General features: G+C 41.1%; 2 protein-coding genes across 2 annotated transcripts in view; one reads left to right on the forward strand and one right to left on the reverse strand.

Moving 5' to 3' along the window:
- Nucleotides 1-5,721, reverse strand: part of CKAP2 (cytoskeleton associated protein 2) — a 14,861-nt gene extending 9,140 nt beyond the window's left edge. The window contains exons 1-5 of the mRNA XM_024755612.1: nt 5,564-5,721; nt 4,579-4,663; nt 2,276-2,354; nt 1,290-2,158; nt 576-780 (exon numbers count right to left, since the gene is read on the reverse strand). Coding sequence (XP_024611380.1) covers nt 576-780; nt 1,290-2,158; nt 2,276-2,354; nt 4,579-4,663; nt 5,564-5,633 — 1,308 coding nt within the window. The 5' untranslated portion in view covers nt 5,634-5,721. The remainder of the gene's footprint in view (nt 1-575; nt 781-1,289; nt 2,159-2,275; nt 2,355-4,578; nt 4,664-5,563) is intronic.
- An 11,859-nt stretch (nt 5,722-17,580) lies between these two features.
- On the forward strand, nt 17,581-51,671 carry VPS36 (vacuolar protein sorting 36 homolog). Its single transcript, XM_024755420.1, has 14 exons — nt 17,581-17,739; nt 26,655-26,723; nt 28,083-28,153; nt 32,343-32,457; nt 33,529-33,618; nt 34,348-34,434; nt 41,786-41,818; nt 41,940-42,017; nt 42,658-42,792; nt 44,749-44,814; nt 46,473-46,537; nt 47,084-47,168; nt 48,118-48,194; nt 48,283-51,671. Exons 1-14 carry the CDS (start codon nt 17,644-17,646, stop codon nt 48,374-48,376), a joined length of 1,161 nt encoding a protein of 386 aa, XP_024611188.1. The 5' UTR covers nt 17,581-17,643; the 3' UTR covers nt 48,377-51,671.
- The last annotated feature ends 4,377 nt before the right edge of the window (nt 51,672-56,048 follow it).

Here is a 56,048-nt window from a genome sequence, read left to right on the forward strand (position 1 = left end):
ACGTATATATATTTTTTTTAATTAGGAGAAGTCAGGAAATAAAAAAAAAAAAACACTCTGAAGTTGATTACCATACACATAGGAATTCTGGTCCAAATCGTAAAATTCTACAGTTCAAGGCCATGATGATATTGGTTTAGATTAATGGGATTTTGTTTGCAACTATTTTAGTTAAATTTAATCTGTGATAATAATTTGTGTTGCTAGTCTTTGATAAAGTATGGGAATAAGTTGAAAAAAAATTGTAAATATATTGAATGAATGTAAAAACAGAAGTATCAGAGTGAATATCCACCCCCAGCCCACTCTATGGTAACATCTTAGAGGAATACAATATTTACAACTCAACTGAAAAAAATCTAAGTATCCATTTGATATATTTATATGAACTCAGTGAGAATGTAGTCCATTTAAGGCTAAAGAGAAACAATCTCACAATTAACAGTAAGTCTCCATAACACTGCTGACACATAAATTGGTCAAAAAAGAGTGACAGTATAATTTAATGAGATAATGTTGATGAAGGTTAGTTTGCAAACTATAAACTACTACACAAATAAAGAAAAAGACTCTACCTCATTAATCAGGTTTAGGCATTCAGAAAATGTCTTGTTTACTTTTTCAGTAAACAATCGTTGTTCGTCTTCTTCTGCCATGGTAGTCCAGAAGGACCCAACTGGTTTTTCATTTTGTGCTTCGGGCTCAGGCTGGGTAACCACTGAGCTCGGAGGCCTTTTCATTACTCTTCCTTTGCCAGCTTTCCACTCACTCAGACGAGCCCTACAGTTAGAAGCAACATATAAACATTACTGTGATACTGATAACAGAATTCTGTCAAATACAGTGAAAGTTAAAAAAATATTTCAGGTCTTTGAGTAATTCTACACTGGTGGCATATACATAGTTCACCAGCTTGAAGAAAAAGAAATACAGAAACTATCAATGTTAATGATATGCTCACAAAGACCCCAGGAATGCATTTTTAAATGGAGAGGTTATAAAATATTTCTTAGTTTTATTATTTTAACTTAGATTACATAAAACAACCTAATTAAACACACTCAAGCACAATAACTTAGCAATAACTAACAATAACTCAAGCACAATAACTAACAATAACTCAAGCACAATAACTTACTGTTCCACGATATAAATTTGCTTAAATTGATCTGCATATGACTGAAGAGAATCCACGTACAAAAAGCTCTAATACATTCAAGGAAATGATAAGCCAGATTCACAAATGGTACCCTACTAAAAATTAAGCTAACAAAATTACATCTACTTACTTTCTCTCCTCTGCAGTTTCTCTGGGCTGAGTCCATCTACTATCAATAGCTGCTTTCACCATGGTATGTCTGCGCTGCTCAATGCTTTTTGACTTTTCTATCAGTTTAGTATTAGAAGACGAAGCAGGCCTGGCTACCATTTCAGATGTCATGCTTCTTGATAGTGTCTTATTTCTTTTTATGTCCTGAGAAGAACTGGTTTTGATAACAGACGAAACCGTATTTAACTGTAATAATTCTTTCTCTCGAGGCCCTTTCCGAACTGTAACACTGGCAGACGTCCTACTGATGCCTTGTTTCATGGTGTTCTGGTTATTACTGTGGTGACTTTTAATAGAAGGTCGCACAAATTGACTGCTCTGAGATGTAGTGCTCACAAATTTAGTGGCAGTCGTCATATGTGAGGCTCTGTCACTTTTCACTGTTACACTGCTGACGTGTACAGGCTGAGACTTTGTGGCTTTCGAGACAGTAGATGAAAGTTTCTTCGTTGTTGCCGAACTCTCATCTTTGACTTGTAGAGGTTTTCTAAAGGAATTAATCTTAGACTGAACAATTTGGCCACGATAAGATCCAAGCACAGGTTTCTTGGGCATGTTAGCATCTTGCTTTGGTTTTTCTGTAGTCATTTGTTTCTTTTTACTGTTGTTTTTAAGGTGAAATGCTTGGCTTAACGTCATATGTTGACTTTGGGGGTTATCTTTAATTGGTAACAATGGCAGAGTTTGATTATTATCCTCAAAATCAGGTGTATCAACTGCTGTAGTTGAATTGGTTAATTCATTACAAGGTTTTAAAGGAATACAGTTTTTTTCCATGGTTATATTACTCTTGATCCCAGTAGGTCTACCGACATTCTCTTTATCAGTCTAAAAGAGTTAAAGACAAATTAGTTAAAGACAAATCTTTCAGAAAGAGTTTAGGAAAAAACCTTCTTTAGGAATGAGGGGAAAGGGAACATTTAGGAGGGCTATTCTGTATCTTACCATTTTTGCCTTAAGTTCCAGAACTTTTGTCTCTTCTTGGATCTGGCCTTCAGATATCCTCACTCTCTGGTCTCTACCACTTAAAAAAAAAAAAAAAAAAGTCCATACCAAGGAAGTTTCCTTTTCTGGGGGAGGTATGGGAGGATATAACAATTATCTGACTTTGCTGTTTTAAACTGAGGCAAGAACTGAGCTGAGATTTATTTGTCCTAAGCAAAACTCTTCTTTATTATAGGGTGATTTAATAGTGTAAACAAGACGGCTGAGGAATTTAAAGGTATTTTCTTACAAGCCTTAATACCCTACCCCCCAATCTCATTCTAAACCATTCTCTAGTCATTCAAACAAGTCTTCAAAAATCTTTATTAAGCAACATTTTCTTTGGTTAGTTTTAAGTACTTAGTACCAGACTTACATTGAAAAAAAATTTTTATAAATAGTTCTCCCAAAAGAAATTCAAAAATTTCCACACACACTCACAACTTAATTCATTAATCATGTGGATTTTAGTTTCTAAATAGCATTGCATTTAGAATATATATATACAAAGCAAAAGCTTCTTCAAGAATTAAACTTAAACTCTCTTTTTACAGATATAGGCTAGTACAGGCTACAGTATAGGTTAGTACAGGCTGTGAGAATCTCTTAGCAAGTGATTTTGTATTCCATGAACGAAGGGAAAAAAAAGGGTCAGTTGGATATGCCTTGGATTCTAGGGCAGATTTCAAGTTCAGAGACGTAAAAATGTACATTTTAGAGTCAGCAAAATTTGATTTCTGTATAGTTGAGTTTAGAATGTTCTTTTCTTCCCATTGTGTATAAGAGTACTCTAAACCCCACGACCCAGTTGGATTCCTTATTTAAATAAGTAGTTGAGAGTCACTGTCTTATGTGAATTAATGTTCTCTTTGCTTTCTCTCTAGTAATCTCATTCCACCCCAAGGTTTTAAAGAAATACCATCTACACACTGACAACTCCCAAGTTTATATCTGTAGTCCCATTCTCACCCCTGAACTTCAGACACATCGCTATTTGGCATCTCCACTTAGATGTCTTATTGCTGCCTCAGACTTAACATAGTCAGAGCAGAACTCCCCATTCTCCCACTCCTCCCTCAGGCTTCCCATCTCAATATATGGTATCGCTATCCACTCAGTTATTCAAATCAAAAGTCTAGGATCATCTTTTGTCTTAAACAAAAAATTGGGATTTGTGAAAGAAAATGTTTATTCTAAAGAAAAGCAACTAATTAATGTAGAGTAAAAAAATTAAAAAATAATTTTTATTTGGAAACAATGCCAAACTTATATAAAGTTGCAAAATTATAAATAATTCAAACTCTTTATCCAGATTTGCCTATTGTTAACATTTTATCCCATATGCATTATCATTTGCACTCTTTCTGAACATGTCTATGTGTGGAGTATACACAACTTTTTTTTTTTTTTTTTTTTTTTTTGCGGTACGCGGGCCTCTCACTGCTGTGGCCTCTCCCACTGCGGAGCACAGGCTCCAGACGCACAGGCTCAGCGGCCATGGCTCACAGGCCCAGCCGCTCCGCGGCACGTGGGATCTTCCCAGACCGGGGCACGAACCCGCGTCCCCTGCATCGGCAGGCAGACTCCCAACCACTGCGCCACCAGGGAAGCCCTACACAACTTTTTATCTGAACCTTTCAAGCTAAGTTAAGTTACATACATGATGCCTCTTTACCCTTACTTAAATGTTTATTTCCTAAAAATAGGAATTTTCTCTTACATAACCATGTAAGAGAATTTAACCATGGTTAAATTTACCTTAACCATTTTAATCTATTGTTCATAGTTGAAAACTGACCTGATAATGTCCTTTATAGCATTTCCCCTTCCACTATTAAATACAGTATAAGGGTCAGGTATTGAATTTAGTTGTCATATCTCTTTAGCCTCCTTTACCCTGGAACATTAAGGATCATCTTCAACTCTATTTTTTCTTTTACATCCCATATCTAATCCATCACCAAGCCCTGCCAGTTCTATCTCCTAAACATAGCAGAATCTGAGTATTTTCCACCCTGGAGAAGGGTATGAAGCATTCATCAACACAAAATATATCAATAAGTAGAGTACCTAATATAAAGAAATACAAATTAAAATACTGGATTAAATAAAATGTATTAAAATTCATTTCATCTTTTAAAAACAAAACTTTAAAAATGGGGCTATTAGAAAATTTTAAATTACATGTGTGGCTCACATTACATCTCTACTGGATAGCTCTGATATAATTTGACAGATGTGAAGTGAAAAAAATTTGACCTCACCTGGATAATATCTGATTTTCCTGTTTGTATGCAAAAAAAGTTTTTCTTTTTAACAGATGCTCCTTGAGTTTTTGTCTTCTTTGCTCTAAATAACAAAAGATCTACAGGTCAACATCAGCTGCAATAACAACATGAAATAAAATACTGACTAAATGAAGATTTAACTTCGAAAAATGTTCTACTTGAGATTACATCTTATGTATAACAGAAAATTTCCCAGTTCAGTACTGCCTTTGAGAAATAATCACATTTTGAAATGACTGTTACTATAACTGGTCCCCATAACCACTCTGTACAAGAATCACATTCTCTACTGTCTGAAAGTGAAAAGTCTAGAGAACATCATTTTCAACATACAGCTCCTGAAAGCCAAGTTTTAAGAAGCTAAATGGTAGAGATGAGACACCAGACTCCAAGTTCTAATTTACCAGAATTGGGTGAGAATTTCTTTCCTGTTTTCCCACGTGTAGGACAAGAAATATCTATTATTTCTGAAGACGCAGCTAACCCTAGAGTTCTATAAAGTCGAAGGCGACATGTGTTAAATCTGAAGCATCAGTTGAACACTCCCGTCCCTCCAGAAATTAACTCCCGACTCAGGAGGCGGGAGCGCTCTGCGCAGGCGCAGTCAGCTCCCAGCACTGACGCGGCCTCGCCTCCGCGGGCCAGGATTCCCAACGCGGGTCCCTGCCGGAGCCCCGCACACTCCCCCGACCCCACCCCACCCCACCCCCGGGCTAAACGGATCCTCTCACCGAAGCCCGTCGCCGCCGCCAGTGGGTCGCGACCGCACGCGACGCGTTCAACCCGCACACTAACACCACGGAGCAGGTACCACTCCGATTGTCCATTTCACAAACCCTGTCCAGACTTCTCGCACAACTGAACTGGGCGGAAACTGGTCTGCGAACCCAAGGCCCTGATGGCCCTGCCCGAGCCATCCCCCCGCGGCCGCCCCGGCCGCTCCCGGCACCGCGGCCCTCACCTCTGAACGCGGACTGGGCCCTCTGACTCGGGGGCAGCTGCAGGTCCTGGGGCACGGCTGGGGTGCTCATCGCAGCTCCGGGCAGGGGTACGCGTCTCGAGCTCGACCGCCACAGTCTCCGTCAAGCCGGAGCGGCCGCACACTGCCCCACTACGCCCTGGGCTCGGCCTTAGACTGCGCGACCGCCGCCTCCGCCCATTGGTGCCCGGCGTGAATTGAATGGGCCAATGGGCGAAGAGGGGCGGGGGGCCTGCTCTGTGTCTGCAGGGGCGGGGCTTGAGACTGCCTAGTTCAGTTAGGACCTCTCGGGACTGAATCCCTAGGTTTTCAAACATAAACAGCGCTCTTGTCTTGGACTTGGCAACTTGGGAGGAGTCGGAGCGAAGTCCCTGTAGCAGATAGCTCTCGTCTTTAGACGCTCACAGTGCAGTGAGGAAGGCAGAGGAGAAAAGTGCTGTTTGGAGTGTTCAGTGAGGAGGAGGATTATAAGCACCCACTACTGTACCTAGAGCATGTGTATTTCCTTTTCACAAATATTACTTCATTGCGGCATCACAGCTCTGAAGTGGGACGTTATCATCTCCTGTTTCACAGATAAGGTGACAGGCTCAGAAGTTATTTGTCCACGTTTGCCCAGATTGAAAAGAGGAACTGAAATTAGGGTCTACTTCCCTCTGTACTACCCAATTACCAGAGGAGAAAAAGAGAGGAAGAGAAAGGGCTAAAATGGGGATAGACCTTTCTTTTATAATCCTGTGAAGGTAAAATCAGCATTTGTTGTATTCATTTTGTGTGTTTGTACGTTTAAGTGTGCTGCCATAATCTTTCAGTCCTCATCTAAAAATATTACCTTCATAAAACCCGCACAGACACCCAATGGATAAGACAGAATGAAATAACTCAGAGCTAGATGGTTTTGTGGGTGGTGCAGGGGGAGAGAGGGAGAGTTCTGGGCTGTGCCTTTCTGCTTTTAAGCACAGGGGTCATACCATTTCTCGGTCTTGCTTGATCACTGAAGCTAGGTTTAGCTGGACTGTTTCAGCCAGGTTTTAAACATGGAGACAGATGACAAGATGCAACTTCTATCTTCCCTGCCCATGTGTGAGGGCCTCCACAGATGGCTCTCAACTGTGGTCAGTGTTTCCCATCTTTCTCTGCTTTTTCCGTCAGCATTTTATGCTAGCATCTTGCTGAATTAGTTTGGGAAGTTAATTTGGGATATTCTGTAGTTTTCTTTTCTTGATGAAACGTCTCATTTTTAGTGTTACTTTGCCTACACTTAAGGCTAACTCTGGGAGGACCAACAGCCAAACAGCACCCATCACCATCCCTAAGACATCACTGCTGTTTAGATACTACTGTGAATATTATTATTTACTAAAGTTCCATCAGATAGGTTGGGTAACCAGGGATTCCCATTAAGCAACGGAGAACAGTTTAACAAAATAGAACAGGTAAAAAGCGACTCAAGGGACTTCCCTGGTGGTGCAGTAGTTAAGAATCCTCCTGCCAGTGCTGGGGACACAGGTTAAATCCCTGGTCCGGGAAGATCCCACATGCCGCGGAGCAACTAAGCCCATGTGCCACAACTACTGAGCCCTTGTGCCACAGCTACTGAAGTCCATGCACCTAGACACCGTGGTCTGCAACAAGAGAAGCCACCACAATGAGAAGCCCGCGCTCGGCAACTGAAGAATAGCTCCTGCTCGCTGCAACAGAGAAAGCCCGTGAGCAGAAACAAAGACCCAAATGCAGCCCAAAATAAATAAATAAATAAATTACAGAATAGATAAATCCATAGAGACAAAGCACAGTTTGTGGGCTGCCAGGGACTGGGGTTAGAGGGGAATGGGGAGAGACCACTTAACAGGTAGAGGGCTTTACTTTGGAATGATGGAAATGTTTTGGAACTAAGTGGAGGTGATGGTTATACAGCACCGTGAATGTATTAATGCCACTGACTGAACTGTTCACTTAATTTTACGATATGTGAATTTCAGTATGTGGGAGTGGGGCTTCCCTGGTGGCGCAGTGGTTGAGAGTCCGCCTGCCGATGCAGGGGACGTGGGTTCGGGCCCCGGTCTGGGAAGATCCCACATGCCGCGGAGCGGCTGGGCCCGTGAGCCATGGCCGCTGAGCCTGCGCGTCCGGAGCCTGTGCTCCGCAACGGGAGAGGCCACAACAGTGAGAGGCCTGCGTACCTCAAAAAAAAAAAAAAAAAAAAAAAAAAGTGGGAGTGGTTAAAAAAAAGAAAGCGACTAAAATGAAACTGTGGAAGATCTCAGTAGGCTGAGATGGTGAGGTTTTCTAACTTGGTAATTCTGCTCTAATCTCCAGACTCACCCATTCCAAGACGGGTATCGTTTAAAGACACTTTAAAAATATCATTGTCCCACAATTGTTGGAGATCGTTTTCTAAAAGATCCAAAGAGAAGACTTCCTTCCATTACAGGTCTCTGCCAACCACAGCCGACCACGGAACTGCAGCCACCTGTGGTACTGACCATCAGCTTCAGTTGTTCGTCCTGTGGTCATGTGAAACAGGGAGAGTGCCTGTGAGAGGAAAGGGTGGGATCGTCCAAGGAATAGAAGGAAGATAAGGACAGAGTGATGACACAAAGTCCAGGGAGGAGGGAGCCTCAAGAAAGAGGGAATGGTCCAGGGTTGACCACTGAAGAGGTTTGGTAGGATTGGGACTGGAAGGAACTACTGGGTTCAGAAGCTAGGAAGTTCTGGCAAAACATTCTGTGCAAAAGTACAAAATGTGGAAAGAAATAAATCCTAAATAAATGGAGAGATATAATATGCTTATGGATCAGAAGATCCTGTATTGTTAGAGGTACATTCTCTCCAAGTTGATCTGTTCATTCCCTTCTCAGTCAAAATCCTAGAAGACATTTCTATAGAAATTGACAATTGGATTCTAAAATTCAGATGGAAATGCATAAGATCTGGAGAGGCAAACAATTTTTAAACAAAAAGTCAGTGTAGTGCTGGTGTAAGGAAAGACAAAAAAAAAAAATCACTGGAATACAATAGAGATTCCAGAAATATATTCAATCCTCTGTGGCCAATTGATTCTCTGCAAAGTTTCTAAGACAACCTGATGGATGAGAGGAATGATCTTTCCAGCAAATTGTGCTGAGATGTCTGGATATCCACGTACAAAATATTAACCGTGACCCTTACCTCACCCCTTGAACAAAAAAAACCTCACAAAACAAATCAAAGTAAACCTCAAAATAGAACTAGACCTAAACGAAAGAACCCAAACTATAAAACTTCTAGAAGAAAACACAGGAGGAAATCTTAGTGATTTCTTAAACAGGAGAAAACATGAACTAAAAAAGAAACAATACACTGGATTTCATTAAAGAACTTTTTGCTCTTCAAAAGACTCTTTAGAAAACTACAAAGTAAGCTACAGAGTTAAAGAAAATATTTGCAAAACATTTGCATAAAGGACTTTTATCTAGAATACATAAGAACTCTGACAAAATTATTTAAATGTGCCAGAAAATTGCACTTCACAAAGAAGATATAGGCACTGAAGACAAGCACATGGAAAGATGCCTAACATCACTGGTCATCAGGAAGATGCAGGGACTTCCCTGCCGGTCCAGGGGTTAAGACTCAACCCTTCTAACGCAGGGGGTGCTAAGATCCCACGTGCCAGGCTGCACGGCCAAAAAGTTAAAAAAAAAAAAAAAAAAAAAAAACGGATGCAATTAAAATCACAATGAGGGAGTTCCCTGGTGGCCTCGTGGTTAGGATTCCAGGCTTTCAACTGCTGTGGTCTGGGTTCAATCTCTGCTCATAATGAAATACCACTCACTATGCAACCACTAAAATGTTGAATTACCAAGGTTTGGCGAGGAACCGGAACTCTCCCACACTGCTGGTACTAATACAAAAAGGGTAGAGCTACTGAAGAAGGCAGTTGGGCAGTTTCTCATAAAGTTTGACATGCATTTACCATATGATCCAGCAATTACTGTCCTTGGGTATTTGCCCAAGAGAAAGGAAAACAAATGTACATGAATGTTTATAGCAGTTTCGTTCATAATAGACCTAAGCAGAAAATAACTCAAATCTCCATCAATGGATGGATGGTTAAACCAGTTGTGACATAGCCACATAATCGACTGCTACTTGGCAATCAAAAGGAACGAAATACTGATAAACACAACAACGTGGATAAAATGGAAAAACTCAATTTTTTTCCCTCCTAAGCGGGGCAAAACACAGTCCTTCTCTACTGTGTTTCTTTCCAGTGTGTATCCTTTACTTCTACACGAAACATTTCATTCCTGACATTTCTGCTCACCAAATAGTTGGAGATTCCCCCCCACCGCCAATAAGCACTTCCCTGTGACACCAGCTGGGTGTCCTATAAGTTAACTCAATTCTTAACACTACAGAGTTAGTGTCAGCTCCTACAGGTTAAAGGCCCGGTCCCACAAGACCGCCCCCACCCCCTACACTTCAGATGCCAGTCACAAGCCCAGGCTATCACCTGTACTTCTGATGAACCGACTAGAGATTGGAGGTTCCGGTGACCCCCCCTCCTTGGGTTCAATTAATTTACTAGGGTGGCTCACAGAACTTAGAGAAACGCTAACTTACAAGATGTGATAAAGGATACAGATGAACAGCCATAGGGTGATGAAGATGAAGTGAAGAAGTGATCCACAGGGTGAAGTATGCGAGGGAACCAAGCACAGGAGCTTCTGTCCCCGTGGAGTTGAGGTGCGTCACCCTCCTGATGTGGATGTGCTCACCAGCCTGGAAGCTCTCCAAATCTCCTATTAGTGGGATTTCGTGGAGGCTTCTTCACGGAGACATGAGCAATTATTAACGCTTTTTCTAGCCCCTCTCCCTTCTCTAGAGAACTGGGGGTGTTATGGACCCAGGCCCTTGGACTCTTTAATCAATAGAAATTAACGAGGCCACATGAGAAATTCAGGGGAGCTTTCATTGGGACTGTGCTGCAGCATGAGGGAGAGAAAACAAGAAACAGATACACTTGTTCGCTCCCCAAAGGGGCGCGTGCTGGTTCCTTAAATGGAGTGAGGGTAGGGGTGGATCAGGGTGGTGGGCATGAGGCATAGCTTAGGTGGTCTGCCCACCCCCTTGGTTGTGCTGTGTGCAAGGATCATGCCCAGTACCCCGCTTTTGCTCTCGGCACCTCGGAAATGGTGGTTGGTTTGTGGCCTTTTTGTATCTTATTGTTCACAATTGCCCCAACTGGAGCAGGCATACTGTTATTTTAGTTTCTTTGTATTCTGTTGCTGGAAGAGACATTTGTCCAGGTGCAGGTGCAAGTTCAAGCCCTCTGGTAAAGGGTACCAGGTCCCAACCTATCTTAGGGGTGGGGATGGGGGCTGAAAATTCCAAGCTTCTAATCATGACTTGGTTGTTCCGGTGACCAGCCCCCATCCAGGAGCCCTCCAGGACCAGCCCCCATCCAGGATCCCTCCAGGAGCCCACCCAGAGTCGCCTCATTAGAGCATGAGATACTCCTAGTACTCTCATCACTAAGGAATTTACAAGCGTTTCAGGAGTTCTGTGCCAGGAACTGGGGGCAGAGACCAATATATATTTTCTATCTCACAGTGGATGCATCTCAAAAACATGGCATTACATTTAAGAAGCCAGATACAAAGGACCACAGACCTTATGATTTCATTTACATGAAATTCTAGAAAAGGCAAAACAATAGTGATAGAAAGCAGATCAGTGGTTCTTAGAGGCCACAAAGTGGGGGCGGGGGGGAAGGTTGAATACAAAGGGCCCAGGGAGGGCTTCCTGGTGGCGCAGTGGTTGAGAGTCCGCCTGCCGATGCAGGGGACACGGGTTCGTGCCCTGGTCCGGGAAGATCCCACATGCCGCGGAGCGGCTGGGCCCGTGAGCCATGGCCGCTGAGCCTGCGTGTCCGGAGCCTGTGCTCCGCAACGGGAGAGGCCACAACAGTGAGAGGCCCGCGTACCGCAAAAAAACCCCCAAAAAACTGGTAAGTTATTTTATTTTATTTATCTTTTATACAGCAGGTTCTTATTAGTTACCTGTTTTATACATATTAGTGTATATATGTCAATCCCAATCTCCCAATTCATCCCACCACCACCACACCACACCCGGTTCTTCCCTTGGTGTTCATATGTTTGTTCTCTACATCTGTGTCTCTATTTCTTCTTTGCAAACCGGTTCATCTGTACCATTTTTCTAGATTCCATATATGCATTAATATACGATATTTGTTTTTCTCTTTCTGACTTACTTCACTCTGTATAACAGTCTGTAGATCCATCCATGTCTCTACAAATGACCTAATTTCATTCCTTTTTATGGCTTTTTATATCCATTGTATACATTATATCCATTATAATGGATATATATATCCATATATATATCCATATATATATATCCATACATATATATATCCATTATATCCATTGTATACATATGGATACAACATCTTCTTTATCCATTTGTCTGTCAATGGGCATTTATGCTGCTTCCATGACCTGGCTATTGTAAATAGTGCTGCACTGAACATTGAGGTGCATGTGTCTTTTTGAATTATGGTTTTCTCTGGGTATATGCCCAGTAGTGGAATTGCTGGGTCATATGGTAATTCTATGTTTAGCTTTTTAAGGAACCTCCATACTGTTCTCCATAGTGGCTGTATCAATTTACTTTCCCACCAACAGTGCAAGAGGGTTCCCTTTTCTCCACACCCTTTCCAGCATTTGTTCTTTGTAGATTTTCTGATGGTGCCCATTCTAACTGGTGTGAGGTAATACCTCATTGTAGTTTAGATTTGCATTTCTCTAATGATTAGTGATGTTGACCAGCTTTTCATGTACTTATTGGCCATCTGTATGTCTTCTTTGGAGAAATGTCTATTTAGGTCTTCTGCCCATTTTTGGATTGGGTTGTTTGTTTTTTAATATTGAGCTGCATGAGCTGTTTATATATTTTGGAGATTAATCCTTTGTCTGTTGATTCATTTGCAAATATTTTCTCCCATTCTGAGGGTTGTCTTTTCGTCTTGTTTATAGTTTCCTTTGCTGTGCAAAAGCTTTTAAGTTTCATCAGGTCCCATTTGTTTATTTTTGTTTTTATATCCATCACTCTAGGAGGTGGATCATAAAAGATCTTGCTGTGATTTATGTCAGAGTGTTCTTCCTATGTTTTCCTCTAAGAGTTTTATAGTGTCTGGTCTTACATTTAGGTCTTTAATCCATTTTGATTTTATTTTTGTGTATGGTATTAGGGAGTGTTCTAATTTCATTCTTTTACATGTAGCTGTCCAGTTTTCTCACTACCACTTATTGAAGAGACTACCTTTTCTCCATTGTATATCCTTGCCTTTGTCATAGATTAGATGACCATAGGTGAGTGGGTTTATCTCTGGGCTTTCTATCCTGTTCCATTGATCTATATTTCTGTTTTTGTGCCAGTACCATATTGTGTTGATTACTGTAGCTTTGTAGTATAGTCTGAAGTCAGGGAGTTTGATTCCTCCAGCTCCATTTTTTGCCCTCAGGACTGCTTTGGGTATTCGGGGTCTTTTGTGTCTCCATACAAAATTTAAGGTTTTTTGTTCTAGCTTTGTAAAAAATGCCACTGGTAATTTGATAGGGATTGCATTGAATCTGTAGATTGCTTTGGGTAGTACAGTCATTTTTACACTATTGATTCTTCCAATCCAAGAACATGGTATATCTCTCCAACTGTTTGTGTCATCTTTGATTTCTTTCATCAGTGTCTTATAGTTTTCTGAGTACAGGTTTTTTACCTCCTTAGTAAAAACGGGTAAGTTTTATTGCACATAAATTATACCTAAATAAATAAAAGAACCCCAAAGAGAGAAAGGGAAGAAGGAAGGAAATTGTGCTCAACTGTGTTTTTGGACAAGATTCTCAATGTGTCAAGTATTTGCCTATTCCTAAGTTGTTGTTTTTTTGTTTTGTTTTGTTTTGTTTTTTTAATTAGGGATAGATGTTGAATTGCATCAAATGTCTTTTACTATTTCTTTGATGATCATTTAATTTTCTTCTGTGATCTATCAGTGGGTTAAATTTTGATAATAGACTTCCTAATATTGAATTGTATTTGTCCTCCTTGGATAAACTGCACTTAGATTGTGTTTTTCTGGCTTCACAAAAGGAATTTGGAAACTTTGCTTTTTATGTGCTCTGGAAAACTTAAGTGCTAAAATAATTATTTGTTCTCTCAAGATTTAAAAGAATTCACCTGTGAAACTGTTTGATCCAGATGTGTTTTCTGCTTTTGTTTTTTTGAAACTCTTTGATAACTTTCTCAATTTTGGGTTTTAACAATCCTTTTATGGGGTTAATTTGAATGTTCATAGTCTCCAAACACCCTCTGCAATCAAGTTTTCATATTCATTTGCACAGGGCTTTGCAAAACATCTTTTATGAGAGTCACAGACATTCAATCTGAGTTTGTATCAATTCCAGGGTCCCCAGTAAGTGACCATGCAGCCAGTGATTGCACACAGCCTGGGAAGGAATCCATGAATTTCAGAGGCAGCCCTTTCCCATCTTGGAATTTCCAAGTAGGATAAAGCATTTTACTGTATTGAGTCAAAATGTTATCTTCCTGAAACTCAGATCATAGAATTTATCACTGGGAAGGGCATCAAGAAATGATCTGGGCTAGATAAGGTTTATATACTAAGATGCTCTACATCACTTTTTTTTTTAAATGACAGAAGTTTATTTTTATAAATAAAAAGCCGAAGGAGCTCCAGGTTGCTAAGCTTGATTGAAAAGTCTTAGTTTTTGCCAATTGGAGAAGCAGGCACGAACCTGAGAAAAGGAGAAAAAAATCTTAGCATTTGTCTAACTCTAGGGTTGTGTTGCCTTAACTGTATTCAGAGTGAAGGAAATTACAAGAAAATCACTGTTATTGTTCTTAATCCCCAAACTCCCCCAATAAAACTTTTATCAGAGGGTATTTTCTTTAATTAGTCTCACTTCATAGTTACCAAGATGAGCAATTTCTAATGTTCACTTTTTCTTCTTTCAGAAAACCAGAAGGTTACAGGGAAAAAGTCTATTGCCATTTCAGTATAGAGGATCTTTTAGATTCGGTTTATCACAGATGGTTTGCTCTGAAAGAGCTACAGAAGATAAAGGAATTTTAAAGTAAGATGCAGGGATTGTGGCACATCAGGGCCTTGATATCCCCAGGCTGCAGTCATTGATGCAGGATGCTCTGTGGCCAGTGTCTGAGCAACTGTTTGAAGATGTTCATTATCCTGCAAGCTTTGAAAGTATCTTTTCAACATTGAGTCTGAGATGTGCTACTCGTTTTTGACCCACTCAGATACAACATCCATACTATTATTACTTATTTTTTCGCCTTTTAAGAAACGCACATTACTCCTGTTCTATTAAGGCCCAATGAAAAACATTTTCTTCAACTAGTAGCTCCGATGTCAACAAAAGCAAAGAGCAGGCAAGGCACTGGATCCTTCTTTCTTTCTTTTTTTATTTGGCCGTGGGATCTTCGTTCCCTTACCAGGGATTGAACCCATGCGCCCTGCAGTGGTTCAATTCACCGCCAGGGAATTCCGTTTTGATTTTTATTTAACATTTAAAACAATTGAAGTACAATTGACATATAACATTATATTAGTTTCAGATGTACAATATAATGATCCGATATTTGTGTATATTGCAAAATGACCACCACAAGAAGTCTAGTTAATATCAGTCACCATACACAGTTACAAATTTTTTTTCATGGGATGAGAACTTTTAAGATTTACTCTCTTAGCAGCTTTCAAATATGAAATATAATATTATTAATTATAGTCACCATGCTGTCCCCATGACATTTATTTTGTAATTGGAAGTTTGTATTTTTTGACCCCCTTCACCCATTTTGCACACCCTCAACCCCCCTCCTCTGGCAACCACCAGTCTGTCATCTCTATGTTTTGGGGGAGTTCCATATGTAAATGAGATCATACAGTGTTTGTCTTTCTCTGACTTATTTCGTTTATGTAATCCCTTCAAGGTCCATTCACAATTGTTGCAAATGGCAAGATTTCATTCTTTTTACAGCTGTATAATATTCCACTGTATGTGTGTATTATACGCCACATTTTCTTTACCTATTCGTCCATTGATGGACACTTAGGTTGTTTCCATCTTGGCTGTTGTAAACAATGCTGCAACAAACATGGGGGTGCAGGTATATTTTTGAATTAGTGTCTTCACTTTCTCCAGATAAATACCTGGAACAAAATTGTTGGATCATATAATAGTTCTACCTTTAATTTTTTGAAGACTCTCCATACTGTTTTCCATTTACATTCCTGCCAATAGTGCACAGGAGTTCCCTTTTCTCCACGGCCTTGCCAACACTTGTTATTTGTTGTCTTTTTGATAGTAGCCATTCTGACAAGTGTGAGATGGTATCTCACTATGGTTTTGATTTGCATTGCTCTGATGATTAGTGATGGTGAGGCTCTTTTTGTTGTTGTTGTTTTTAATTGAAGTATAGTTGATTTACAATGTTGTATTAGTTTCTGGTGTACAGCAAAGTGGTTCAGTTATACATATACATGGATATATATATATTTTTTTTCACATTCTTTTCCATTATAGGTTATTATAAGATATTAAATAAAGTTCCCTGTGCTATACAGTAGGACCTTATTGGTTTTTTTAAAAATAAATTTATTTATTTTTGGCTGCACTGGGTCTTCGTTGCTGTGTGGACTCTCTCTAGTTGCTGCGAGCAAGGGCTACTCTTTGTTGTGGTGCACGGGCTTCTCATTGCAGTGGCTTCTCTTGTTGTGGAGCACAGGCTCTAGGAATGTGGGCTTCAGTAACTGCAGCACACAGGCTCAGTAGTTGTGGCTCACGGGCTCTAGAGCGCAGGCTCAGTAGCTGTGGTGCATGGGCTTAGTTGCTCTGCGGCATGTGGGATCTTCCCAGACCAGGGCTTGAACCCATGTCCCTGCATTGGCAGGCAGATTCTTAACCACTGTGCAACCAGGGAAGCCCTGTTTTATATATATATACATACAAGGCCCCTGCTTTCCCCTTTGGTAACCTTAAGTTTGTTTTCTATGCCTTAAGTTTGTTTCTGTGTTGTAAATAAGTTCCTTTGTATCATATTTTAGATTCCACATATAAGTGATATCATATGGTATTTGTCTTTCTCTTTCTGACTTACTTCACTTACTATGATAATCTCTAGGTCCATCCATGTTGCTGCAAATGGCATTATTTCATTCTTTTTTACGGCTGAGTAATATTCCATTGTATATATGTACCACATCTTCTTTATCCATTTCTCTGTCGATGGACATTTAGGTTGCTTCCATGTCCTGGCTATTGTAAACAGTGCTGCAGTGAACACTGGGGTGCATGTATCTTTTCGAATTAGGGTTTTCTAGGGATATATGCCCAGGAGTGGGATTGCTAGATTATGTGGTAGCTCTATTTTCAGTTTTTTAAGGAAGCTCCGTACTGTTTTCCATAGTGGCTGCACCAATTTACATTCCCACCAAAAATGAAAATGATTTTAATGTGAAAAACAGAAGGATATAAAATAGTACTTACATACTGATTGAAGCTGTGTGAAAACAATTCGGGTCATGAATATTCATCTGGAAAAAAAAAGTTATCATTTACAGCCTTTAATGAACATGGCAGCATGCTGGGCACTGACAAGAAAACGGCACAAATACGCAGGAATAAAGCACAATAAGAAAATCCAAGCTGCGGTTGGGGCTCCCTCAAAGTCCGATGTAAACTCTGTGTTTGTTTCTGAGCTGGACAAAGGATGGGGTGGACGTCCCCACCGGGCCCTTGGCGGAAGGAACGCCAGGGGGCGCGCCAAGCACGTCGCCACGTCCCCCGGCGCCCCCGGGGCAGCGCGCGTTCCCCAGAGCGACCGGGCAGGACCGCTACCTCCCTGCCGGCCTCCACCCCGCCCACCGCCAGGGGGCGCAGCAGGCTGCCCGGCACTCGGCTCGCCGCCGGGAGAGCCAGAGCGGGCGAGCGGTGGAGGCCGGCCTGGGGGCGGCCATGGACCGCTTCGTGTGGACCAGCGGCCTCCTGGAGATCAACGAGACCCTGGTGATCCAGCAGCGGGGAGTGCGCATCTACGACGGCGAGGAGAAGGTAGGGCGGCGGCCGGCCTGGCCTCGCTCCCGGACCCTGACTCGCGGGCCCGGCCTCGCCGCTCGGCGCCGCCCCCGCAGTCCACGCCGGCCCAGCGCCCGGCTCCGGCCCGACTTGGGAACGGCTCCGGGCGGGCGCGCCGGGCGGAGGCCCCTTTCCCACCCGGGGTGAGACCCCTTCGGGAGGCACGGCGGGCGCGGGCCGGGAACCCTGATTCCTCGCCCCGATCGCGGCGGGCGGGCGACGGGCAGGCCGGTTCCGCCTTTGTCCGGAGGCTGCCGGGTCCTGCGCTCCGAACCGGGCGTGACTTCGGGCGCTGGGACCTGGGGGAGCCCGAGGGACTAGGCGGTCCCGGCCGGAGCGGGAGGGGGGGGGTGGCTTTAAAAGGATTTCCGAAAAGAGGAGTTAGCCTCTCCTGGGACTCCTTGGCTGTAGGCTCTGTGTTTTGTTTGTTTTTTCTTTAGGAGTGACAGTAGAAAGGCGGTTTGATTGTTTTGTCGAGTGATGGAGTAGGCCATGTCTGGTAATCCAAGCGTAAACCTTAGGAGATGTGTTTGCAAATTGAAAGAAATATTGCCAGTATTTCACAGAAATATTAACGTTCACTGGAGACTTCCGTCAGACTACAAACTATCATCCTGTTCTGGATGAAATGTATAAACTGGAATTAGAAAAAAATTAAAAAACCCATTTACTCACTAGCATTTGTGGTTTCCAGAAGTTTTCACTTGCTACTTCTCCTTCCTTGGAGTTTCCTTAGAGAAACTTCCTCCTGTACTTTCGCAAACTTTGCTGGGCCCAGAGCTCTTTCTGTCTGTGCTTTACAGAAGCTTGAGGCTTCCTTCCTTCTAGGGGGTGGAGGGCAGGGGTTAGTTACACAGCCATCGGAGGTACCGGGGGCCCAGGGGCTCTCCCTACTGGAGGGCATTTTTCCATATTTCCATTATTGAGTCAAGATCTTTTTTTCTTAAATAATTTGCTTGGCTTAACTCTGTTTACTGCTTCAGTACTTTTATTAACTTGATCTCAAATTGGGTTTGCGTGTTTTGGTTGGAGTGACAAGCTCAATGTTTTTATTTTTGTAAACCGAGGTTACACCTTTGGAACTGGGGAGAATGGGAAGCTTAATCAACCTGCCCCCCCTCGGGGGCTTGGAGCTTGGCAGCACCCTCAGGTCCGAATATGGGTATTGACAGATGGGTCTTCAAAGTCTCCTCCAAAGCCACTCCCTGCTGGCTGTCTAGCTTTTGCCGATCCCCACACTCTGTTGTTCTATGGAATTGCAATATGCAAATTAGGGACATGTTGGCTGCACAAAACATAACTATGGTATGTTTTTTTTTTTTTTAATAAATTTATTTATTTATTTTTGGCTGCATTGGGTCCTCATTGCTGCGCACGGGCTTTCTCTAGTTGTGGTGAGCGGGGGCCACTCTTCGTTGCGGTGCACAGGCTTCTCATTGCAGTGGCTTCTCTTGTTGTGGAGCACGACTCTAGGCATGTCAGGATCAGTAGTTGTGGCACGTGGGCCCAGTAGTTGTGGCTGGCGGGCTCTAGAACGCAGGCTCAGTAGTTGTGGCGCACCGGCTTAGCTGCTCCATGGCATGTGGGATCTTCCCAGACCAGGGCTCGAACCCGTGTCCCCTGCATTGGCAGGTGGATTCACAACCACTGCGCCACCAGGGAAGTCCTTATGGTATCTTTAAGACAATAAAAAGATCAAACGATTAGCACCCATATATGAAAAACCATTGCTGAACCAGCAAATTCTAGTTTTTCTTTTATTTATTTTTGCTTCTTGTTTTAGCAGACATATAGGTATCAGAGGATTAAGAAAAAAGTCATGGGAAATACTTAGTCGAGACCCTTTGATCTCATCAAGAATTCTTTTTTTATAACTTTATTTATTGAGTATAGTTGATTTACAGTGTTGTGTTATTATCAGGTGTACAGAAAAGTGGTTCAGTTGTACAGATGTATCTATTCTTTTTCAGGTTCTTTTCCATTATAGGTTATTACAAGATACTGAATATAGTTCCCTGTGCTATACAGTAGGTCCTTGTTGTTAGTCAAGAATTCTTAACTGTTCTGCAAGCTGGGGGTGGTGCGGGAGGGCTATGGGTGTCTTGAAACCTAAGCGAAGCTCTAAGGCCTGCTCACCACTGTGGTCCCTGGGCTGGATCTACTCAGTCACTTGCTGAGCTGTCCTTAGTGTGGCTGAGGGCCAGACTGATTCCTGGGGGAAGTCTTGCATCCTGGCTTTCTCCCTCTGCTGGAAGGCGTCCAGACCTCGCATGGTCTGAAGACTCCAGGAAACTGCACTCATCAACCTCCGGATCTGAGCAGGTGCCCTTTCAGAATCTCTCACTAGCTCCCGTGGTCTCAGTGCTGCAGTGCAGACTGCACAGCCTTCTCAGCTTTGCACCCGACATGTTCCCCAGTAGGGGCAGGGCTAAGACCAGTGGACTCTCCCTACTCGTCCTTTGTATCTTCTGGCTCACTGTGGGTGTGAAATACATTAAAACAAAGAAACACACAAAGCCTTGAATAAGCAGTGTACCTGCTACGTGCCAGGAGCTTTACATAATTTAATCCTCTCAATGGGCATGTGAGGTGAGTATTTTACTGAATGAGAAAAGAACTCTCAGAGGCAACAGTGACTTGCCCTAAGATCCACTGAGTTAGTTCAGAAGAGCTGGGAGTTAAATCTCTATTGATCAGACTCCCAAAGACTGTGCTTTGTTCACTCTGCTGGAGCGCTTCAAAAATACAGCAGTCGGGGCTTCCCTGGTGGCACAGTGGTTGAGAGTCCACCTGCTGATGCAGGGTACACGGGTTCGTGCCCCGGTCCGGGAAGATCCCACATGCCGTGGAGTGGCTGGGCCCGTGAGCCATGGCCGCTGAGCCTGCGCGTCCGGAGCCTGTGCTCCAAAATGGGAGAGGGCACAGCAGTGAGAGGCCCACGTACTGCAAACAAACAAACAAACAAAAAAACACAGCAGTCACCAGTGCCAGACCCTTTCCATAGTGTAATATGTATGTTCTACGTATGTTTATGGAACATCCTCTGAAGATGAGCACACTGAGACCCTCAGTAGGTGGTTGAGAAAACTGCGACCTGTCCAAGGTCACACAGTTAGTAATGGGTGGAGCCAGACCATTGCTCTTTCCACTGCTCAGGTACCTCTTGCTTGTTTATACGGGCAAAGTTTTCATGGGCCCCTTGTGACCGGATAATATGTTGTTTTCCTAAGCAGTGTGGACAGGTCATTTGTTTCAATTCACAGAAGCGTCTGTAGCCTCAGCTAATTTATTTATTTATCTATTTTTTAAAAATTTATTTATTTATGGCTGAGTTGGGTCTCTGTTGCTGCACGCGGGCTTTCTCTAGTTGCAGTAAGCAGGGGCCACTCTTCGTTGCAATGCCCAGGCTTCTCACTGCAGTGACTTCTCTTGTTGCAGAGCACAGGCTCTAGGTACGTGGGCTCAGTAGTTGTGGCTCTTGGGCTCTAGAGTGCAGGTTCAGTAGTTGTGGCACGAGCTTAGTTGCTTCGCGGCATGTGGGATCTTCCCAGCTCAGGGCTCGAACCTGTGTCCCCTCCATTGGTAGGCGAATTCTTTTTTTTTTTTTGCGGTACGCGGGCCTCTCACTGTTGTGGCCTCTCCCGTTGCGGAGCACAGGCTCCGGATGCGCAGGCTCAGCGGCCGTGCCTAACGGGCCCAGCCGGTCTGTGGCATGTGGGATCTTCCCGGAGCGGGGCACAAACCCGTGTCCCCTGCATCGGCAGGCGGACTCTCAACCACTGCGCCACCAGGGAAGCCCACCTCAGCTAATTTAAAAAGTAATGTAAGAAGGTTAGTGGTGTGTAAAGTGGCAAGTTGCCAGCTTACACTAGAAGATTGAGAAAATGTGTATTTTCTTTCAGCTTTTAGGAATTTACCCTTGGGAAATAATCAGAGATGCATAAAAATATAATGAACGAGGATGTGCATCTCAGCAGTATTATATATATATTATTTATTATTATGTAGTATAGGGAAAAATTGGAAGCAATCTGAATGTCCACCATAGGGACTGGTTAATTAAATATGACACGCCCTAATCAGCATGAGGCATGGCTAACCATAGGCTGCTAAGTGAAACAAAGCAAGTTATAAAACTATAAATATCTTGGTCTCATTTTATTTTAAGATTATATCCACACACCCTGGCTGGTCTGATTACGAATGATTTCATTTTCTGTTTTAGACTTTAAAAAAATGTTTTCCAGATTTTCAGCAGCATATTACTTTTATAACAGAGAAATGTGAACTCAGAACAAAACAGTAAGAGCTTATTCAGCGAATGCCTAAGTTATTTTAACTATTGACTCTTAAGTTGAAATTATTCTAGCTCTGAGTGGTAGAAGCAAAGCAGCCTAAACTTGTCTGTCCCGTTGAGCTCATAATCCCTTGGAATCCCTGAAGGGAACAATTACACAGTGTCTTCACTGGGAGCAGCAATGCTTTGCGTGTGCACATTGTTCATCAACATGGTGACGGAACGTCCTCTGGCTTCAGCTTTAAACTCACACCCTGATGCTTGGATTTCGGTCAGAGAACATGCAGTTTCCTAATCAGAGCTATTATGTAGTTATGCTGTGTACTGTATCAGGTACTCTCAAGTTGATAAAGTATTTGCTTCGGGAAAACTGAAATCTTACTCATTGGCAAAAAAGAGTTGTTGTGTTTTTTTTTTTTTTTTTTTTCCGGTACGCGGGCCTCTCACCGTTGTGGCCTCTCCCGCCGCGGAGCACAGGCTCCGGACGCGCAGGCTCAGCGGCCATGGCTCACGGGCCCAGCCGCTCCGCGGCATGTGGGATCTTCCCGGACCGGGGCACGAACCCGTGTCCCCTGCATCGGCAGGTGGACTCTCAACCACTACGCCACCAGGGAAGCCCAAAAAAGAGATTTTTAAAATGCTTAAACTCAATTATTTGGTTTTGCGTATGCAACATTAACCAACACATTTGTAGCCAGGCCGCATTAAATGCCAGGAATGTGAATGTGTTACTTCAGATGCAGAGGAAAGTGTGGAACTCCGAAGTCTTTTCTCTGAGGTGCTGAAGTGCTGACAGCAGTTTTCTTCCCATTAAAGCTTATTAACCATATTATTTAAACTTACTAATATTAAGATATTAGTAATACAGTCAGACATTTCTCTTAGAAAATAATTTTTTAAAACTCATGTTAAAAAGTATTAGTTATGTTATTATAAAGGACTTTTTTGACAGAATGTTTCTGCTTATGTTCAATTTAACAAAAAATAATTTATATACATTTCAGAGTTGCATGGAGTTATATATGCCTGTAACAGATTTCTTTATCTTTTTTTATTAGACAAGTAATAAAGTTGTTAAATATGGGTAAACCAAAAGAAGAAACTTGAAATAATCAGTAATCCTTTACCCGTAAACAATTACTTTTGGCACATCCTGTGTGTGTGATTGTGCAGGTACGTGTGTGTGTGTGTGTAACCGTGCTGTGTACACTGCTTTTTTCTATATTAATATTATGAGTATCTTGTAATATATTGTCAAGTGCATACATAATTGCATTTATGAATATTTTTACTTAAGAATGATATATAATAATGTTCTAATTGGTTATTCACTTGATACCCATTTTTAACCACATTATTTTATTTTTTAAAATTTAAATTTTTAAAAAAAATTTATTTAAGTTATTTATTTTGGGCTGTGTTGGGCCTTTGTTGCTGCACACAGGCTTTCTCTAGTTGCAGAGATCGGGGGCTTCTCTTCGTTGCAGTGCGTGGGCTTCTCATTGTGGTGGCTTCTCTTGTGGAGCACGGGCTCTAGGCACACCGGCTCAGTAGTTGTGGCCCACGGGCTCTAGAGCGCAGGCTCAGTAGTTGTGGCATATGGGTTCAGTAGTTGTGGTGCACGGGCTTGGTTGCTCCGCAGCATGTGGGATCTTCCCGGACCAGGGCTCGAACCCATGTCCCCTGCATTGGCAGGTGGATTCTTAACCACTGTGCCACCAGGGAAGCCCTCACCACATTATTTTAAACTCAAAAGGATTATTATTTGTAATAACCTGGACCCTCACTAAGATGCTTTCCTTTGAGTTTCTGTTTTATATTATAACTTTTGAAACAACTAGTTACTCCTCAAAAGGATAGAAGCATGTCCTGCCTTATGGCAAATTCGACTTTCTAGTAACTAAAGTGAATAGAAACTTCCAATATATTTCTTGATTTTGACAAATGAAGGGGTTTGACTTGTCAGTCTTTTGGGTTCCAACTCTAAAATTTGCTTATCTGTATAACTTCCAGTGCATAATAACAAATTATGAGGATTAAAGGTTTGGTCCTAAAGACATAGCTGGCATTTTTGTGATTGTATTATAGTTAAAAAACATTTTTACATTTATAATTTGCCTAAGTGACACAATCCCCTGATAAAAATTCAAAAACCACGAAAAGTTAAGTCTTCCTCCCATCCTAGTCTCTCTGTCACCCACTTCCCCCTCAGAAGTCACCAGTGCTTCATTCTGGAGTCATACGCATGTGTCATACACAGGTGTTTGCGTAAAATATATTGTTTTTTCCTTTTTAAAGTATAAACTTGTAATATACTATGCATACAGAGTTCTGAAACTTGCTTTTTTCACTTAATCTATGTGGGGAATTTACCATATTTCATTAAGTCTAAGTGCACATTTTCTACCCCCCCACCCCCCTGGAAGCAGGATGAATCTTCAATTCATGGCATCTTAGATGTTATCAAATACATGAAGAGTCTCCTGATTCTTTTTAATGACTGAGTTGTCATTCCTTGTGTGGATGTACATTTCCCTGTTGCTGGACATTTAAATTGTTTCCTATCTTTCGCTTTTAAAAAACAACAATGAATAACCTAGTAGCATATCGTTGTCCACATGTGTGAATTTGTCTTTGGGATAAATTCCTAGAAGGGCATTGATTGGATCAAAGGATTTGTGTGTTTATATTTTTGATAGATGATAATACATTGCCCTCCATAGCACTTGTCCCTCCAGTGATGTATGCAAATGCTTATTTGCCCAACACGTCACCAGCACAATGTTATCAAACTTTTGGGCCCTTGCCAATCGCATGGATAAAAGGGGTATCTTGATGTTGTCTTAATTTGCCTTTTTCTTATCATCAGTGACGTTGGGCATCAATTAATGTGCTTAAGAGTCATTTGTAGTTCCTTTCCTGTGAACTTTCTGTTAACAGTCTTTGCCCATTTATCTAATGGATTATAGCCTATTTCCTTATTGATTTGTAAGAGTACTTTATATATTAAGGAGACATATACATTTGTCTCTGATGTGAGTTACAATTATTTTTCCCAGTCTGCCATCTTTGCCCTTGGTGGTTTTTGCCATGAAGAATTTGTGTGTATGCGTGTGTGTGGAGGGGAATTGATCAATCTTTTCCTCTAATGCTAATGGGTTTAATGTTTTTCTTAGAAAGACTTTCTCCACTCTGAAGTGATTTAAAATTTTTTCTTGTAATTTTTTTCTAGTTCTTTCATACATTTTTAACTCAAATATTTGATCTATCCAGAATTTATTTTGGTACAATGTGTTAAGTATAATCTTACTTTGTTCCCGCCTGCCCCCAATGGGCAACCCAGGTGTCCCAGTGCCATTGATTGTGTCTCCATCCACACCTATTTTGTATCTGTTTGTGTTTTTTTCTGGATGTTCTTATTATTTAAAAATCATTTAAAAATTTGTATGAGGGCTTCCCTGGTGGCACAGTGGTTGAGAGTCTGCCTGTCGATGCAGGGGACACGGGTTCGTGCCCCGGTCCGGGAAGATCCCACATGCCGCGGAGCGGCTGGGCCCGTGAGCCATGGCCGCTGAGCCTGTGCATCCGGATCCTGTGCTCTGCAGCAGGAGGGGCCACAACAGTGAGGCCCGCGTACCGCAAAAAAAAAAAAAAAAAAATTATGAGTGTTATACACAAATTCAATCTGATGGTAAAAATTCACTCAATAGTGAGGTGTATAGTTTTGAAAAAGGGCCCTTTGCTTCTTTTTCACCCATTCCCTCACACTTTTTCTGAGATAACCATCGTTAACAGATCATTGAGTATCCCATTTAGACCTTTTTCTACTACTTATATGTGTATATGTATATATATACACACATCTCTTTATCTATTTATAGATCTATCTCACATGTAGTTTGAGGGATATGGAGTTTATATCTATCTGATTACATTATATGCAATATGCTGTCAATTGCTTTCTTCCCTACTAACCCTATGTCTTCAAGTTCCGTGATAGTTCATGTAGCTCTACCTCACTATTCTTTTTAACCCCTGCATGGATTTCATAGTATGAATGTATCACACTTGATTTAACCACTTCCCTATTGTTACATAGCTAGGTTGTTTGCAATTTTTTCCTAATTTTTATTTATTTATTTATGGCTGTGTTGGGTCTTCGTTTCTGTGCGAGAGCTTTCTCTAGTTGCGGCAAGTGGGAGCCACTCTTCATTGCGGTGCGCGGGCCTCTCACTATCGCGGCCTCTCTTGCTGCGGAGCACAGGCTCCAGACGCACAGGCTCAGTAGTTGTGGCTCACGGGCTTTGTTGCTACGCGGCCTGTGGGATCTTCCCAGACCAGGGCTGGAACCCGGGTCCCCCTGCATTGGCAGACAGATTCTCAACCGCTGCACCACCAGGGAGGCCCAGTTTTTTCCTAATTTTAGCAAGGCTTATGAAGTGTGTAGCATTGCTTCTCTATAACTTGTGATAAATCTAATTCTAAAATGTTTATTTATGTGATTGACTTACTATCGTGCAATTCATGGGGAAGAAAATCTGGACCACATTGAGTGACAGGTTATTAATATTTTGTGATGATCTTGTTTTTCTAGATAAAATTTGATGCTGGGACCCTCCTTCTTAGTACGCACCGTCTAATTTGGAGAGATCAGAAAAATCATGTAAGATCAAGTTTTTTGCTTCTGTTCTAGGTTTTATGTCACTTTTTTTTTCTTTCTGGCAAAACTATGAATACATGTGATAAATTTTTGTTTGCAGATGTCTGAAGAGTGTGTTTCATATGGTCTCTATGAATGGGGCACAGATAGAGGAGTTAGGGTCTGGTCCCTCATTCAACCCTAGCACAGTCTGCAGCTACTGTACAGAGAATCCTAGCGGCTCCTGGTTTTTAAGCACTAATCAGATTCTCCCTCACACCCAAGTGTCCCCATCAGTCAGGGGTCCTGAAAACAACCCATTTGGAGGTCTGCTGAGAAGTGCAGGCTTCTACCTAGATACTGAGATGAACTGCCTCTCAGTCACTCAGCAAAAGGAGAAACCCTCCCCCCGTTTTTGCATTTCTAGGAAGAGAGGACTCAGTGATATGTATAGACCTGATATCTTTATTCCAAAGAGCTTTACCTTGAATGTGTGTGTGCGTTTGTGTGTATTTGTGTGTAAATCTCTGTGTTGCCAGTAAAAGAAGCAATCTTTTCTATGTTATTTTTTAAATTGCTGGCTGCCTCCCCCATGAAATTTTAATTCCACAGGTAAACTATATACTGTACTGCGTCTCTTTGCATGTCACTAACCGCTGCAAACTCTGACTCGTTTTGCCCCCGAAGAGCCAATTTTTCCCCCTCAGTGGTGATGTTGGCCTGGTTGGTGACGAATGCCTTAGAACTGGTAATGTTGCCTAATTCTTTTTAAAGAAATAGAGATTCAAGAAAAATCTTTTCTGGAGGGGTAGGCGTCCTTAAACCATATGTTTATAAATTAAGTTAATCTTAGTATAAGTTTTTTTGATTATCATGTAAAGGAGCTAATATCAAAGCCCTTAGACCTATTATTAATAATAATTAATAATAAAGGGAAGCCACGTTAGTATTTTCTGTTAAAAATTAATTGTGGGTGGGTGAGTGAAATATAGAAAATTATAAAGCGGAAAAATCAGCTCTATAACACACTCTTTAAAGTCGTTTTGATTTACCTGCTCTATTTTCTGTTTTCCATATAAGAATATATTATATGTAAACAATTTTCATATAAATACTACTGTTTAAAAGATATAGCTCCTGTAAAAACAAAGGTAATGACAGCTGCTTTTAAACCTCTTATGTTCTTCCATGCCGCAAAATGCTACCACAGTATTGTCTTCATTCAGTTTTTCCTTAAGTTTATTTAAGGAATAAAATAACATTATTATTTTCTATTGTTATAATTACTAAGGACCTTAAAGGTATGTGGCACCCCATTAAATCTATAAAACAAGGATTTCTGACGAGTCTTACAGATCGTGTTTTCTTTTGATTCCCTCCCAGGAATGCTGCATGGCCATTCCTCTTTCCCAAATCGTGTTCATTGAAGAACAGGCAGCCGGAATTGGGAAAAGGTAAGGTCTGTATATCACAGTCTTTATGCACAAAATCGTTTCCAGTCAAGCTGTCCTTGTTAACTTGGTTGAGTCATTGCTCAGTCAGTCATGGCCGTGACTGTGTGTGTGCGAGTGAATCAGATGACTGTGTTTGTTGGTCAGAGCTCCCCTAAGAAGGTATCGTCCTGGGGGAGGAAGGAAGTAGGTGAGGGAGATTAAGAAGCACAGACTTCCAGTTACAAAATAAATGCGTCATGGGTATGAAAGGCACAGTGTGGGGAATATGGTCAGTAACTAAGTAATAGCTTTGTATGGTGACATAGCGTACCTAGACTTATCGTGGGATCATTTTGAAATGTATAGAAATATAGAATCACTCTGTTGTGTAACAGAAGCTAACAGTATTGGAGGTCAGTTATACTTCAAAAGGAAACAACCGAAGTCATGGAAAAAGAGATGGGGTTTGTGTTTGCCAGAGGTGGGGTGTGGGGGGCAGGGAAAATTGGAGGAAGGTGGTCAAAAGGCACAAACTTTCAGTAATAAGATAGATAAGCAATAGGGACGTGATGTATTGAAGACAACATTATAAATGTAATTAACACCGCTGTACGTTATCTATGATAGTTATCAAGAGAGTAAATCCTAAGAGTTCCCATCACAAGGAAGAAAAATTTTTTTTTCTATTTCTTTAATTTTGTATTGGATGTTCACTAAATTTACTCTGGTAATCATTTCATGATGTATGTAAGTCAAATCATTATGCTCTACACCTTAAACTCATACAGTGCCACATGTCAATTATATCTCAAAACCGGGGGGAAATATGTTTTAAAAAAAAGAAGGTAGGGCTTTCCTGGTGGCGCAGTGGTTGAGAGTCCGCCTGCCGATGCAGGGGACGCGGGTTCGTGCCCCGGTCCGGGAAGATCCCACATGCCGCGGAGCGGCTGGGCCCGTGAGCCATGGCCGCTGAGCCTGCGCGTCCAGAGCCTGTGCTCCACAATGGGAGGAAAAAAAGATGAAGGTATTATCCTACTTTAAACTCATTGATAAATGGAAGTCATTCTTTTTTTTTTTTTAACATCTTTATTGGGGTATAATTGCTTTACAATGGTGTGTTAGTTTCTGCTTTATAACAAAGTGAATCAGTTATATATATACATATGTTCCCATATCTCTTCCTCCCTGCCTCCCACCCTCCCTATCCCGCCCCTCTAGGCGGTCACAAAGCACCGAGCCGATATCCCTGTGCCATGCAGCTGCTTCCCACTAGCTATCTACCTTACGTTTGTTAGTGTATATAGGAAGTCATTCTTAAAGCATCAATCAAGTACTAAAGTTGCTGTAATATCCTCAGGTCATAATAAATAAGTGTGGGCGGGCTGTCACTGTATATATTTCCACAGACATTTGCTTTTTGTGGGGGGAGCATGCCGTGCGGCTTGTGGGATCTTAGTCCCCCAACCAGGGATTGAACCCAGGCCCTCAGTAGTGGAAGCACAGAGTCCTAACCACTGGACCACCAGGGAAGTCCCCAGTCATTTGCTTTTCTGTGTCTGTGTATGTATCATTCAGTACTTGAAATCATAAATGACCCATCTGAGAAAAATACTTGACTTGCCTCCTATTTCTAGTTGACCATAAAGTTTCTCAACTTCGACTTTTTCAGATATCAGTGTTGAATAGAGTATCACAAGAGTTATTGTCCAAACAGGGACATTTCTTAGAGTAATAAGGGACACTGCTTATAATTAGATCAGGCAAGCATAAAACTGGACTGTCCCAGGCAGACCAGGAGATGTGCTCACCTTGGTTTAAAGCCACAGGTTAAAACGTTTCTGTTTATTCAAGTATATAAAACATTTTCACTTTATACTTTACATGCATGTGATTGAGGGCAACTTATGAACAAATATTGCTGATAAGGAATTTTTTTCCATGTGGGCTTATCTTCAGCTTTAATGTAGTTAGATCCTTCAGTAGAAGTGAAACAAATGTTAAACTTCCCTGGAAATGCAGTGCATCCTTAATTATAATGTTGTAGCTAGCATAAAAGATTGCTTATTTGACATAAAAGAAACTAACCAATATTTTGAAGAGATTAACAAGGCATAGATTTTTAGAGTAGGCTATTTTTCTGATTTATATTTTCCACCTTGTCACTTTTCTCCATCTTACTGAGTTTTTTCTCTTTTTTTTGGTATGATCGACAGTACAACATTATATCAGTTTTAGGTGTACAAGATAGTGATACCTAGTATTCATATATACTGCTTTATATATTGCTTTCCTTATTAAGTTCTACAAACTTGGGCTTCCCTGGTGGCACAGTGGTTAAGAATCTGCCTGCCAATGCAGGGGACATGGGTTTGAGCCCTGGTCTGGGAAGATCCCACATACCATGGAGCAACTAAGCCCATGTGCCACAACTACTGAAGTCTGCGCGCCTAGACCCCGTGCTCTGCAACAACAGAAGCCACCGCAATGAGAAGCCCAGGCACCGCAACGAAGAGTAGCCCCCGCTCACCGCAACTAGAGAAAGCCCGTGTGCAGCAATGAAGACCCAATGCAACCAAAAAAAATAATAATTATTATTATTAATTTAAAAAATCATATTAAAAAATGACCATTTAAATTAAAAAGAAGTTCTACAAACTTTAAGGTGTTCCAGATCATTTGACTGTTTCTCTGCTGTGTTCCAAGGAAATCTAAACTCTATAACAAAAATAGTTAAATATTTACCTTCACATTAGTGTCTATTTTTAAACATCTCCAGTGAGGAGGAATTCGATAATATGCCAGGTTGACTTTTCTCAAATATTCTCTTTAGCTCCCAGCTCCTCCTCTCAAATAATTACCGTATCTCATTGAGTCAAAGATGTACTGCATTTTCACCTTTTAACATCTCTGTACCCAAGATGCTTCTTTGCATTGGTGGATCTTAAACTTGGTGAAATGTAGTAATTGAATCACCCAAGAAGTGAATATATGAAAAAATTAGCATGGATCTTTTTATTCTGACTTTGGGATGTTTAAACTTAATTTTGTATCATCTTTTAGCTTTTCATTGGGTTTCCTTTGACAAATTCTGATAGTTAGGGCTCAGGTTTTTTAGTTTTAAAGAGTGTATGATGCTTTTGCTTAGTCACCTAATCCTAATTGTCATAGGTTTATTGTTTGCCTGACAGTTCATTTCACACAGTCCCGCGCTTCTGCTTACACAGTTTTATTCGCTCACCTCACTTAAAGATGTTCATCACAAAGGAACCAATGAAGAGTCCGTAAAAAAAAAAAAAAAAAAGAGTCCGTACAAGCCTGGCTCCAGTTCACTAACCAAAGCATTTGTTACATCAAGGAGGCCCCACATGTGGTGTTTCAATTTTAGGGTGGTATTTAGGCAACTATATGGGCCTAAACTAAGTAATATTGAGTAATAGGTGTATCTATAAAGTGGTCATGAAGAAAAAGCTCTAAGCTAGGTATGCAAGATACTTCGAGTTTTTAGTTTTGCTAGTATTTATAGAAGATTGTTTGTTGAGCTGGTTGGGAAAAAAAGACTTATAAAACTCAACAAATATAATGGTATTTTGATGGCATAGAAGATAATAGTAGTCATAAAGATCATGGTAGTTTGTGATCCTGGAACAGCAGCATTTTGAGAATTGTTTTTGCTGTGGGATATCTCTCTAGATCATGCTGCTGACTGAGTGGCGTTTTCCAAAAATGACACTGTAGAATGTTGGTTTTGGATGCAGTTTTAATAAAATGTCAGCTGGCCAGTTTTACACAGATAAGTTTTCACATTTTGTTTTCAAATGAGTAAGGTTGTATGCTTTGGCAGAAATTATAGGCCCCCTGGTAGCCTTTGGGGATGACTCTGTAGATGGAAAACCTAATCATAAATCAATATCATAAACCACCCCAAATTCTGCAAATTTATTTTGAACTTACTTCCTAAAACCACATTTTTATTTAGTCTATGGTGCTAGTAATTTGAATTTTTTGGTTCACAGCTTACAGATTTTAAGTAGAGATATTTTTGAAAGGTTCATTAATACTGAATTGATACAGACCTTAAAAGGATTCCTTTCAGGATGTTGTTTGTTTCTACACGAATTTTAAGTGATCTGAAATACATTAAAAGTTATGAAAATAGAATTAGTGATTTTTAAAAAAACAATTAAATATATTACATTTGCTCTTTCTTTAGTGCCAAAATAGTGGTTCACCTTCACCCAGCTCCTTCTAACAAAGAACCTGGCCCATTCCAGAGTAGTAAGAACTCCTACATCAAGCTGTCCTTCAAAGAACACGGCCAGATTGAGGTAAGTTTCTTTATGAATACAATCAGACTAGAAATGTGTACTCGTATGTATTTTTGTTGTTGTTTGTTAATAGGATGGCAGGCAATATTGTTCAGCATACCAGTTTTCACCATATTTTTACAATAAAATTTTTGTGGTATCTTAAGCCTTATCAGTGGAGAATACGAAGTTTAGGTTTCAGTGGGAACGGGAGGCAGGAGGATGTAGTCACAGGAAAGAGTGGAGGCTGGAAACAGGCTAAGTCACCACGCTAGGTAGGCTACTAGTTAAGTGTTCAGTGTTATCGTTTGGATAAAAGGACAGAGTATAATGCAGTGACATGTTTAACTGCCTCAGCATCTGAAAGTTCACCAGCCTTATATCAGGCAGTCTATCTTTATTAACTCCATACAAATCTAATCGCTTAAGTTCTTATTCCATAGTATCATGGTTTATATGTTCTGATTAATAACTTGCTATGTAAGTATTCTTTAGACATTTATAAGTGTATGTTTATCTCCCCATCGAGATCATAAATTATGTTCTTTTTCTCTGTAGCACCTGACCCAGTGTTCCTTGCACAGCAGGCACTGAGCAAATTTAAGTGACTAACTGAAGTCATTCCCACTGTAGCTGAAAAATAGAGCTGATTTTTTTTTTTATGAGCGTAGGTATGTTTTGGCCCTAATATCTGGCCTCACATTTTAACTAGACAAATTATTCTCAGCTTCCTTCATGGATAACGGCTGTGTATTTTTCTTGGCACTGTGTCTGTTTCGCTACAGATTGAAAACAATCCACACATGCAGGATTGTTTAAAGTAAGTCTACTTACTTCATTGTCACTCATCTCTTTGTTGAGAATAGTTCACTTTATGTAGAAGGTCAGTTCCTTCTTTTTTTTCCCCCTTTGTGCTTTCTGAAGTTGACCCAAGGAAAGAACTTCCTTTGATTTCCTTTGATGTCTCTGAGAATTCTAGGCTTGTTGCAAATGACCAAACAGACTTCCAACTAAAGAAATGTTAAGTAATGATTTGTACTAGGATGTCACAGCCTGACTGACTCACTTAAAGTGTATGTGGGTGCATAACAGTTTTACAGGCGTTTGTCAGAGGAAATGACACAGAGAAGATGGGAGAATATGCCAGTTTCCCAGTCGTTGCAAGCAAATAGAGGATCCCAGGTATTTTTTCAGCTGTTTCCTAATTCAGTATTTTCAGCTCTGTACTTGCATCTTCGTTAAGGGAAAAGACTTCTATGATTATAGAACTTGCCAGAAACAAAATAATGATATTCTGATTTAAAAACTGATTTTCACAGAACTTAATTTAGTGCTCTGTAGATGGTAGACGCTTAGTAATAATACATGACTACTTACCAGGGTAATTTCAGGGTGGCAGAAGTTAGATTCCCCTTCTGCATTCTGTTCTTTATAATTAGTGTGGCATCTGAGAGAACAGACAGTACCACTGGGTGACATTTTCCAAGTCAGTCTAATTAACCACCAACGTGGACAGACACTCAAATGTATAAAAGTAGCTTGTATAATAACTGTCAAGTACCAGAATTTTACCTATAATTTTTTGCACATTTGAGACCATATTGAATATCTGATACCTATATAATAGCTTGCCAAAGAACAAAAATGAAGAGGAAATTTAATTTATATCTAAAATACAGAGTAAAATATACCATCTCTTGTTATGTTCAGTTTTTCTGTATAATGATTTGAAGGTCATTATGTATGGCAATAAACCGACAAATATTTTGAAAGGAAACTGAATGTAACTGTGTGCTGTTTTCTTGGGTTCTTTGTGGGTCCTCTCCCACCACTGAAAACACAATATAGTGGGTTACAAAAGATTGTGTCCTTCCTATTTTGGACGTTTTATTTTCTACTTTTGTTTTTCAGCCAGGAAGAATAAGGGCTGTAGGAATTGTAGGTATTGAAAGGAAACTGGAAGAGAAAAGAAAAGAAACTGACAAAAACATTTCTGAGGTAATTCTTACACAAGTTCCGGTCAGCTGTCTTTTCCAGCCATCTTTCTTATTCTTTTGGATACAGCTGTGAGTAACTCTGTTCTGTGTATTGGAATATATTTAGTTTGCCTGGAGCCACACAGTCTCTTATCCCATTTAAGGAGCCTACTTCAGGTTGGCATAATTTAGCCCAAATGTGTTTTAAAAATCTTTTCCAGAAAGGAATTAAAAAGAAATGCAAATTTGTTTTCTGTGAGGTTAGAAAACGTCATGAATTATTGTGTGTAAATTTTAAAGTCTAGATGGGATTGACTGGAGGGTCCTCCTAATGAACTCAAGGTCCTATGTATAATTATTTTGGATGTTTGGTTAACTTAGTTGAGGGGAAAATGCTGTTCTGTGGCCCTTGACTCTGGCCGGACACTACACAGTTTTATGCTGATGACCACTTGGGGACCAGGCACAGGGGTAGTAAGAATGGCTCAAACCAGCTTATCACTTCTCCTAGGAGAGCACCCCTGAGCTTGTACTTTACAGTGTTTCTGAAACCTCATCCTATATGAGGAAATTCAAATGAAGGGGAAACAACTCTAGTTAAGGGGCTTCCCTGGTGGTGCAGTGGTTGAGAGTCCACCTGCCAATGCAGGGGACATGGGTTCGAGCCCTGGTCTGGGAAGATCCCACATGCCATGGAGCAACTGGGCCCGTGAGCCACAACTACTGAACCTGTGCATCTGGAGCCTGTGCTCCGCAACGGGAGAGGCCGCAACAGTGAGAGGCCTGCGCACCGCGATGAAGAGTGGCCCCCGCTCACCGCAACTAGAGAAAGCCCGCGCACAGCAGCGAAGACCCAGCACAGCCAAATAAATAAATAAATAAAATTAATTTTTTAAAAGAAAGAACTCTAGTTAAGAAAATGAGTTATACATTAGATTTTGGCAGTTAGTTAATACATCTAAACATATCAGTTTTCCCATGTTTATATGGAAATGGTCTTGGATTTTTATGAAATGATTTTATGAACTAAAGTAATTTTTTAGTTCTTATAATAGTTTGTAAGTAAAATTCCATTGATTAGTGCTGCTCATAGAATTTCCAAGATTTATCTCAATCAAATAAGTCTAAACTGCAAATAGGTACTGAGTACCTGTATTAGTCAAGGTTCTCCAGAGAAACAGAACAAATAGGGGATGTATTCTTCTGGATACAGCTGTGGGTATCTTTTGGATATCTATATGTGGATATCGATACATAGATATAGATATGCTGATATCTTTATCTCTCTACATATAGATACAGGTATCTGTGTATCTATATTGTCCTATATATACACAATGAGATTTATTATACAGAAGTGCCTCATGTGATGGTGGGAAGCTGCCAGCTGGTGACCCAGGAAAGCTGGTGATAGAATTGCTAACCGGAGTGTGAAGGCCTAAGAACCAGGAGCCCTGGTGGTGTTAAGTCCTGGTCCAAGGGCAGGGTAAGACTGATGTCTTAGCTCGTCAGTCAGGCAGAGAACTTTCTGTTCCATTAGGCTCTCCAGAGGGCATTTCAGGAGGGCGATCTGAATGTAACCGTTCAGCTCATCCTACAGATTCGGATGCTAACCTCATGTGGAAACAGCCTCACACACCCACTCAGAATGACGCTTGAGCAGACACCTAGTCAGGTTGACACATAAAATTAACCATCATGATAGCCATATCTGGGCCCACTAACTGAATATGGATTCTTGTTGAGAGACCAAGGGCACTTGACCTGTTAAGTGCTGTGGTCTAGGTTTTGCTGAGGGCATGTTTATGGTAAAGTTGTGTGTGTTCCTTGGTCCTCTGTATTTCCCGCACATTATCAGCTGGATCCAGAGGCTTGTTCAGACTTGTGTTTGAGCCCTTTGTTGAGACTAGAGGTGACACTGTGTTCCTTCATCACGTCTCTTTTTATCATGTTAGCAGCTGTCAATGTTCAGTGCATAGATCTTTGGGTCACTGGTGGTTGCAAATGGTGGTACTCTGTGATTTATTTTTCATTTATTTGTTGGGACACTTTTTTTTTTTCTTTTTTTTTTTTTTTTTTTTTTTTGTGGTACGCGGGCCTCTCACTGTTGTGGCCTCTCCCATTGCAGAGCACAGGCTCCGGACGTGCAGGCTCAGCGGCCATGGCTCACGGGCCCAGCCGCTCCGCGGCATGTGGGATCTTCCCAGACCGGGACACGAACCCGCATCCCCTGCATCGGCAGGCGGACTTTCAACCACTGAGCCACCAGGGAAGCCCGGGGACACTTTTTAAAGAGATGCTTCTGTTCATTACTGTTTGGCTACTCAGTGATACGGCTCCTATAAGGAATGCAGAACATGTGCCGTTTCCTTTATTATCAGGATGATAAATTGGTTCCTTATCATCCTCCCGAGGTGACTAATTAGGCTTTTTCACGTATTATTATGAATTCATACATTTTAACATATTTGATGATTTCAGTCAGTTGCAATTATTATCCTAGTTACAGCTCAAATTGTCCCATCTTTGGCCAGTGGGAGCCTCTTCAGGTTGGCTCCTGAGTGGTTTGGATGTGACCTGGTGGACTCTGAGAGCTTCCTTACTGCCTGGTGTTATCAAAGTTCCAGGACCATCTTGTATATTTCCTGCTCCGGATCTGGAATCAACCATTATCTGAGAAGCTCTGGTTTCTTTTAGTGGGAAATGGTATTCCATGACCACAGTCTGCCTGCTAGGAATTTGCATCCCTCTTGGGTTGATCTTTATTTCTAGGACTTTTCAGTGGAAAGAGCTAGGACTTTTTTTTTTTTTTTCTAATAAAGGTGCCTCACGAGGTCACACTGATGCTTCTTATTCAAATTCGGGACTACCCTAGCGAATAATGACTAAAACAGTTAAAAAGGATATTTTTGTATATGTTCTCCCCTTTCTTCCCACATGTAAAACATAGGTGTGCTGTATCTACACTATCTGAGCGTTCAGCCACCATGTACCCTCGTCCCCTCTAGCTGTCATATAGTCTCATTTGTACAAGTAACTGTGTGTGATACCACCAGTCTTTACGTTCACCTCCCTCTATTCATTTTGGCTGTCCGGAGCTCATCCTCTAGTAGATGTTTCAGAAAGTGCTCATGGGAACAATATTCCCTGAGCTCTGGCATCTTGGTATTCCTTACACAGGAAGGTCAGTTTGGCTGGATTTGTAATCCCTGGCTCACATTTTCTTTCCTGAGTGCCTTCCATATGTGACTTTCAGTTTTTTGTCTGGCATGAAGTGTTGCTGCCAGAGTGATGACAACCTAATTTTCTTCCTTCTCTAAAGTCACTTGCTGTTTTTCTTAGATGCCCAAAGGATTTTGTTTTTTTTTAAATAAAGCTTTGTAAAATAATTTTTCTAGACTGTCTATGTGTTAGTCATTCTGGATTGTTATTCTCGGGTACGCAGTATGCTTTCAGTATTTGGTTTCAGACATGTTTTCTTTTAATTTCAGGGGAGTTTTTCTCTAAATTTCAATAATTGCTTAGATTTTTTTTTTTTCTTCTGAGACTCCTATTAGCTGTATGTTGCAGCTTTACGGCCTGTCTTCACTCTTTGTGACTTTCTTTCAAACCCTTTTTATCTTTTCCTTCGTTTCTTTTTTATTTTAGAAAAATTTCCTTCTTCATCTGTTGTCTCTCTTAAGATATTATCTGTTGTGTTTATTCCTCTTGTGTTTGTCTAGTATAGTCTTTCTTTCAGAAATGATTTAAAAAATTCTTTCCTGAGTCCTGTCACCTCATTTCTGATTTATATTGCCCTTTCACAGCTTCTCTCATTAACACCTATTAGCTCATTTTGAAATAAAAGGTAAACTTTTGATGTGATCTATGAACATGTCCTTCTGGTGTGCTTTCATTATCTATAATGTTATTCTGCTCTTGATTTTCTTTTTTCTTGTAATAACTTTGTGTGGGATTTGACCTTGATAATTGGTCTTGCTAATATTCGTGTGAAATTGGTTTTCTTGAAGTTCCAGAGGAAGGCCTAGTTCAGGGCGGCTCTTCTCATTCCACAAGCTCACTCTTCTGCTCTGCGCATGCAGCGTGAAAAAGGGAGGTGGCTTGCTGTCTGTGATTTCCTGACCCCGTCCCCATCCCCTGTTTTCAGCTGGACCTTGTCCCCTTCCTCTGTTATCTCTACCTTGCTCAGTTGCCGATTCCTATCTCAGTAGCTTCTCCCCAGCGTTGGCTCCTGTCCTGGAAGGGAAGCCAGGAGGTTCACTTTCAAGGGCTGTTTACAGGCCCTTCCTGAGGACCCCTTGTACCCACTTCCTGTTGAAGTGGGCAAAGCCCTACCTGTTTTAGTTACTGTCCTCAAGTTGGCCCGTCTGCCTTCAAGGGACTCCTGTGGGTTCTTTCAGGGGCTCTTCTTCTCAGACCTGTCAGTTGCCCTGTTGCCTCCCTTTTCTTTTTCCTGCCTCAGTGCTGATATCATGCAGGTCTTGTGGCCCTTGCTGGTTTGTCCCCACTTGCTTGTACCTTGGGGTTTTTGTGGCTGTCTTGTCACTTAGTTTTTTAGTATATGCGGCCCGTGGGGTTTTGGTCTTGAGATCTAGTTGCCCCATTTTTATGTCGGGATTTGGAGAGATTTAAAACCTGTGCTGCCATAGCCACCACCTTCCCAGAATCCTCTATTCCTGTAGAATTCCAGCATCTTAGCGTAGAGGGGTTCTAACTATGCAGAAAAGGAATCATCTCAGGGCTCGTGACTAGATATGGAGCCGGGGTTATGAGAACTCAGGTTTCCTGATTAGCAGATGAGTGTGGTCTGCTACGTCACGGCCGCTCACTGCCACCCAGAAGGCACTGTCCTCTTTCAGTGACTTTTGTAGTCATCCTTCTGTGTGACACTTTTGGAGATGGCATGGAGCAGTGAGCTAATTTTGCATTATTAGTGTTTCTTTTTCTGAATGTTGCCATACTAACTTGGTGTTCAAAATAACGTTTTTCTTAACTTATGAAATGTTATTCTGTTTCAGTGTAATTTTCATGGAGTTGCATAGGTCAAAGGAGTGTACACAAGCATTGGGCTCTCGTGCAGGTCATTGATTTATTCAGCAGATGGTCCTTGCTCTCTGTGTGAGCCCTGCATCAGATGTTTTGGATTTGTTGTAGTGTGCCAGACAGACAGGCAAGTAGGCGCTCTCTACACGGTGAGAAATGCCACGTTAGGAGAAAATAGTGGCTGCAACAGGAACACAAAGCATGGCCCCTGACTTCTGATGGGGTCAGGGAGGGCTTGTGAGCAGAAGTAACGGAGGTCAGGGCCTGAAAGTTGAGCAGGCACTAGCAGATGACCAGTAGGGATAAGAGGATCCAGATAGAGGGAACGGAATATGCAAAGTACAGAATGAAGAATATTGAAACAGAAAATTCAAGAATGTAATAACAGTTACCGAAGCTAATCACCAAAGTAATGACTGAAAGTCAGTAAGAAAAAAATGCTATAAATTGGCTTAGGAGAGTATCCCATGGTTTTAAAGCAGATGCCGTTTTCTTTCAAATGTGGAGTGGAAATTTGACTATGAATGAGGTAGAGGGATAGAAGGTTCTATAAACTGGCAGATAAAATAATAGGATGGGCACATGCGTCTGTTTTGCATTTGTACATATATTGCTTTAATTTTTTTGTGGGTAGCTTTTTTTTTTTTTTTCGGTATGCGGGTCTCTCACTGTTGCCTCTCCCGTTGCGGAGCACAGCCTCCGGAAGTGCAGGCTCAGCGGCCATGCCTTACGGGCCTGGCCGCTCCACGGCATGTGGGATCTTCCCGGACCGGGGCACGAACCCGTGTCCCCTGCATCGGCAGGCGGACTCTAAACCACTGCACCACCAGGGAAGCCCTGTGGGTAGTTTCTCCACCCATTTTTTGGATAGTTGGCTAATACCAAATTTTAGAATAATAATAGAAATAGAAGTGAGGAAGCTTTTGTTTGTGTTTTATAATTACTTAAAATGTTTTATAGGTACTTCTTCCAAGGTACTAAAATATTTGTATTTATTGTTTATGGGCTATAAGCAGTAAGGGCTAATATATGTATTCTATGTAGACTATTATTTTTAGCAAACTTCTTCTATGAAAATATAATATAGTAAATAAAGTGATTTGCCATATAAAATTTAAAAGTGTTGCCTTACTAGTTTTCTTTACACGTAGGTAGAAGAAATCTAGTAACAGTTTGTACATGCAAAGTAAAAATCTAAGCATGTAAAGTGTCTGCGTTTTAGTTTTGAAAATGAGGTTGGTGTGTGATTTGCCCTCCATTTGAATGTTAGAATTGCCTTAGTTTCAGAGCTGGTGCCCAGAGTTTCCCACAAAAGGTTTCCTGCATCTGCTGGCTGTTGCTGATAAGAATCCAGTGTTTAAGTCTTTTGTTTATCTAAGGAAATTCCTGTTAGGTGTGTTCCCCTTTGTTTTCGGTAGTAGCCCAGTGAGTCGGCCATAAGAATTGTACACAACACTCTATTCTTTTAGCAAAATCCTTTTGCAGATGGGGGGGGGATACTTTCCTGCGTGGAATTAAGATGGGCACCAGCCCGTCAGAACCTGTTAACCACTGTTCTGTATGGATTGAGTTTTCAATTAATGATAAGCTGCTTAATTGGTTTTTAAAAATAACATCTGTGGATATCAGGTGATATTCTGCACTGGAAGTATACTTTTGGTAATTTGAAATACGTGAATTATAAATATGTCTAAGTTTGAAGAGGCCTTTGAAGTGGATATTCATTGTAGTAAATTGAACAATTGATGGGTTTTATTTAGATATGTTTTGGTGGCATGTTTTTCTTTTGTGATAGCCACTCTAGTCAAGGCTACGAGTATAATCTATGTAATATTCAGAGGCTGAGGTTTATGGTTTCAGTTAAATCACACCTGCTATTAAAGCCAAAAGGGTTGGGCCCAAAGAAGTATTCCTGCAGCTGCATGTTACCATTTTCAGCCAGGAAAGCTTTACAACACCTTTGATTCTTGAGCTCCTGTCTAGAAATGGTTTTGGGAAAAACCAGTGACAAATTTTCTTACTTGTGTCAAAGAACAGTAAATAATATCTTCTGAACTATTACTTATGTCATCTTTTATTTGTTTAATCAATAACTGTTTCCTCTTTGAAAATCTGAAAAATTGTTTTTTGCAGGTTGTTTTGGAAATTTGATGGTTTATTCCCAAAATAAGGTAGATTTAGCACTTGTATAAATATTCATATAAATAAATGGATATTTGTAAGAAAATTTCATACATTTTTTTCATAGGGGAGAAGATAGAGTGCTTCATTGCTTTAAAACATCTAAATTCTTTAGACAGATTCCAATAAAAGCTCATTTCTCATTTTAGGCCTTCGAAGATCTCAGCAAGCTAATGGTCAAGGTATATGTCATTTATATCTATTAAATTCATACCAATTATGATACACTTTTGAAAATACATTTTGTTAGCAGACACTTTGGGGACATTACTTCTTTTCAATCTTTTACTGTTCTCTTGACAGGCTAAGGAAATGGTGGAGTTATCAAAATCCATTGCTAATAAGATTAAAGACAAGCAAGGTGACATCACAGAAGATGAGGTAAAAATAGATTGTTTTTTTAAGGCATTAGAAACTAGATTTCACAAATAATGCATGGACGTTTTGGTGGTTTACCAGCTTGCTTTCTTAATGTAGTGTTTGATTTCTTTTAGGACTTGAAGATATATGAAAGTACTAAATTAAAAATCAACCATAAAAACTTTGTTAGTTCTAGCAGGATTAAAGGATATTTCAGTACCTTTTCCTGGAGTGTAGAAAACAGAGGTATTGAAATGTGTAAGAAGTGATTGTTTTAGACATGTCCATAATTTTGATATGTTTTATTAAATTTGTTTACAGTCTGGTCACAGCCATTTTCCTTTCGAAGTTTTTGGTTGTATCCCTTGGTTGGCATTAAACAGAGCATAGTTGTCATCTAAGTCTCCTCTGCCACCAAAATTGGGGGGAAAATGGAGTATAAGATACTAAGACAGGAGAAGGAAGAATAATACGTAGATTTATGCAGGGAAGTACTAGAAATCCACTCTTACATAGTTCACAGCATAGAAACACAGTAGAAGAGACAGGTAGATATAGAAATAATGGAGTAGAACTGAATGTCTGATGGAAGGATTTTATACGTTGGGTGGAGAGACTTATTCTGCATAGTCTTTTTGTGCATTTTCTCCTCTCATTATAGACCATCAGGTTTAAATCCTATTTGCTGAGCATGGGAATAGCTAACCCGGTTACCAGGGAGACGTACGGCTCGGGCACACAGTACCACATGCAGCTGGCCAAACAGCTGGCTGGAATATTGCAGGCACCTTTGGAGGTAAAAACAAAACCTAAACGGTCTCTTTAAATTGTGTTCAATTATTTCTGTGCCATCAGAAATCTTAAGAGCATAACTCCGTTCACGATATGGTTACTATTCAACCAACATGTTATTTTTCCTTTTGGTAATATTAAACTAGTTCATTGATTCTTTGTCAGTAATTTTCTAAATTGTTTTTAATTTCCATTTCAGATATCTAAATCTATTTGATGTAATTATTTCTTATCTCTTGTTTTCAAAAGGAAATATATAATCTGTATATATTTTCATATATTGTGTACTATTAATAATTTCATAATACAGTTTCATCTTCTAGTCATTATTCAGGCAATCAAAGCTTTATTAAAACATTTGTATTAAGAAATATTTCAAACATATGACAAAATAGAATAGTGTAATGAATCCCTATGTGCCCATCATCCAGCTTCTTCTGTAAGCCAGCCTCCACTTAAAGTTGTTTTAAAGGAAATCCCAGACATCACATCACTTTATCTGTAAACATTTCAGTATGTAATTATAGTGATAAAGACACCTTTAAATGTAATTATAATCCCCTTTCACATGTAAAAGTTAGAAAATAATTTTTTAATATTATCAGATACCTAGCTAGTGTTCACATTTTCTCTTATAGTTGATTTGTTCAAACCAGGATACATTGCAAATGTTTGATTTCTCTCTCAAGTGTTTTTGTTTTTTTAAATTCTATGGGTTTTCCCTTCTCCCATGTAATAAATCTCCCATTACAGTAAATTTTTATTTACTGAAGAAACTAGTAGTTTGTCTTATAGAGTGTCTCAGAGTATGGATTTTGCTAATTTGTAAGTCACCATGCCTCCCTGTCCTGTGTAGTCCCTGTAAACTGGTAGTTATATCTAGAAGTTCTTTCTTTTTTTTTTTTCTGACAAGAATATCTTATAGAGGGTGTTGAGCTTTTCCATCAGGAGGTACATAATATCTGATTGTCTTTTTTTTGTGATGTTAACAGCCACTGACAATCATTATCTAGATCTGTTACTTCATTAGGGGTTGATAATAATGGTGATATTATTATTTAATTCTATAATTTCTTCAGTTATTAGATGGAATAACTTAAAGCATTTAGATACACTTTTTGAAGGGACTTCCCTGGTGGTGCAGTGGTTAAGAATCCACCTGCTAATGCAGGGGACACAGGTTGGAGCCCTGGTCTGGGAAGATCCCACATGCCATGGAGCAGCTAAGCCCATGAGCCACAACTACTGAGCCCACGTGCCACAACTACTGACGCCTGTGCTCCTAGAGCCCGTGCTCCACAAGAGAAGCCACGGCAATGAGAAGCCCGAACACCTTCTCACTAGAGAAGACACTTTCTACACTAGACACTTTCACTAGATACTTCTCACTAGACACTTTCTCACTAGAGAAAGCCTGTGTGCAGAAACGAAGACCCAATGCAGGCAAAAAGAAAAAAAAAAAGATAAATAGGGCTTCCCTGGTGGCGCAGTGGTTGAGAGTCTGCCTGCTGATGCAGGGGACACGGGTTCGTGCCCCGGTCCGGGAAGATCCCACATGCCGCAGAGCGGCTGGGCCCGTGAGCCATGGCCGCTGAGCCTGCGCGTCCGGAGCCTGTGCTCCGCAACGGGAGAGGCCACAACAGTGAGAGGCCCGCGTTCCGCAAAAAAAAAAAGATAAATAAATAACTTTATAAAAATAAATAAATACACTGAAACATGGTGTACAACCCCTCTTTTCATTTAAGTAAATGTTAAAATGTTAAAAGTAATAATGACAGTAAAGTCCAAATATGGAATTTGAAGTGCCTCGTGGTATCTGAATTGGTTCCCTGTGTGTAAATATAGTTTTCAAAAGCTTCTTAAGAGATTTTATGATTTCTGATTTCACTCTGATTATGATTTCTGTTAAGAAATGCTAACTGGTCCTAATTATAATGCTTTTTATTTTATATTTTAACAGGAACGAGGGGGAATAATGTCACTCACGGAGGTGTACTGTTTAGTAAACCGAGCTCGAGGAATGGAAGTAAGAATAAAATATTTAGATATTCTTTTAGCTAAATATAGACTCGTTACAATACAAATTCCCCTACAGTGAATACAATTTGAGGAAGGGTTGTGAATATCAAAACTATTTTGAGAAGCAGTGTGGCGCAGTGAAAAGAGTACTGCCCTGGGATCTAGGAGATAAATTCTGTTCCTGGTTTTGCTGAATGCCCTTGAGTAGCTTCCTTAACCTCTCTGGAGCTCAGGGGTTTTTTTACCTTTAAAATAGGGTTTGCGGCTTCCCTGGTGGCGCAGTGGTTGGGGGTCCGCCTGCCAATGTGGGGGGCGCGGGTTCGTGCCCCGGTCCGGGAGGATCCCGCGTGCCGCGGAGTGGCTGGGCCCGTGGGCTGTGGCCGCTGGGATTGCGCGTCTGGAGCCTGTGCTCCGCAGCGGGAGGGGCTGCAGTGGTCAGGGACCCGCGTACCGCAAAAAAATAAATAAATAAACAAAAATAAAATAAAATAGGGTTTGGACCGAATGATACCTTAAAGCTCTGAGAGTCTGTGTTTGTATTGCGATGAACAAGATTGTGCCTGATGCCCTTTCTCTGTGATAGTTAACTGTTTTGAGTGAACCTGGTTGGACTCAGGTTGCCTGTAGGTGATACAGAAAGAAAGCCGCCCTGCCTCTTTGGCTCAGAATCAGCAGTGGCTATACTTCAGCTCTCACTGCCTGTTCAACACCCAGCTAGCTGTCTTTGGCCTCCAAGGGTCTGACTGTGCACTCTCTGTGCCCTTGAAGTAGAACACAGTTTTGTGGTGTCAGCAGTCACCTCCACGCAGACAACTCACACACATCTCTCCAGCGCTCACCCCGGTCTCACGGGTTAAGCCTCTGTTCTGCATTTTTATTTGAACAGTCATCATAACCGCCACCAGTGGATACTTACCATCACTCTGCACGTGTTATCCATTTATCCTCCCAGTAACTCAGTGAGGTAGCTACTTTTACTGTCCCCATTTAGGGGATGATTAGGGGATGAGGACATTAAGGCTTAGAAAGATTAAGTAACTTGACCACAGCTGCACTTGGAGACAGTGTTTTAAACAGCGACTGGGACCCAGGCTGGGCTGGCTCCAGAACCATTCTGTGTGACTGACACCTGTGCTGGTCACCACCACGCAGGACCGATTCTTCAAGCCCACGTGGTCTGGAAGGGTAGCCTCTACCTAGCTACATGTGATGACTGTGAACTTGAAATGTGGTTAGTCCAAATTGAGATGTGCTGTAAGCATAAATTACACACGGGATTTAGAAGACTTAGTACAGAATAAAGAAGTGTTAATTAGCTCATTAATGATTTTTTATATCAATTATATGGTGAACTTTTGCATCTATTAGGTTGAATAAAATATATGTATTAAAATGAATTTCGCCTGTTTATTTTCTTTTAATGTGGCTACTAGAAGATTTTAAATTACGTACATGACTTGTATTATATTTCTACGGATAGTACTGCTTTAATGAAAAGAAGTCTTTTGCTTCTTTGTTAATCCTATTTGCCTTGTAGTGACTAAGCCACCTAAAATCCTTGCTACGTGATAATTTTACACTATCCTCTTCTGTTTTAGTGGTCGTTATAATTATATAGCATCACTCTTAATTTGCAGTGTAAACTGGATTTTTTTTCCCCACCAGTTGCTCTCACCAGAAGATTTAGTGAATGCGTGCAAGATGCTGGAAGAGCTGAAATTACCTCTCAGGTAAAAGAACCTCTGCAGGAAGTTTGCCAGCTATAGGCATGATTCCACCCTGAGTAGACAGGACAGCCCTGCAGGTCTGCCATCCTGCGTGGTGAACCAGCATATATATTGCCCCTCTTGAAGTTTATATCACATGTGGGCAGAATTCACCCGGCACCACGGACACCTCTGTCAACCCGGCTTCCATCCTTATCAGGGCTGTGCGGGGCCTCAGGGGCTGGTAGTTGGCCTCTTGCCGCTGGGGCAGGAGGTGAGAACGTGGGCTCCTCCCGTGCGGTCACAGTGACCAGTCCCTCTGCCCTTAACAAAAAGTAGACAGGCATAGTTTATTTAGCATGTAGATTATAGTTCAGAACTTCATTAACTGTTTATTCATGAGCTTTTTAATTAGGCCTTAGTTACCCGTGGTCATTGTATTTGAAATGTTCTTTTGTGTTAATATTGCCCTCAGTCCTGGCATAAATGAAAGTAAAAAATATTTGCACTTCCTCAGGGGCCCGAGATCCCAGATATTCACGGCTTTGTCCTCCCGTCTGTGATTTTTAGGCTCCGTGTGTTTGACAGCGGCGTCATGGTAATTGAACTTCAGTCCCACAAGGAGGAGGAAACAGTGGCCTCAGCCTTGGAGACGGTATGGGGACCCGGTTTCCTCCCTCCGTTGTTAGACCTTGCCACAGAAGACCCCAATGCTTAGCAACTTGAGAAACAGGATTTCCTTTTAAATTCAACTTTACTGACAAGTAATATTCACAGACCCAATTGAAAATGGTTTCTCATTAACAACGAATAACTATTCATCACATTTATACTTTGAAAGCTCCTTGAAACTTGCCAACACTCATAACATCTAGTGAGTAAGGGGAGTTAGAATGAGTGAGGTGCTTGCTCTCTTTCTGTTTGAAACTCAGTCTTGAAAATATGTTTTGACTTTGTAAATCAGTGTTACCCATGATTGAAGTTTTTCTTTCAGTATTACCCACATAAGCTGCATTACCCTACAAATTGTTTTGTGAAAGAATTGCTTCAAAATACACGGAAAGCAAGTGTAGTTTAGATGGGTTTTACTGGGCAAACTGCTGTTACTCGTTAGGATCCTTGAAATATTATCGCCTCATAGCTTCTGTGGTGAGCCTGTATAATTTGAATAACTCGCAGTTATTATACTTCTTATTTTAAACTCGATGAAAGTCCCAAGGCTATAGATACTTCTATCACATATTTAAAACGAATCCTATGTATAACAGTCCTTCAGTGGCGCATGTACTATGCACTCAGTTAGAGTTTATTATATGTTCCTTTTCAGACTGTGGAATAGTTCTTTTTAGGCATTAGTATATTGCCTTTTTTATATTATATAGGGTTTCATGATGTTTTAGCCTTCACCGTGTTTGTTCTGGGTTCTTCAACTTTTGTAGACTTAAGCATTAGTGAAGAAGATTTAGTTCTAGAGTGAACAGTCTTTGGAGTTTAGTAGAAAATTCAGTAAATTATTTCCCAAGTATACTGGTAGATAGTACCCCCAGGTTAGTACCTAGGTGGCCTAAATGATCACATTTTTTCCTGCTGTGTGTTTCTGTTAGGTTTCAGAAAAGGGATCTCTAACATCAGAAGAGTTTGCTAAGCTTGTGGGAATGTCTGTCCTCCTGGCTAAAGAAAGGTAAGCAAGGGCTTTGCTCGTCACTTACAACTAATCATTTGTGTTTCTGAATGGGTGGATGATGGTGTTTTTATCCCTTGACTCCTAGGTTGCTTCTTGCCGAGAAGATGGGCCATCTTTGCCGAGATGACTCAGTGGAAGGCTTGCGGTTTTACCCAAATTTATTTATGACACAGAGCTAAGAGTTTTGTATTTGAAATAACTTGTTCCCGGGATACTTGCATCATGTATGAGGTTGTATGACATGGAGCTAAGGGTAAACCCTGATAAACCGAGAATTTACTGGAACTTCACAGTATAATATAAAAGCCTTTTAATTTCTCCCTAAATATTATGATCCAGGAAGTTTCTTTAGGATAAATATAGGAAAATATAGAAAGATGAATGCCAATATGAATTCGAAATCATGCTACAGTTGTATAGAAACCCTCCGAGTTTAACTTGAAACATGGTGGATTTTAACTTGATCTTCAAATGTGACCATTTTTGAAAGAAGAGAATTTAGTTCATGGGGGAAGAAAGAGAGAAGTTGCATGTCTGGACAGGTCAGATCATTATTTTGGTGTGACGAAAATTCACCTGATTATAAATGAGGTTTTTCTCTGCATTTGGCGTGCACATTTTGGGGGGTTTTCATGAAACAGTTTATACCTACAGTGTAGTTTAAGAACCTGATGACATTGGAGCAGAATATCCAACTGCAGGATATCGTCTGAGGCTCTTCCTAAGGGCTTTTAGAAGCAGCCATAGGCATGTCTTCAGCAGACCAAATAAAGCACCTTAAAAAAAAGAGAGAATTTTATTTGACTTACGTATACATAATCTGACGAGTTTCCTTTTTTTTAAGTGATGATTTCATGGCTGGCATTTAAAGAATGCAACTATGTCATTTTGTTTCAAAAATGCTGTAGATTTTGAAAGTGAATGAACGAGCTGTATAGACATGCCTAGAGATATGGTTACAGATTTGGAAAGTAGACGGTTCACGATTTCCCTAGGATTGTTGTGTGGGTAGAGGGACTGGCAGGACCTTTAACTCGCTTTACAGGAACCTTGGTGCTCTTGTACCTCAAAGCCAAGGATGGAAAATAGAGAGTGGGAACATAATATGTCTCCTTTTCCTTCCCTAAAGAAGGAGTTTCAATGCTGAACTTTTAAAATCTTTCTATCATATTCTAGCAATATTTTTTTCCTTTACCCCACACATTCTAAGTTGTGTGGAGAAACTGTCTCACTAAAAAGTATTACTGAGATAACAAAAACCGGCTAATATATTGAATCTAGATTGCTTGAGTTTTCCAGTGGACTGCCTGACTTTGTTACTGCTACGTAGCATACGGTATGTTGGCATTACCTCAAACTCAGGGACCCCAAAGGGACAGAAGGAGAACCCCTTTCTAAGACTGAATTGGCAGTGGAAGGTAGTGATGGGTTTTGGCCAAGCATCTAGAAGGGATAGTATCTGTATTGAGAGAACCTTTAAGACCGGGAGGTGGGGATACCCAAGCTCAGACCCTGGGACCCCTGAGATGTCCTCGCTGAGAGAGGTGGAAGGCCAGTGCTGGGGCCTCTGCAAATGCCCTTTGGGGAAGGTCCAGGGATCCTCAGCTGCGAACCCAGGGAATCCCTCCCAGTGCAGCCAGAGTCAGTCCCTGATCCCTGTCACTGCTCTGCATCCTCCGGTGTCATGGGAATGTTGTGGCCGAGGCATCCCGCCTTAGTCTTTGTTTTCCGAACCTGTCACTGATTCCACGTTGTGTTGACAGATCCCTTAATTCCCCCATCGCTCAGCCTCAGGTTTGTTTGGGGGGAAATTCAGTGTCTGGCTACCTAAGCCTTTCGGGCCATTGTTACGGTTGTTTGTATATCACTCTTCTCTCTGGGAGGCACTCACTCTCACACTGCCCTGGCAAACTTGTATGCATACACACACACACACACACACACACACACACACACACACACACACGATATCTCATACACACGGTATCTCATCTGTCTAAGGCTTTTTAAAACTACACAGATAAATAATGTGTTTCACTAGTTGGAATGAGCTGCAACTAAGATTGTTTGAGCTACTGGGTCTGGCTCCAATGGTCTGGGTTCATTACAGCAAAAACTCCTATAACTCAGAATATTTATTTACACTAGTGTGATAACACATGAACGAAAATGGAGCAGTCTGAATTGTACAAAGTGAACTAAAGAGGAAGAAAAGTGGCATGGATATATTTTGCAAATGCCACATTAGTTAAAAAACAGGTATGGACGATTTTATTGTTTTAAAGTGGGCATTCTTCAGTTTCCAGACCTCTGTATGTATATTTTTATCCTTTTTTCTTTTTTTCCTTGTTTTTGCCAAATAAGGTGTCATTTTGGTCCTTTGTTGGTAGAGGTTATGTTTAAATACAACCAATCAGGCCCTAAGTGCAAAAAAGTTCTGTCTTGGTGCTTATCACTATTATAATGTTATTTTTGCTTTTCTAACTTTGCTCTTAGGAGCATAAATCTGTTTGTAGCTTTATGGTAATAGAATATTTCTAGCCACAGACTGTCAAAAATTTTTTTACACTGTACAAGTGAAGAATGTTTTCAGGGTTAAATGATTGGTATTAATATATACCAGTCATTTTGCAATTATCGCAAAATTTAAAAATGAGTTTTTCTAAACTTGGTGTTCTTTTTAAATACTCTTTGGAAAATATATGAAAATGATAACCCTTTAGTCAGAATAAGCCCATGTGTTAAGATTTTTTTCTTTTAGATTTTATAATCAAGAGTTCATTATAAACATTTATGACCTCAAGCTCCTCCTATTTTAGTCGTTTTAAAAGAATGGGAAATGGCTCACAAACGTTTTACTTTTAATTCGTGACGTGAATTCCGCTGTCGACTGACTGTGTGTATTTGTGTGAGTGTACTGTCTCTTCTTCCCTGTTACCAGACTAAACCGACCAGCATTTGTCATGCCATCATTCTCATGCTCAAATACTTAAAATGGTTCTCCTTTGCCCAAGAGTCTCCGAGTTTCCATTGTGGTACGACAGAGTCACAGCTCAGAAGGTGGGTGGGTTTTCAGGGCTGTGCTATGGATGGAATCGAGCATGCTCAAAATGATCCTTGAAAATCTCTCTATAATCTTACAATTCGAATGCCTGTAGGGTGATACATGGGTATGAATATTTTATGAATATAGTAAGTAAATATATAATAAAAAACTACATATCAACAGTAGACTTTTGTAGTACCAATAATTAAAACTATTTAAATGTTTCTTTTTTTCACTTTGCTGATAGGTATGGTTGAATTTATGTAAATGTATTGCTAATCCCATCCCTTATGATAGATCGTAAGTGTAAGCTCCACAGGGGCAGAGATTTTTATCTGTTTTGTTCATGGATGTGTCCTCAGAGCCTAGAGCGAGGCCTGGCACACAGTAAGCATTCAATAAATGTCTACCGAATGAATGACCTCCAACGTGTATGCCTATTTATCATTTGGCTTCACTTTACCCCACTTTATCTCCCATTCAATTCAATACAAAGAAACGTTTTTGAATACCTGTCGACTTTGTGTGAGGAACAGGGCCACTGGGGGATACAGAAGTGAATAAGATGCGGCCCCTGCCTTTAAGAGGATGGCCTCGTTGGGAAATAGACACATAGCGACCTTAGCTGATGATGAGACGAAGTGTGTGCCGTGGAAGGGGCACAGGTACCGTGCTTGGAGGACAGAGGAAGAGGTCTTCAGTTCTGACGGAGGAGGGTCTGGGAAGGCCTCATGGGAGAGGAGAAGCTGGTGCACTAGTTTCACAAGAACCCAGAGATGGTCAGGGGCAGGCATTGGGTCAGAGAGCAACAGGAGGTCTGTCCCTTCCTGCACCTGGGGCACATTGTCCTTGTCCAGACTTCCCTTTGTTATTCCCCCCATCCACCCACCCCCACCCCCAATAATCAAAACCAAACTTTGCTCAATCCCACTTGTTCTGGAAAAATCTGTTTCCAGTACACAACTCTGCTATTCCTCAACTCCATTAAGAGTTATTGTCTCTCCCATATACTTGACTGTCTTTTGCCATGTTCTCTAATTGTTATCTTAATGCCGTAAGAAAACAAGAGAAATTGGGTTTCTTTAAGTTCAAGGAATATCATATAACACTTCTTTGGAGTTCCCACTGGCCTAGGTCAGTGATTGTACATGGTAGATTCCTAGTTAAGCATGAACTAAATCGAGTGGTTTTTGAATTATAATGTGTCATGAGTTGAGTCTGAAACCTAAGTCTGTTTCCTTTACCCTCTTCCCTAAAGGCTTCTTATCCAGACTTGTCCGGGCTCAGCCTGTCTGAGATACACTGTCTTAATTCAGATTCCATGCATGGGCCATATCCATGATGTGGGAAGCACTCCAGAAAAGTCAGGTTAACACACATGTAAGATCTTGTTATCACAGTGTGAAAATTGAGTCATTCGTGTTCCTCCCTGTGTTCCGATAACCACGAGTCAGTTAAAGCTTGTCTCTCAGAGTATTATCTAGGGGGAAAAACATTTCCCCATTTATTTAAAGGGTGTATTGATATAGTGGATACATTTTACACAATTTGCAAAAGATCCTTAGACCAGTCGCTCACTCAGAAAAAGAACTCAAGATATCTTGTCAGCCAGCTTGTTTTAGTTCAATACAGCCAAGACAGTACCACTGTTCTTTTGAAAGCTTTTTTCTTCACATCTATGTTGCCTTCTTTTATTTTATTTAAAAATATTTTTTTAAACATCTTTATTGGAGTATAATTGCGTTACATTGTTGTGTTAGTTACTGCTGTATAACAAAGTGAATCAGCTATACATATACATATATCCCCATATCCCCCTCCCTCTTGCGTCTCCCTCCCACCCCTCTAGGTGGACAGAAAGCACAGAGCTGATCTCTCTGTGCTATGCAGCTGCTTCCCACTAGCCATCTATTTTACATTTGGTCGCGTGTATATATGTCAGTGCCACTCTCTCACTTCATCTCAGCTTACCCTTCCCCCTCCCCGTGTCCTCAAGTCCATTCTCTACGTCTGCGTCTTTATTCCTGTCCTGCCCCTAGGTTCTTCAGAACCACTTTTATTTATTATTTATTTATTTTAAAGAAGATGTTGGGGGTAGGAGTTTATTAATTAATTTATTTATTTTTACTGTGTTGGATCTTCGTTTCTGTGTTAGTGCTTTCTCTAGTTGTGGCAAGCGGGGGGCACTCTTCATCGCGGTGTGCAGGCCTTTCACTATCGCGGCCTCTCTTGTTGCGGAGCACAGGCTCCAGACGCGCAGGCTCAGCAGTTGTGGCTCACAGGCCTAGTTGCTCCATGGTATGTGGGATCTTCCCAGACCAGGGCTCGAACCCGTGTCCCCTGCATTAGCAGGCAGACTCTCAACGACTGCGCCACCAGGGAAGCCCCACTTGAATTTTTTTTTGATTCCATATATATGTGTTAGCATACGGTATTTGTTTTTCTCTTTCTGACTTCACTCTGTATGACAGACTCTAGGTCCATCCACCTCACTACAACTCAATTTCGTTTCTTTTTATGGCCGAGTAATATTCCATTGTATATATGTGCCACGTCTTCTTTATCCATTCATCTGTCAGTAGACACTTAGGTTGCTTCCATGTCCTGGCTATTGTAAATAGAGCTGCAATGAACATTGTGGTACATGACTCATTTTGAATTATGGTTTTCTCAGGGTGTATGCCCAGGAGTGGGATTGCTGGGTCACATGGTAGTTCTATTTTTAGATTTTTAAGGGACCTCCATACTGTTCTCCATAGTGGCTGTATCAGTTTACATTCCCACCAACAGTGCAAGAGGGTTTTGCCTTCTTTTAGAAAGGATTAAACTATCTTAACTGTCCAGTAAACAGTAATACAGTTTGGCAAGTATTCTAATTAAAGCAAAAGTGACCAAGCATCTCAATAAAGCTCTTATTTAAAAAGTGACCAAGCATCTCAATAAAGCTCTTATTTAAAAAGTGACCAAGCACATTGATCTGGGCATTTGCACGTGGATTTAGGCACTTGCACTTGGGTTTCTAGGAAGAGTGTGTGCCTGAAAGATCAACACTGAGCAAGTTGCTTTCTATATGTTTCACTCAGTCACCGCAAAACTTCAATATAACTATTATTAGATGCCCTTTACAGTGGAGGAAAGGAGGGATTAAGTATTTGCCCAAGGTTACAGAGGCAGGGCTGGACTTAATCTCAGCTGTGTCTAACTCCCACTCTTACAATGAGCTTTTGCTTTCAAAACCAAAAATGGCAGGGCCTGTGGCATGTATTTAAAAAGCGTTCTAACTTGAGTAATAGATGTTGGACTAGATAATTCTGACCGTGAAATTGGATGATGACCTTTGCCAACTAAAAATTGTCACTTGCCACCTGTCTCTACAACGATTAGGTCACTAGCCCCGGCAGTCACTGACCTTCAACATACCCTGAAAGGAGTTCAGGGTGGAGATCAGGAATGAGGCACTCTGTGCCCTGGAAAAAACTGGCAGAACAGGTATCAGATAGTTAGATATTTTCAGGAGAAGATTTTATGAGCCCAGTTTCTTGCATCTTATATCCAGAAAAGCACTAAAATCATTAACAGAGACATCTGTGGTTGGTGACAAGCAGCATCCTTCTTGTGACTAGCAGCAAGCCCCTGCCAAAATGTGTGCTCGGTTGCAGCATCCCCCTCTCACACAAATCACATATACACTGACCTCCCACACCCTACCTCTTCGGAGCAGTTCTTCAGGGCTATCTGAGAGGTGTATCCTGGGCTTTAGTCCTCATTTTGCTCCAAATAAAACTTAACTCACAACTCTAACGTTGTGTACTCTTTTCAGTCCATACCTTAAAGCTTTTTTTGAAACTGGCTGGATTTAATTAGTACTGCTAGCATTATTTGACAAGATGGGTACTTTGCAAATTTGGTACCTCTGGTAAACTCTGATCGCTCTGATAATTGAATACTTGTGCTACTTTTAAAAGATTAAGTAATAGATTCAAGGACCTGCAAACGATATATTTCTAAGAGTTAAAAACTGAGGTGAAATTTACAAGCAGTGAAATACACAGATCTTAAGTTGGATGTTTTGACAAATGCCTAATAAATCCATGTGACTCACACCCCAACCAATAGAATGTATCCATCATCTCCCAAAGTTTCCTGGGGCCTCTTTCCAATCACCTGCTCCTCAGGGGCCACCAAATCCGTGCTACGATTTCTGTCCCCACACATTGGTATGTTAATGGTAAACTGTATTGCACTTTGCAGCCTATTCAAAAACAAGCACGGCTGCTAAGGTGGAACTCTATCCTCTCGTATTCTTTTAAAAACACAACTTTAACACTTCTGGATTAGAGTTTTAAAACTATGTTAAATTAAATAACCACTTCTGGCTCCTGAGAAAGAAAAACGAAGATGCACTTTACCAGAACTGTTCTCTTTTGAACCTCTTCAGTGACATTCGGGAAACAAAGTTTACAGCCCACCTGTTATACCACTTCCATGCCTGACTTGTGGTCCCCCAGAAGACAATGACACGGGGGCGTAGGGGGGAGAAGTGATGGATCGGAAATGCCGGAGACTGCCGGCTCGCCCTTAAACCCGGCTCCAGCCTGCGGGCGGTGGGTGTGCGTGGCTGGCATCCGCGTCCCCTCCCCGCGGGCCCTCCCCCGCCGCGCGTTTCCTGCCGGGTTTCCCGTCCAGTAGCGGGCCAGCCGGGCGCGGGCAGGGAAGGATGCGCTGCCCAGAGCGGGCGGGGCGGCCCTCGCAGGCTCCCGGAGGCCCCCCGCGGCCCGCCGGGTGCCGCCCTCCTCGCGCCGTCG

The sequence above is a fragment of the Neophocaena asiaeorientalis genome, unplaced genomic scaffold (assembly GCF_003031525.2).
Source record: "Neophocaena asiaeorientalis asiaeorientalis breed wild unplaced genomic scaffold, Neophocaena_asiaeorientalis_V1.1 scaffold59, whole genome shotgun sequence".
In the NCBI taxonomy this organism is placed as follows: Eukaryota; Metazoa; Chordata; class Mammalia; order Artiodactyla; family Phocoenidae; genus Neophocaena; species Neophocaena asiaeorientalis.

Bases quoted from the DNA above. Each gene is read 5' to 3' on its own strand.
- VPS36 (XM_024755420.1), top strand. From the start codon at position 17,644: ATGGACCGCTTCGTGTGGACCAGCGGCCTCCTGGAGATCAACGAGACC. The intron at 33,619-34,347 runs GTATTTTTTCAG...TTTGTTTTTCAG, and splicing joins AAGCAAATAGAGGATCCCAG to CCAGGAAGAATAAGGGCTGT. The intron at 34,435-41,785 runs GTAATTCTTACA...TTCTCATTTTAG, and splicing joins CTGACAAAAACATTTCTGAG to GCCTTCGAAGATCTCAGCAA.